The sequence below is a fragment of the Ipomoea triloba genome, chromosome 4 (assembly GCF_003576645.1).
Source record: "Ipomoea triloba cultivar NCNSP0323 chromosome 4, ASM357664v1".
In the NCBI taxonomy this organism is placed as follows: Eukaryota; Viridiplantae; Streptophyta; class Magnoliopsida; order Solanales; family Convolvulaceae; genus Ipomoea; species Ipomoea triloba.
Genome location: NC_044919.1, coordinates 29,943,778 through 29,995,165, shown reverse-complemented (window position 1 = coordinate 29,995,165; position 51,388 = coordinate 29,943,778). Strand labels below are relative to the sequence as shown.

The 51,388-nt window shown below is 37.1% G+C and overlaps 2 protein-coding genes across 2 annotated transcripts; both read left to right on the top strand.

Annotated features, from left to right (window-relative positions):
- Positions 1-8,881: 8,881 nt before the first annotated feature.
- Positions 8,882-9,613, top strand: LOC116016139. Its single transcript, XM_031256303.1, has 2 exons — positions 8,882-9,345; positions 9,427-9,613. Exons 1-2 carry the CDS (start codon positions 8,882-8,884, stop codon positions 9,611-9,613), a joined length of 651 nt encoding a protein of 216 aa, XP_031112163.1.
- Positions 9,614-11,176: 1,563 nt separating this feature from the next.
- Positions 11,177-12,655, top strand: LOC116016138. Its single transcript, XM_031256301.1, has one exon. It carries the CDS (start codon positions 11,177-11,179, stop codon positions 12,653-12,655), a length of 1,479 nt encoding a protein of 492 aa, XP_031112161.1.
- The last annotated feature ends 38,733 nt before the right edge of the window (positions 12,656-51,388 follow it).

The following is a 51,388-nucleotide window of genomic DNA, read 5'->3' as shown; positions in this document are numbered from 1 at the left end:
CTTCCGTTATCTCAGACGGCTAATTGTTAATATTAGAAGAAGAATGTCATTTTTGACGTTAATTGATCCAATACTAACGAACTGATGATTACTAGATTGTATAGTACAATTACACACAATCTTTCATTCTTTCATTCTTTAATCAAAGCCTATTTTTTCATTGAATTCGAGTATTTGATCAGTGTACACATGCAAGGTGACTTTCGGGGTTCGATTTTCTAGCTCTCTAAAGTCAATAAGAAAATTCTTTTGCTTTACTATTTATCTTTAATTTGCATTCTTGCTTACAAAGTGAGGGGTTATGTTGGCCTATTCTCAATTGTTGTGGTTATAAAACTAACACGGTGTTTTCCTTCTTATCACCAGAAAAGAAGATAATATTTAATTCTATTATGTGATCAACATGTAAACATATAAGCTAAGATTTTCATTAATGTCATATTACAATTTTTTTGGGGTGATAATTTATAATTTTTTGTAAAAAGAATTATTAGATAGATGAAATATGAAAGTAGGTATATATCATATAAAAATAATTTAAATTTTAATAGAAAAGATAGATCAAATTGAAGTTATTTTTAACTCCAGGCTAATCCATCAACTTGATTGATCTCTAAGTTTTTGAAGAGTGCTCAAGCACCATCTTGCTTTTGCGGATTTAGCAAGTGTCACTTGAACACAATGTAGTTATATTTGTTCTTGGACTAAAATCAATCCAAAAAGAAAATAAAATCTAAATCGAAAGCTAATATGAATTTAGTTTTAACCAAAATTACAACATGTAATAAAATACATATCACACAAGAGAATTAAATCGCACTAGAAAATAAAAATCTTGACTCGATATCAAGTTTGATTGAAAAATTGTTGGTCAAAATTAATCTTGTGACTTTCTGATAAAAAATTATGTTTAACTCACTTGATTATACTCAGAGGGTTTGTTTGAATTTTGATTTTATAATTCTATTCCAACGACTAAATATTATTTAAAAAAATATTATAATAACTCAATCAATTCAAGTAGCATATCTACTATACTAATAAGAGCCAAAGAGAGTTAGGCCTAAAATGGGTAGAAAAAATGGCGGTCAAATTATTTAATCAAATCGATGGTTCAGATGAATTATTTAATCAAATAGATGGTTAAGATAATTCAGATTAATATTATTAATAGAGGTTACCTAATTTAACCTTACTTTTATGATTATCCGTTAAGTTTTCCGTTAAATATTCTCTTCTCCGTTAATATTCCGTTAACTTTTAACTTACCCATTAATTTCTATAAAAAAGGTCTTAGGTTCGAACCTCATCTCAATCAAATTTGACATAATTAAGTTTCTCAGTCTATTTTACTCTTATTAAATTAAATAAATTAGTAGCTACAACAAAAAAAAATGATACATATGTATTTCTTTAATTTAGAATTATGTGTCTACAATACCTTTATTTGAAAAAATTATTTATTATCAAAAAATTAAATTAAATAAGAGAAAATAATTTCATTAGTTATATTGTCTTTATTTTCTCTCATGCAAAGATTCTTTACATTCGAATTTATTAATTGATATTCATTACATTGTCCATTATCTTATTTTTACAATATCTTGTAATTAAATATCAAAGTTATAGTACAAAATAATGTTATATATTTATTTACCAAGTATTTTATTAATAATATGAAAAAAATTAAAATAATTTGAAGCTAATTATATTAACTACTTGGGGATTGGTTGACAAAGAGAGTACTCAAATAATAACCCAAGAAATTGAAGCGGAATCACTCTATTTTACTCTTATTGAATTAAATAAATTAGTAGTTACACCAAAAAATGATACATATGTATTTCTTTAATACCATGAAAAAAATAAAAAAGAATAGTTTGAAACCAATCATATTAACTACTTGGGGGATTTGTTGACAATGAAAGTACTCAAGTAACCCATTACCCAACAAATTGAAGCGAGTAACTACCTTTTAATATCTTTGGAATATATCATATTTAAAATGTTCAAAATTTTATTAATTTATTTATTCTTTTTTCTTAAACTATGGATTTCTTTATCCACAATAACTCATTCAACAATAATGGTTAAACCAAATGAACTCCAAGCAGAACACATAAAGGAAAGTCCATAGCTCCTCTATATCATAATCTCATTGCATGACGTTGTCATCTATGCTACCAACAATAACCGAATTGCAAATAATACACTACCAACAAAAAGGAAGAGAACAAATAGTAAAGATGAAGACAATGACAATGTTACTCAAAAGAGAATTAAGAACACTTAGAAAAATTCAAATTAAAAGTAGTATTTATTTAGACTATCATTTTTAGACCAAATATTTAGACTATCGATTTTACAAGGTTGCAAACATTTATTTTAGTAATAATTATAATGAATTTTCTATATTATCTTGGATTTATATACTTTGAGTTTGATATTTAAATAAAAAAATTTGACATTCAATTACCATGTATAAACTTCTCCTATATAATATTGCATTGATATACTTTCAAATATTTATTTCAATATAAACATTGGGCATTAACCCATTCGCGCAATGCGCATATAAAACTAGTATAGCGTATAAATGGGATGATGAGTCAATTACTGCCCAAGGCCGCAGAGATCAGTCATCGTCAGACATTCCTGTCGCCTAAAGTTTAACAAACATTATATTCGTGATTCGACAACGACGTTGAGGCTCAGTTCCTGGCATATATACATTTAAAAAAAAAAAGAAAAAAAAAAAAGAAAGTCTTATATTTCCAATGCCGTAAATGCCCCCAGTCAATCTTCCCGCCAATTTGCAGCATTCACAGGAACAACGTATATATATTATTACCAGGTCCAATAATCCAAGTTAACGCGGTGCTTTTCTTCAATATTTCTGTGATTCGTTTTTAATGGTTTATACTTTATACTTTTCCTTTATATCATATATATACCGTTCCAGTCAAAGTGCAACGTTTAACGACAGTAACGATGAACAGATCAAAGTCATCATGTTGTGCCATGATATGATGCATCCCATGTTGCCAGCTATACAACATGTTCCTGCCCAGTTTGGATCGGAGCTTATAAAACAGACCCCTCTTTGTATTTTCTTTGCTCATCAAATTCATCTCTCACCTTTATTGTAATCCTTTTGAACCAAAAAAACAAGAAAACTAAAAGCTAAGCTAAGATCAGAGACAATGGCACATAAACCTAGTATTGGAATTGTCTTAGCTTTTGTTTCTTTTCTTCTTCTACTAAGCACCAAACCTTCCCTGCAATGGCGCCCAGTTTCACCTCCCAAAACCAACCCCGGCCACAACGCGGTGATTGAACAGAGCTTTGCGGCTGCCGAGTCGTTTCCGCAAAGGGAGAAGTCAAACGCTAATCTTTTGCTTCCGTCTCTGCAATGGCGGAAGGTTACCCCGCCGTCATCCAACGCCGTCACCGTTAGTGAGCAGAACTATGCAGCTGCGACTCCCCAGAAAATGCTTTTCCTCCCTTCTCTGCGGCGGTGGCGGCCGGTTTCCCCTCCGTCAACCAACTCCATCGGCACGGTGGCCGAACAAAACTTTGCGGGTGGGCGGGAAAACGATTGCTCCCATGGGTACTAGTTAACAATCTCAGATCACATTTCACGTCCCAATTAAGTCCCATTACCCTAAAATAAAATTGAAATTAATTAATACTAAGAATAATTAGTCAGTATGCTCAAAACATTAAACATATATGTAGTATGTGACTGCATGAGCAGCTGTGTATGACCGGGCCAATATAGTCATGACTGAATAAAATTGAAGCAATCTATTTATATTATATTTTGGAGTTATGTATAACAATGTTTGTTTAAGTATTTATATTAATTAATTTATTTATTTATAAAACAGTGAGAGAGAGAGAGATATGTGTAGTTAAATTTGTGTTGTTAGTTTTCATGGTATACGTATTTGCGTATTGCATGCATGCATGCGACACCCCGTAAAAGTATTACAAATAAACAATATTATTTTAATACAAATACTTTCAAAAATAAAATTTATTTTTCAATCATAAATATTTTTAGCTTAAATGCTATTTGTAACCCCTCGTCTATTCCGATAAGTTTAGGGTTCGAAAAATATTTTCTCTAGGCTATGACATTTATGAGGTGATCTCTCAGTACTTCAGAAGGATTTTTATAAGTGAGACTAGTTATTAATAAGCTGCGATCTACGTACCGGTCACGAACCGAAAAATTTTTAAGGATGTATATACAGTTCGAATTTTCCTAGGAAATGGATTATTAAGTACGATACGATTAAGCCTGAACTTCCTATTTAGTTCAAGTGAGAAATAAACGGACTGTAAGAGTGAAATTGTTACGGACCTTCGTACCACTGTATTTCGCGAAATACCGGAAAATTGTCCAATTTTAGTGGTTAATGACGGGATTATTTTTAGAATAATTTTGGTATTAAAATTTTTCCGAATTAAGTTATGTTCCTCCGAACTTTTATCTGATTTAATCCCTAACTGGCAAAGCAAACTTACTCTACAAGGCATACCATGGGGTTGTGACAAGTGTCACATTTATTTACCACATAGTAATAAATAATTAATTAAATGGGGAGAGTATGGGATAAGCTAGCTAAGAAAATTGATCTCCAAGTTTCCCCATTTCCTACCATTATGGCCGAAAATTTGAGAAGGAAAAAGAGAAGGAAATTCCATCTTCATCTTTGTGATCCAAGAACCCCATGGCCATTTTCCTACGCAAGTGCTTCCATAATAAGGGTCTTCGGTGGAAAATTGAAGAAAGGGATCACCATCTTTTCTACGGTGTAAAAACTACTTGGGAGGTAAGGAATCCCTTAAGTCGGTTTAGTCACTTGAAAATGGACAAATGCTAGTGAAATATGAGACTAGGAATTTTATGTGAAAATCATGTGTTAAGTTTGTGGATCTACTAGTTGGCTTAAGGAACTACACTTTAAATTTTTGGTAATTTTTGTATACGTGTTCATAGCTAATTTATGCATGTATATGTTGCATTTATGTTCATATAGGCTTATACTTGTGAAAATAGTGGGAAATCGAGGCGTTACAATGCCGTTTTTGCTGCCCGAAGTTGGTAGATTCGGATGGACGCGGCCTTGGACGCGCGTCCATCGGCGTCCAGTGTTTCGGCATCACGGTCGAAAGGCCGGACGCGACCACGGACGCGCGTCCACTGCACGTCCGTTGGTGTCCAGTGTTTCGGCCTCACGGCCTCACGCCCGGACGCGCATGTCCGCCGTGCGTCCGGCGTTGCGGGAATTCGCGCGGCTGCGGTGCGCGGTTCTGTTTTCGACCGAACTTTCTTCCGTAATTTTTGCTCTTGCATGATATGATGTTTGAAAGGCCTACGGGCGACCGAGTTCGATTTTCTGAAAGTTCAAATATCGTTTTATAAATTACGTACATTGGGTTGGGAGAAAAATCGTGTTTTTAAGGAACAAGTGTAACTCTTGTCACTTGGGAATTTATGGTAAAAAGTCAATGGCAAATATGTATATTTTTGGGAATATATCCTGATAAAAATAATTGTTTTGAGACTTTATGTGAATATACTAATTAAACCCGAGAAGGAAAGAATGTTTTAAAAATCTTAGTTTCTGGATAAAGTTGTGAAGAATATGTTTGACTTGCGGGAGGCATGAGTGCCGTGGCCCAAGGTTGTTGATATGTTTGACCTGCGGGAGGCATGAGTGTCGTGGCCCGAGGTTGTTGAGTTGTTTGACCTGCGGGAGGCTTGTGAGCCGCGGCCCGAGGTTGTTGAGATGTTTGACCTGCGGGAGGCATGAGTGCCGTGGCCCGAGGTTGTTGAGTTGTTTGACCTGCGGGAGGCTTGTGAGTCGTGGCCCGAGGTTGTTGAGTTGTTTGACCTGCGGGAGGCTTGTGAGTCGTGGCCCGAGGTTGTTGAGTTGTTTGACCTGCGGGAGGCTTGTGAGTCGTGGCCCGAGGTTGTTGAGTTGTTTGACCTGCGGGAGGCTTGTGAGTCGTGGCCCGAGGTTGTTGATATGTTTGACCTGCGGGAGGCATGAGTGCCGTGGCCCGAGGTTGTTGATATGTTTGACCTGCGGGAGGCATGAGTGCCGCAGCCCGAGGTTGTTGAGATGTTTGACCTGCGGGAGGCTTGTGAGTCGTAGGTTGTTGAGATGTTTGACCTGCGGGAGGCTTGTGAGTCGTGGCCCGAGGTTGTTGAGATGTTTGACCTGCGGGAGGCTTGTGAGCCGTGGCCCGAGGTTGTTGAGATGTTTGACCTGCGGGAGGCATGAATGCCGTGGCCCGAGGTTGTTAAAAATATTCCAAGAATGCCTTGCACTTATCCAGGGGGAAACTAAGTAAATTTACTAACTATGAAAAATTTAGTTACTCCGTAACTATGTTGAAGAATAAAATGTCACGAATTTTGAGCAGTGAAGTGTGTTGTTGAACCCTCTATTTTGTTGAGCTAAAATGATGAGAACTCCCGAAAATGAAATGTATTATTTGTGGATGCCACTCGTATACTCTACTATACTTTCTTTTGTTGATAATCTGGTTGCGGGTAGATTTTCAACTTATGGGTAAAGCTTACAGCTTTCAAATTATTAATACATTTTCGAAACCTTTGTTTACTTTTGAGTGACAATGAATTTCCTTACTTAGCCGTCGCGCTAACTACACTTCGATGTGTTTACAGATGTTGTCTAGTGTGGGCTCCTAAAGCCCGATGAGCTCTGAATAGGATGGAAGTCGAGGTTGAGTACTACTCTATCCTAGAATAGACACCCTGGAAGAATTACTTCCATATGTACATATTTGGATGTTGATATGGTTATTTGAGGTTGTAAGTTTAGCCTTAGCGTTTGGGTATAGGAGAGATACCTAAGCGTGGCGGTAACACCCAGTTTTCTGCTGGTTAGATGCTTCCGCAATGTATTATATTATTAGGGATTTTGTAATAAATCCAAGATGTGAAAATTGGGGTGTTACAATGCAACATTCTCCAATGCATAATGTTTTGAAGTTTTTCCTTCAAAATAATATTTAATAAGATGATATGATCAAACAAGCCCCAAACTCACAACAAAAGAGCCTCTTATAAGCAGCTACATACTTACCTATCGATCTCATTATCAATTAAAGAGTTGCTCATGTTGTATTAAAAAAAATCAAATAAAATCATGTTCTAGGAATCAAATCATGCATGATCATCATTTAAATAATAATTATCATTCACTATAATATATTTAGCGCTGGATAAATATCCCTTACATAAATTTCAGTGTTTATAAACAAAAGTTTGTTTGTAATAAATTAAGGGTGTGTATGGTTCGCAATAGGAATCGGAATGGGAATGAAATTAAATAATGGTAAATTGGTATAAAAATTCTCTCCCTGGCTGCGACTAGGGTTTTGTTTTCTTCCTAGGGTTTCTAGGTTTTTTGCCGTTCTTTCTTAATCTCTTTCCGGTGCTGTTCCGGTTCTTTTCGTTCGGTTCGTGTGTTTGTTACCATGGCAACGTCGGCGACAGGAGAGGGGGTGGCTGGAATCACCGAGCGATGGGCGGACATGGTTCTTGAAGATGAGGATATCGCCTTTGAGCCAGTTGGTGCGGACGTCGGGCTCACCGCCGATGGGGAGCAGGGGACATGGCCGGTGGTTGGCCGGTTCTTGACGGAGAGGTTGGTGAAGCTTGAATACATGAGACAAGTTATGGCGTCAGTATGGAAGCCTGTTCGGGGAGTGCAGATCACCGAAATACAACCAAATCTTTTCTTGTTCGTCTTCTTCCATATCACGGACATGCAGTACGTGTTAGAGGAGGGGCCTTGGTCATTCGAGAATTGCACCCTACTTTGTAAGCAGGTCATGGACGGCGTTCTCCCAGTGGATGTGGTTCTTGACTCGGTCGACATGTGGGTGCAAATCCATGACTTACCGATGGGTTACACTACTGACGCAGTTTTGGAGCAGATAGGGAATTTTCTCGGGGTCTTTGTAAAGGGGGATGATTGGTTTGCCGGAGCTCCGTGGCTCAATTTTTATCGCATTCGAGTGTCTCTACCGGTGAACAAACCGATCAAACGGCGAATGAAACTTCTAAAGCGAGACCGAACTTGGAGTTGGGTGTCTTTCAAATATGAGCGGCTTCATAGTTTTTGTTTCTTCTGTGGTATGTTGGGGCACTCGCACAAATTCTGCTTGAAGGCACGTGAAACAGCTTTGCCGGTCGATCAATACCCATTCAGTGCAGCGCTACGGGCTGGTGGCAGCCGAGGGCCTAGGGCCGTGGGTGACAGCTGGCTTGTGCCGGTGGGGGGCCCTCCTCGATCGGGTAACGGGGCTGTTGAGCCTTCCAGTGTCCGTAGCTCGACTATGATGATGCCGGTGTCGGTCGAGAGGGAGGAAGCAATGAATGTTGTGGTTGCTGTTACTAAACGCCGACGGGAAGGGAGTTCCGGTGGGGTGCGAAAGCATGGCAATGGAAATAGCGGTGATGTTACAATGGCTGATATCTCAAAAAACTTGCATGTGGCGGGTTCTGGTTCCCAGACCCGCCCGTCATCATGAGTACGCTAAGCTGGAACTGTCGTGGCTTGGGGGCAATCCACGAACAGTTTGTGAGGTGGTGGACCTTGTGTCACGTAAGAAGCCCGATTTTGTATTTCTTATGGAAACTAAGGTAGCACGGATTCACGCTGAACGGCTCCGTGTCAAGCTTGGTTTCGAAGGTTTATTTTATGTTGATAGTATTGGTCTTGGTGGAGGATTGGCTTTGTTGTAGAGAAGAAACAATACATCCAGATTGCTGAGTTTTTCAAGAAATCATGTGGATGTGGAAGTGTGTCTCCCTGGAGTGGGTGTTTGGAGAATGACTGGTTTTTACGATTTTCCAGAGCGGGGACGGAGGGACGAATCATGGGACCTCTTGCGTTCTCTGGCTAACAGGTCTACCCTACCTTGGGTGGTATTGGGAGATTTTAATGATCTCATCTTTCAGAATGAGAAGCGAGGTGGCAATCCACATCCAGACAGGCTCCTACGCGGTTTTGGGGAGGCTGTGGATGACTGTGGTTTGCTCCAGTTGCCTATGCAGGGCTACCCGTTCACTTGGGACAGAGGAAAGGGGACAACGGATTGGATGGAGGAGAGGTTGGATAAGGTGCTCGCAAGGGCGGACTGGTGCAATTCTATACCGGCTGCTTCTGTGACTAATATCCTCACCAGGTCTTCTGATCACTCGGCCCTCTTCTTGGGGGTTAAGGCGGAAAATCGAAGGCATGGTAATGCACGTAGATCTTTCAAGTTTGAGATGGCATGGCTCTTTGATGAGGGGTGCAGGAGTCAGGTCGAGAAGGCATAGCAGGAGGGGAGGGATGGTGGTTTTTTGGATTGTTTACAGCACTGTGGTGATAGGTTGCTTCGCTGGGGTGGTGACCATTTTCACAACTTTGGTAGTAAGATAAGGGACTTGCGGAAATCTCAATCACATCTGAGAGGCTCAGTACACCCCGACTCTCTTGCGGAATTCCAGCGCATTGAAACTGAGTTATGTCAGCTGGAGGCCCAGGAGGATTCTTTCTGGAGACAGAGGGCTAAGTAGCACTGGTTGAGGGGCGCTGATGCCAACACCAAGTTTTTCCACAGGTATGCTTCTGCTCGTAAAAAGAAGAATACATTATCTAGATTGAAGAATGAATCTGGCATGTGGGTGGAGGAGATCGATTTGAACTCTGTTGTGCTTAATTATTTCCATGACATCTTTGCATCAAATTTTTCCTCTTTTTCTGTGGATTCTTTCACTGCCTCTATTATGCCACGTGTTACACATAGTCAAAATGTTGAACTCCTTAGACCCTTTGAGGGAGAGGAGGTGAAATTAGCCCTATTTTCAATGTTTCCTGACAAAGCTCTAGGCCCGGATGGTATGAACCCAGGTTTTTATCAACACTTCTGGGATGTGGTAGGGGATGATGTAACCACTTTTGTTCTCAAGTGTCTTAATGAGTGTTCTTTCCCTGAGGGACTCAATGATACTAATGTGGTGTTGATTCCTAAAAAGAATTCTCCAGAGATGGTGTCTGATCTTCGACCAATTGCTTTGTGCAATGTGGTATATAAAATTATGGCCAAGATGGTGGCAAACAGAATGAAACCTCTTTTAGGAGATGTGATTTCGGAGTCCCAAAGCGCCTTTATCCCTAATCGTTTGATTACTGATAATATTCTGATTGCTGCGGAGTTGGGTCACTATCTCAACAGGAAGCAGACTGGTATGGTTGGGTGGGCTGCTCTCAAGCTTGACATGGCGAAAGCTTATGATCGTATGGAGTGGACGTTTCTCCGTAAAATGTTGGTAGCATTGGGTTTTTCTGAAAGGTGGGTTCAGTTGGTTATGTTATGTGTCACCACTGTTTCCTACAATTTTCTGGTGAATGGGGAAAACATTGGTCAAGTCATTCCCACTCGTGGGATTCGACAGGGTGACCCCCTCTCGCCATATTTGTTTATTATTTGTGCAGATGGACTTTCTTTGTTACTGCAGCAGGCCCAATCCCGAGGAGATTTTCATGGGTGCAGGGTGGCCAGAGGTGCACCGCCGGTCTCACATATGTTTTTTGCAGATGATAGTCTTCTGTTTTTTAAAGCTACCATCCATGAGGCGGAAGTCATTAGAAATTCTCTTAATATCTATGAGAATATGTCTGGTCAAGCGGTGAACTACCATAAATCCAGTGTATGCTTTAGCAGGAATACCTCTGAGGTTTGCAAGGAAGATGTGGCATCAGTGTTGGGGGTTTCTCAGGCGCCCAACTTTGGCAAATACTTGGGTTTGCCATCTTTTATAGGGAGAAATAGGAGGGCTGTTTTCTCCTACATTGAGGATAAAATCAAACAGAGGCTTGGTTCGTGGAACAAAAGATTAATCTCACAAGCTGGTAAAGAGATTCTACTCAAAAGTGTGGCCCAATCAATGCCTACTTTCTCCATGAGTGTCTTCCTGCTCCCAGATGGGGTCTGTCAATCTATTGAGCGGGCCATGAGGCGGTACTGATGGAGTTCGGGCAGTGATCGGGGTATCCATTGGAAGGCCTGGGACCGTCTATGCATTCCAAAGAATTACGGAGGATTGGGTTTTAAGGATCTAAGGGCTTTTAATCTAGCTATGCTGGGTAAGCAGGCCTGGCGCTTCCTTACAAGACCAGACTCTCTGGTGACAAGAATTTATAAAGCTAGATACTTTCCTAAGTCCTCGTTTATTGATGCCAAGTTGGGTAGTTGCCCAAGTTATTGCTGGAGAAGTATTATGGGAGCCCATGAGTTAATTTGCAGTGGAGTTAGAAGGAGAATTGGAGATGGAAGATCTACTTTAATATGGGGTCATCCCTGGTTACCTGATGGTCCTAATCCTATGATTCAGACTAACATGCCCCACGAATTGGATGGCTCTCTGGTTTCAGGTCTGTTTGACCCTGATACTGGAACTTGGGATCACTCCATCCTCTGTGATATTTTTAGCCCCACTGATGTCGAACGCATTTTGAAAATTCCGGTTAGCCCAGACTATGAGGACTCATGGTTTTGGGTTGGGGACCCAGGAGGTACCTATACGGTCAAACAGGGCTATAGAATTATTATTGGAAACTTTGAGAGCTCGCCAGGAGACTTTGATAAATGGTCACATCTCTGGAAAATCAAATCCCCTGCAAAGTGGAAAACTTTTCTTTGGAAGGCCCTCTCAAATGTTCTCCCTACCACCACCAATCTGATTTTAAAGAGAGTTGAGGTAGACCCGGCATGTCTAATGTGTGGTCTTGAGCATGAAAGTATTATGCATTCATTGATTCTATGTGATTTTTCAAGACTAGTATGGCATGAATCCTCTTTGCATGTTAATAGTGTGAATGGGAATGATTTCCCAATGTGGTTTTCTAATGCTTTGTGTGTGCTAACGGATGAACAAATCTTGGTGGCAGTGGTAGTTTTATATTATGTTTGGAGGGCTCGCAATTCGGCCGTGTGGGAGGGGTGTTTGCCGTGGCCGAAGGCTGTATGGCGGTCCGCTCTAGCGGCGGTGACGGCATGGCGACAAACGCATCTGGCGGCTCCTCATTCTCCATCGACTCCAGTGCTCCTCAACGCCGCTCCTTTGCCTGCTGCTGCTGCACATACGCTGCCACATGCAAACGGACTACCGCCCAAATGCTACTTCGATGCCAGCTTCAACTCAGCCGCAAGGAAAGCCACGGTAGGAGCAATCCTTGTCTCGTCAGATGGGGGTTTTCTAGCAGCCTTCAATGGTCATCTCCCAGCTTGTTTCTCACCACTCATGGCCGAGTCACTTGCATGCAAGGAGGTTTTATCTTGGCTCAAAGATCGTGGTCTAGCTTCCGTGGATGTCTACACTGACTGCTATAATCTCAAACAGCTGTTATGTTCGAACAACGTTGACCTTTATTCTTATGTTGCTTTTTCAATTAATGCCACTAGGGCTTTAATGTCGTCTTTTACTCATTGCTCAGTTAGTTATGTACCTAGGTCTTCCAATTTAGGTGCACACACGCTTGCTGCTTCGGCCTTTTTACAGGTTGAATCTTTGTATTGGGATTCTATCCCGCCAGACTCCATTTCGGCATTATTTTAATCTACCACTATTTGGTTTTCAAAAAAAATAATGGTAAATTGGTAATGGTTTTGGTGAAAGTATTTTACATGTTTGGTAGTATAGGGCGGAATTGGAATGATTACCAAATTGATGTTTTTTGTGTATGATCCTATAATGGGAATAAATATTTTTAAAATACAAAAAACAAACAATCAAGACAATTGATTGATCCTAATATAATGACATCTAAAGCATCAATATGAACAAAAAAAAAAAATTAAAACAAAAATCTAAAAAGTATATTAATCCAAACTTAAAAATTATATTACCAATGAGATGGAATGATACCTCTTTTTAATTGGGGAATGAGTTTTTTAACTGGAGAGGTAATCAAATTCCATAGTTATGTTTTAAAAAGTTGTCAACCAAACATTAATTATATGATTTTGATTCACATTTCTAGTGTGTAAACGCATGAACCAAACACACCCTAAATAGGTACAAATTCCAGTAATTTATTTACAAATTTTTTGTTGATAAATTTAATTTTTCTGTGTAGTGTATAATTTTATCAAGGCTTATTGATACGGAAAAAAAAAACCCCAAATATTAACACTTTTTAGCAATTATATCCAAACCTAAAAAAAAAAAAAAACATAATGTATGAAAACATATGCTATAAATCTATAATAAGGTACAATTGTCACCAAATACAAAATTTATGTTTTTTCACACAATTTTAAAGATTTGAATATAATTAATTACTACCAGCTTAAAGCTATGCTTGTATTTTTTCAAGCATTTATTCAATTATAACAGAGTTGGTAGTACTAAAAAAAATAATCAATTATGCTAGTTACAGTTAAGCTTAATTAATTTATAAATTATATATGTGAATTATACGTGGACTTTTCTCTTCTTTTAGTTCTCACTACACAATACTATATATATTTTGATCAAATTGTTTGGGCCAAGCAGTCAGATTATTCAACTTAACACTTCTTTTGTTTGTTTCATACCGTAAACTTTTCTTCCTTAACGAGTTGCTGACTTGTTCAACTTTTTATTAAACCCTCCCATCCAGTCAAACTGCAGAAGGTCAGCCTATATGCTTCAGTTCGTGGTTTGAAGCTGCGTATATATATGCCACCTCCTCTTCTCATTTTATCATCACCACCTTCATCTCAACCCTCTAATCAATCATCCTAAACATTCTTAGCTTTGTCATATATAATTCCTTAAAACCAGCAGACAAGATCGAAGAGACAATGACACCTCAACCTAGTACTGTTTTAGCTTTTGTTTCTGTACTTCTTCTACTCGCCATTAAACCTCACGAAGCCTGTAGATCGGTTCCCCGTGACGACGCTGAACCGGCGTGGATGAAGAAAACCCATCTTTTGTTGCCATCTCTGAAGTGGAAGCCAGTTTCCCCTCCTGGCGGAAATCCGGGCACTAACGGCGCCGTTAACTCCGCTACTCTCGGCGGGAAGAACTTTGCAGCTACGACGTCGACGCCGGGAAGTTTAAGGAAACATGTTTTGTTACCGTCTCTGTGGAAGCCGGTGACACCTCCGACGCCGAACCCCGGCACCAACTCCGCCCTCGCCGGAGCTAAGAACTTTGCTGCTGGGTTGCTTCGTTCCCTGAAATGGCGGCCGGTTTCTCCGCCGTCGAGCAACCCCGGGCAGAACTCGATCGGGACAGTGAAGGAACAGAACTAGGCAGCTGCAAAAATGTCTGATCATCAATAGAACAATAATCTTTCTATTGATGATTATTTACTAACATACTGATTACTAGCTAGCTAGATTATATTGTATAATTATCTTCCATTCATTCATTCTTTATTAATTTATTATTTTTTTATCTCAATTTTTTTCATAGAAATAAATTATTTAATCGGTGTACTAACACCCATCAACAAAGAGTAATGATCTGATTTCACGATGAGGTGTCTCAAAAGATCCAAACCACATTCTCACATGCATGATCACAAAATTTTGAGTTTTTAATTAATATGCTTAATTTTTATGCACTATTCATCTGAGTCTAATAAAGAAAATTTCTGTAAAATTAGATAAGAATAAACTAATATAATTAAGTTAATGAGCTAGCAAGGACTATGACATTAAAATAATTTATAAAAAAGAGTCAAATTCAATTCGCTCCCTATGTCTTAGTACAATTTAAACTCTTAAAAAAAACAAAACTCAAACGAAAATAGGCAGATGACGGTGTAGCAGGGCCAGTCCTGAGCACGGGCGGGATAGGCGACCGCCCAGGGCCCCATGATACAAGGGGCCCATCCATATGTATATGTATACATATATCTATTATAGTGTTATAATTAGTGTTATAATTATATTACAAATAAAAAATTAGTGGTATAATTATATTAGAAAACAAAAATTAAGAATAGATGGGACTTCAGGAAGCTGAGAATCGACACTTAATTAAATAATTTAGAAATAGAATCGACACTGGGAGTCGAGGACACCTAATTATCTTTTATTTATTAGAATCGACATCCTAACCGGCTAACTCATTCGTCTGCTTCAATAAATTTTTTTTTTCCAATTCGATTAATCGACGATTATTCATTTGTTTGCCAGTTTGTGCCCCATTGTCCGTTATAACTTGTACGTTTTCTTCTATTTGTAATTTGTTCTGTCTTTATTTCCTATTCAACACAGCACACCTATAGGGCATTAGGGATTTAGTGCTATAAATCTATATTTATTTGGATAATGAATTTTGTGATTTATGTAATTCTAAAGTATATATATATATATATACAAACTTTTTGAATTATAATTAACCTGAGTTACTGAGTTATGTTTAATCCATTATATTTACAGGGATAGATAGTGAAAGAAGAAATGAACAAAAAATCGTAGTTGTGGACCTGTTTGTGATACTGACTAAGGGGAACTTTTTAAAAATATATAGGTGTTTTTGTCCTTCTCTTATACACAATTTTTAAAATTGTTTTATATAAAGTTACCTAAAAAGAATTTATGTGATGGTGAAAAAAGAAAAAAAACACAAGTAAAGCAGCTAATAATAGAATCACAAAGAGGAGCTATAAATAAATTTTTCAAACAATCAGAATCATTTAATAAAAATTTGAAACAATCTAAAGAAAATTTAAATGACCAAGGCCATGTTAATGACGATTTTGTGTATTGAGAAAGATATGCTAGAGAATGCTAATCTTGATGTAATTGTCGATGATTTTGCATAGCACGTAGAATTGTTTTTTTCATGATTACTTTTGTATATCAAATATGTTGAAAATTTTCTAACAGTATTTAATGCTATTTGAATTTATTATTTTTTAGTATTATTACATTTAAATTTTAGTTTTTCATATAACGGGTCTATTTTTTTAATTTCGCCTAGGGCCTCTAAAATGTTTGGACCGGCCCTGCGGTGTAGGGACCTCTATTGTGGGACAGCGGGACAACTAGTCTGGAGATTTAAGTCTGCTCCATTCGCAAAGTCAATGATCAAACACTTGACCTTTGGTTAAGGATGAATGAGTCTCTTCCTCTCAACGACACCATCCAGGTTCAGATGACGGTTAATGGTTACTCTAAAAATAAAACAATAAAAATAAAAATAATAATTATACATATAGGATCCACATAAATATAAAATGCTACGTGTTAGCCTACTTATTAGTGTCGCACCAGCAATAAACTACTAACTAGGTTATAATAAACCTTAATTGCACTATTTTACAGATTTAGGGAGCTTTATTAAACATTTTGTCAATTAACGAAGGTCATTATACTATTTGTTAAGCTTAATGGGTCAATTTGAATTTTACAATAATTTAATTACTTGTTCAATTCCTTGCGTGTTTGTTTGAATTTGAGTAATTAAATCATTGAATTGAACTTAATCAATTCAAGTAGCATATATAGCGTATAAATGGGATGATGAGTCAATTACTGCTCAAGGCCGCAGAGATCAGTCATCGTCATTCGTCACACATTCCTGTCGTCTAAAGTTTAAACAAACATTCGATCGACAACGACGTTGAAGCTCAGTTCGTGGCCGGCATATATACATTTCAAAAAAAAAAAAAAAAAAAAGAGTCTTATATTGCCAATACCGTAAATGCCCCTAGTCAATCCTTCCCGCCAATTTGCAACATTCACAGGATCGGAAAAACTTAAATACATTACCAAGTCCAATAATCCAATTAAGTTAACGCGGTGCTTTTCTTCAATATTTCTGTGATTCGTTTTTAATGGTTTATACTTTTCCTTTATATCATATATATACCGTTCCAGTCAAAGCGCAACGTTTAACGACAGTAACGATGAACAGATCAAAGTCATGTTGTGCCATGATGATATGATGCATCCCATGTTTGGATCGGAGCTTATAAAACAGACCCCTCTTTGCATTTTCTTTTCTCATCTTTATTGTAATTCTTTTGAACCAAAAAACAAGACAACTAAAAGCTAAGCTAAGAGACAATGGCACATAAACCTAGTACTGGAATTGTCTTAGCTTTTGTTTCTTTTCTTCTCTTACTAAGCATCAAAGCTTCCCTGCAATGGCGCCCAGTTTCACCTCCGAAAACCAACTCCGTTGGCACGGTGAGTGAACAGAGCTTTGCGGCTAGCGGGTTGCCGGGAAATAAAGATAATCTTTTGATTCCGTCTCTACAATGGCGGAAGGTTACCCCTCCCTCATCCAACCCGGCCCACAACTCAATCGGGACCGTTACTGAGCGGAACTACGCAGGTACGGTGCCCCAGAGAAAGAGTTCAAACCACCTCATGCTTCCTTCTCTGCGCCAGTGGCGGCCGGTTTCCCCTCCGTCATCCAACGCCGTCACCGTTAGTGAGCAGAGCCATGCAGCTGCGACGACGCCCCAGAAAAAGCTGTTCCTTCCTTCTCTGCGACGGTGGCGGCCGGTTTCCTCTCCGTCAACCAACTCCATCGTCACGGTGGCCGAACAAAACTTTGCAGGTGGCCGGGAAAACGATTGCTCCCATGGCTACTAGTTAACAATCTCAGATCACATTTCACGTCCCATTGGCCATTACCCTAACATATTGGTGATGAGATCGCAATACTATATATATTCTTTAATTTTCTGTTATTAAAAATATTTGAAATTGATTAATGCTAAGAATAATTAGTCAGTATGCTCAAAACATATATGTACGTAGTATGTGACTGCATGAACTGATGAACAGCTGTGTATGACTAATATAATATACTCATAGACTGAATAAAACTGAAGCAATCTATATTAATTATATTTTGGAGTTATGTGTATATATACATGTTTATTTAATTATTTATATTTATTAATGGCAAAAACTTGTGTGAGACCGTCTCACCATGAGACGGGTCGGGTCGGGTCGGGTCGGGTCGGGTCAAGATGCAAGTGTAACACTTATATGTACAAATGTCATACTTATATGCTCAAATATAACACTAATCAGGAATAAAATTGTTGTTACTTATAAGGGTAAATGTAATACTTTTAAGGGAAAATACAATACTTTTACATTTCGATTTAAAAGTATTACATTTTTCCACAAAAGTATTATATTTGCACTTATAAGTAAGGAGCACTTGTCAACATTACTTATTATGAAAAATGTATTACTTTTTCTCTAATAAGTAACAAAAATTGTATTCTTGATTAGTGTTATATTTGAGCATATAAGTATGACATTTGCACATACAAGTATGACCCTTTATTAATTAATTTATACAGTGTATATATGAGAGAGAGATGTGTGTATACATTTATCTTTTCAGTTTTAATGGTGTACGTATATTGCATGCATGCAACATATATACTTGAATATAAATGCACAATGTATTTGAAGTCCCTACAAAATAATATATATATATATATATATACACACACACACACTTATGTAAGACCGTCTCACGGATCTTTACTTATAAGACGGGTTGGGTCGGATTGAATCAACATACAAATGCCATACTTATATACGCAAATGTTATACTTAAATGCTCAAATTTAATACTAATCAAGAATAAAATTTTTGTCATTTATAAAGGAAAATGTAATACTTTTGAAAAAAAAAAGTATAGTAATAATTTTGCATTTTGATGTAAAAGTATTATATTTTCCATGAGTATGTGAGTAAAGCCCTCGCCCTGTGACCCTAGCCGGCAAAGGACCACAAGGAGGTAAATCCGCCTAGGTTACCCATAGCTTATGGGCTCAAACTCCTCTCGGCTGCAGGTGTAACTCTCTTACCACTTGAATTGCCCTTACGGGCAGTATTACATTTTCAATAATAAGTAATGTTCCCCTTAGGAAAAATATAATACTTTTAAATCGAAATGCAAAAGTATTATATTTACCATTATAAGTAACAAAATTTTTATTCCTGATTAGTATTAAAGTTGAGCATATAAGTATGACATTTGTGCGTATAAGTATCACATTTTCTCCTTGACCCGACCTGTCTCACGGTAAAACGGTTCCACACTAGTTTTTGTCTAAATATATTTGATAAGATGATATGATCAAATAAGCCCCAAACTCGCAACAAAAGAGCCCCTTGTAAGCAGCTACTTACCAATGATCTCATTATCAATTAAAGAGTTGCACCTGTTCTAGGAATCAAATCATGCATGATCATCATATCATTTAAATAATAATTATCACTACAATAAATTTAGCAATGGATGAAATAACTATCCCTTACATAGATCGATTTCAGTGTTTATCAATGAAATTTTGTTTATAAATTAAATATGTACAAATTCCAGTAATTTACTTGTGAATTTTGTGTTGATAAATTTAACTTTCATGTGTACATAGTGTATAATTTTATCAAGGCTTATTGATAGAAAACAACCCAAATGTTATCACTTTGTATGTAGCAATTATATCCAAGCCTTAAAAAAAAAAAACAATGTATGAAAATATATGCTATAATAAGGTACAATTGTCGCCAAACTAAAATTTTTGTTTTTGACAAAATTTTAAAGATTTGAATATAATTACTACATACCTAGCTTAAAGGTTTGGGTTTTTTTCAAGCTTTTTATCAATTATGTTGTCCCAAATGGGATGCCGCATGTTTGAATCTTAGTGGGGGCATTGACTGTTACAATCAGTAGCACGTACTTAAAAAAAAAAACAATTATGTTAGTTACAAGCTTAATTAATTTATATATAAATTATATTATATATGAATTATAAGTGGACTTTTCCCTCCTTTTAGTTCTCACTACACATGTAATACTAGATTTTGAGCAAATTGTTTGGGCCAAGCAGTCAGATTATTCAACTTAACACTTCTTTTGTTTGTTTCATACCGTAAACTTTTCTTCCTTAACGAGTTGATGACTTGTTCAACCTTCCCAGTCAAACTGCAGAAGGTTAGCCTATATGCTTCAGTTCGTGGTTTGAAGCTGCGTATATATATGCCTCCTCCTCTTCCCATTTTTTCATCACCGTACCACCTTCAATCTCAACCATCTAATCAATTATTCATCCTAAACATTCTTTGTCATAATTCCTTAAAACCATCCAACAGACAAGATCGAAGAGACAATGACACCTCAACCTAGTACTGTTTTAGCTTTTGTTTCTGTACTTGTTCTACTCACCATTAAACCTCACGAAGCCTGTAGATCGGTTCCCCGTGACGACGCTGAACCGGTGTGGATGAAGAAAAACCATCTTTTGCTGCCATCTTTGCAGTGGAAGCCGGTTTCCCCTCCAGGCGGAAATCCGGGCACTAACGGCGCCGTTAACTCGGCTACTCTCGGCGGGAAGAATTTTGCAGCAACGTCGACGCCGGAAACTTTAAGGAAACATGTTTTGTTACCGTCTCTGTGGAAGCCGGTGACCCCTCCCACGCCGAACCCCGGCACCAACTCCGCTCTCGCCGGAGCAAAGAACTTTGCTGCTGGGTTGCTTCCTTCTCTGAAATGGCGGCCGGTTACTCCGCCGTCGAGCAACCCCGGCCACAACTCGATCGGGACACAGTGAAGGAACAGAACTACGCAGCTGCAAAAATGTCTGCTCATCAATACAACAATAATCTCTCTACTGATGATTAAATACTAATTAACATACTGATTACTAGCTAGATTAGATTATATTGTACAATTATCTTCCATTCGTTCATTCTTTATTAATTTATTATTAATTTTTTTAAGCCCATTTTTTCATTGAAATAAATTTTTTGATCAGTGTACTCATCAACAAAGAGTAATTTCACGAGGTGTCTCAAAAAATCCAAACCACATTATCACCATGATCACAAAATTTTAAGTTTATTTAATTATTATGCTTAATTTTTATGCACATGGAATTCATCTGAGTCTAATAAAGAAATTTTCTGTAAAATTAGATAAGAATAAACTAATATAATTAAGTTAATTAATAAGCTAGCAAGGACCATGACATTAAAATAATTTATAAAAAAGAGTCAAATTTGAGCCCTAAGTCTAAGTACAATTGGACTTCTTAATTTTTTTTAAAAAAAAAAAATAAATAAAAATTCATATGAAGTCTCCTAAACCTGCAATATAGTGCAATTACGCGTTATTATTACTTATTCATCAATAGGTTAGTATTGATGTGATGATAATTAGGTTAACACGTGGCATGTAATTATGCTTATGTGGATCCTATGTATGTGTACTATTATTTTTAAATTTTTTATTTAAAACTAAAAGAAAAAAACTTCTTTTTATTTGTTTTATTTAAAAAAACTTTTATTTTCAAAAACAGCTATCAACTGTCGCCTATTTTCTAGACAACCATGATTGTCTAGATCTGGACCACATAACATGAAATGAAGGTGGTCATTGTGGTTAGTTGTCTTCATCTTAGAAGAACAAAGGCGACAATTGCGAGCTGGTTATCCATCAAAGAAAATAGCCACAGGCCATCAACATGATGGTCAACGGATACTGTAATAATAGATCTTAATTGTACTATTTACATATTTTGGTAACTTTATTAAACTTTTTAAAATTGAACCTCATTATACTATTTGTTAAGCTTAATGGGTCAATTTGAATTTTACAATAATTTAATTACCTGTTCAATTCCTTGCGTGTTTGTTGGAATTTGAGTAATTAAATCATTGAATTAGAACAACTAAATATTATAATAAATTAAACATACATATAGGCTCATGAGTCAATTAGTCCTCAAGGCCGCAGAATCGAATCATCGTCAGCATTCTTGTCCCCTAAAGTTCAACAAACACGGGACGACGACGTTGAAGCTCAGTGCGTGCTGCGTGGCATATAAAAAAGACATCTTTAAACAATATTTAATTCAAAAATCATAATATCATGATAAAAGAAAAATAATATTATAATGCTTGTTACATATATATAATTTTGTACCTCACAATTTTTGTTTTCATTTTTTTTCGAATCAGAAACATAGTATTAATTCAAATCAGTACATAATACATCACAAATGAAAGATGGAGGGTTCGAAAACCACTCTGAACAATCTGACATAGAAACAAACCGCCTAGCTAACAAATGAACTGCCTGATTCGCAGATCGTTTGACAAAGACTAAACTAGTATGAGTGAACACACTCAACAAGTTTTTAATATCTTGCAGCAATAGGTGAAAGGAAGAGCTTCATGTGTTTGCAATCAATCCATGTACCACTTGGAGTGAATCGGTCTCAATGATCACTCTATCTCTGTTAAAAGTTTTAAGCCAGCTAAGAGATTCTTTGATTGCTACTGCCTCTGCCTCTCTTGAGGTGTAAGATCCTTTCCATTTGGAGCCTCTAGCAGCTACAAAGGAGCCTTGATCATTCCTAAGCACACAACCAAATCCCATGCAAGCTTCTTGTTTATTAATGAGTTAATTACCGATTTGGTCCCTCGACTATTGGGATTTCACCACTTTGGTCCTCGACAATTTTTCTTGCCCAATTAAGTCCTTGACTTTGAAAAAATTAACCAATTTGGTCCTCCGTTTATTTTGGTGTTAAACAACCGTTAAATCAGGACCAAATTGGTGAAATTTAAATAGTCAAGGGACCATTTCGGTAATTAATTTTGACTGAAATGGTCCCTTGACTATAGTGAAATTACCAATTTGGTCCCGATTTAACGGATATCAAATGGTAAAATAAACGGGAGGACAAAATTGGTTAATTTTTTCAAAGTCGAGGACTTAATTGGGCAAGAAAAATTGTCGAGGACCAAAGTGGTGAAATCCCAATAGTCGAGGGACCAAATCGGTAGTTAACTCTTTATTAATTGCTGCATCAACATTTAATTTTAGGAAGCCATGATGAGGTTTAGTCCAATGTTCTTCTGCTCCCCCATTCGTCCGAACATCTTGCCTGTGTGTTGTAGCTTCCTTCCAATCTGCATAGTATCTTTGTGCTCTCGTGACCGTGGTAGTTGCTGACTCCAAGGGTTGGTTCCTCCATAAGATGTTATTCCTCAAAGTCCAAATGTTCCAACATACCATGTATATAATGCACAATTGGTTGCTTGTTAGATAATCTGCCACATTGTTAATCCAATCATGGAAGCTGTCCCAAGTTCCAGGTGGTGTTTGAATTCTGAGATAGTTCCAGCAAGCACCCGCATAATCACACTCAACAAACAGATGGAAAATGGATTCTCTTTCTCTATTGCACAAGAGGCACGTATCAATACAATTAATATGCTTCTTCCTAAGGTTGTCTTTGGTAGGAAGACACATTGTGCATGCTTGCCAAATGAAAGTTTTAATCTTTGGAGGTACATTACTTTGCCAGACGCTGCTCCACTTTTGGATTTCCTCCTCCCTTTGTTCGCCGCTTAATACTCTATAACAGCTCCTCACCGAAAAGTTTCCATTCTCCTCAGGCCCCCATATGGTTTTATTTTGCACTTGTTGTCTAGGTAATGGTATTTTTATGATAAGATCAGCATCCCTGTTATTAAATATGCTTCGAATGGTGTCTACATCCCAGTGAAGTGTGTTGGGATCAATCAAATCTGCCACTTTAGAGTTTTCCATGAGAGGGTAAGGGTAGGATGTCACTTTTGAGTTTGACTTGTTAGGCAACCAATTATCCCCCCAAATATGAACAGAATCCCCATTCCCAATCCTCCACCTTGTATGTTTTCGGATAATGTCCTGTGTAGCCATCATACTGCTCCAGATAAAAGATGGGTTATAGCCAAGCCTTGCCTCCAAAAAAGATGAATTTGGATAATACCTTGTTTTGTATATTTTAGCTACTAGGGACTCAGGATTTTGAGTTAATCTCCATGCTTGTTTACAGAGAAGAGCCATATTAAAATCTTGAAGATTTCTGAATCCAAGACCTCCCCATTTCTTCGGTCTACAGAGTTGATTCCATGATTTCCAATTTATACCTCTGGTTTCACCCCCTCCCTCTTTCCACCAATAAGAGTTCATAATGATTTCTATGTCTTTAACAAGACCCTTAGGCATTAAGAACACACCCATAGCATATGTAGGGAGAGCCTGGAGGACTGTTTTTAAAAGAATCTCCCTTCCCGCTCGAGAAATAAATCTATGATTCCATCCATGAATGCGATTGACTATCCGTTGTTTGATGAAGCTCAGAATCTCTTTCTTATTCCTGCCTATCATCATTGGGAGACCCAGATATTTGCCATTACTCCCTCCAAGCTAGATTCCTAGGATGTTCCCCACTGATTCCCTCATATCTCCAGAGATGTTTCCACTGAATGTTAATGTAGATTTTTTCAGATTTATGCACTGCCCTGAGGCCAATTCATACTACTGCAGAAGATGTTTGAGATTATATGCTTCCTCTGGGCAAGCCTTGAAGAAGATGAAGCTATCATCTGCGAAAAATAAGTGACTAATAGGGGGGGGGGCATTCCTTGCCACTGAAATACCATGTAAATGACCCCTCTTTTCATAGTCTCTTATCATTGCACTAAGACCTTCCGCCACTATGATAAACAAATAAGGTGAGATCAGATCACCTTGCCTCAGCCCCCTCTTTGGTTTGATTGGCCCTATCTCCTTTCCTTTGTTCAAAACTATATAATCCACTGAAGTTAACATTCCATCACTAGCCGAACCCACCTTTCATCAAATCCCATTTTGAGCATAATATCACGAAGCAACTGCCACTCCAATCTGTCATATGCTTTGCTAATATCTAATTTCAGAGCCGCATATCCAACTTTGCCTTGGGATTTCCTTTTCAAGTAATGTTGCATCTCAAATGCGATCATTATATTATCTGTTATTAGCCTACCGGGAACAAAGGCACTTTGAGAGTCTGAGATTATACCATTCAAGAGAATTTTCAGTCTATTAGCTAATGCTTTGGCAAGAATTTTGTAGGCCACAGAGCATAGAGCTATTGGCCTTAGATCACCCATGGATTCTGAATTAGTCTTTTTAGGAATCAATACAATTTGTGTTGTGTTTAATCCAGCAGGTAACTTGCCAGTGTCCATAAAATCATTACAAAAGTGGAGGATACTCTCCCCCAAGATATCCCAGTAAGTTTGAAAGAAACCCGGGTTAAAACCATAAAAAACTGGACTTTTATTAGGGTGCATTCCAAAGGCTGCTTTCTTGATCTCAGTACCCGTAAATTTCCTCAGAAGATTTCTAGTTTGAGTACTAGACACTTTATGGTGAATACAGTTTAGAACTGGGTTACAATTGCTGGCCTTACTGGAAAAAATCTGAGTAAAGTAGTCTCTTACCAGTGCATCAAGTTCTGGACCTTGTTCAACCCACTCTCCTCTCTGATTACGAAGTCTTAGTTTTCATTTACTATTCAATTTTTATATATGCCATACAAACCAATTAATTAACTACCACACGATTGTCAAAACTAATTTAAATTCAACTTATATCACGCGTTTGACACTTAAAAAAAATTGACAAAATAATGTATAATTTATAATGTTCTTGTAGATAAGGTAATCTATATTGCATGGAAACACCATGATGTACGGTAGCATTTACTTGTTTCGGACACGTTTCGTCTCACAAATTTGATCATTTCATAAATATTTCACAATGTAGTATCCGTCAATTGAGGTTCAAATATGTGACCTCTGATCTCATTTGAGAAAACCATAGAGGTGTCATTAGCTACAATTTAAGCTACTTAACTAATCACAAATATTTAAAATAATTGAAGTTCAAGTATTGGCTTTGTTGTATGTTTGACCCTAAATTTAAAAATTTTGTATCATATTTGTCTGAAGACGGGTAGAGAAGATAAATATAAAAATGCAACTCAATTTGTTTTGTTGTGGTTATGGAGGTATTATTATGGTAAATAATGGGGTGTGTAGTTGGATATGCGGTGAAGTGTAGTCGTTTTGATTCTCTTTGTTCTCATTGGACAATGCTATTTTGGGCGAATTGTGTGGGCCCAACCAGATTCAATTCTGAGTGATTCAACACTTTATTTTTCCCAGTTTTCTTGTTTTCTAAGTACAGTAACTCTTCTACCTTAACGAGTTTCGGACATGATGATCAGTTCAAGTTCAAACGGTCAACCACTCAGCTGTATGGTTTTGAGCGCATACATATATAAGTGCCTCCTCTTTGCAGTTTTATTCATCATCACCAACCTCTCAATCTTCTCATCTACCATCCTAAAATTCTTTATTCTTGTTCTTAAAAACAAGCAGACAAGATCGAAGAGACAATGACACATCAACCTAGTACTGTTTTAGCTTTTGTTTTCGTACTTCTTATACTCACCATCAAACCTCTTGAAGGCAGTAGATTGGTTCCTCCTCCGGGTCCCAATCCTGGGACCAACAACGCCGTTAACTCGGCGACTCTCCCCGAGAAGAGCTTTGCAGTTACATTATCCAAGAATGGACGTTCAAGGAAACTTCTTTCGTCACCATCTCCGTGGAAACCGGTCTCTCCTCCGACGCCAAACGCCGGCACCAACTCCGCTCTCGTCGGAGCAATCAACTTTGCGGCTGGGTTGCTCCCGATAAAGGCGTCAAGTAATCTTCTCCTTCCTTCTCTGCAATGGCGGCCGGTTACTCCTCCATCAACAAACCCCGGCCACAACTCCATTGGCACAGTTAGTGAACAGAACTATGCGGGTGGAAAAATGGCTAGCTAATAGCTAATAGTTAAATATTAGATCGAAATGCTAACGTAGTGATTATTACTGGATTGTAGATTTGCACACATATAATGTTTTATTCTTCATTCTATAGCTTTTCCCAAACCCAAAATTTTTCATTGAAATCAATTGTTTTATCAGTTAATACTCAATAGCATAGTCATTAAACAAAATTTAATCGATAATATATGGGATTTGTATTTTGGAATAATGTATAAAAAATACATGTTTTATTCTTTAGATTTGGTATACACTACAAGTTATTATAGTCTGTAGGCTATCATATATATTCAAAAATTCTTCCTAATAATACCATGTACCCCTCTTATGTGATTTGTTGACTCTTGTGTAATTTATTGATCATTATATATACTTAAAGAGTTTAAATAACAGTTGTGTTTTTGAGAAAAAATTGTATAGAACGAACTACATATATAAATTAATGTATATTATATATATTGATCCAACTCCTTATTAATTTATACAGTGTATACAATAAATATTTTATATAATAAATATACTTTATGCTAACTATATAATTATATTTATAAGAAATCACTTGAGACTTCTGAATAATACAAAATGAATATTCAAAATGTAAGAATCATTGATAAAAAGTAACAATTAAAATTGATTTGAAAATTATAAAATGGTATTAGGAAGACTTGATAACTAGTATTTTATATAATAAATATACTTAATACTAACTATATAATTATATTAATATTTATATACAGATATAATTAATTATGTAAAAATAATATGATTAATTTAACTATATATATATATATATATATATATATATATGTTATGTTCAACTGGGCTATTATAGTTATGGACCAAACCGTACTAAAACATTGAATCCGCCAAATTAAACCACACTAAAATATTGAATCCAATCAATTAGTTAGTTTAACCATGGTTTTATAAACGAAAAATTATTTTGTGGACCCGGGTCCCAAATACATAATTTTCGTATTGAATATTTACAATTTAAATAGTGAAGATTCAGTATGTAAATTGTGATGAGTCCATCTTGAAAGGTAGACTCAGATCCATAGTATAACTATTGCTTATAAATTCATATGTTCTCAATTTATCTCTTATTTTTCGATATGGGAGGCTTACACTTTATAGGCTTTTGTTAACTAGAATCAAGAGTACAACTTCGAATAACGTACTTTAAAATTTCCCATAAATCAAAGTTGTCACTGCACATTACTATTTTGAGCAAATTGTTTGGGCGAACCAGTCAGATTATTCAACACCCTTTTTATGTTTGTTCCATACCGTAAACTTTTCTTCCAAGTTGATGACTTATTCAAGTTCTCATTAAACGTAATAATATTCCCAGTCAATTCAAACTCCAGAACGTCAACCTATCTGCTTCAGTTCGTGGTTTGAAGCTGCTTATATATAAGCCTCCTCTCCCCATTTTATCATCACCGTACCACCTTCATCTCAACCCTCTAATCAATCATCCTAAACATTCTTTGTCATAATTCCTTATAACCATCCAGCAGACAAGATCGAAGAGATAATGACACCTCAACCTAGTACTCTTTTAGCTTTTGTTTCTGTACTTGTTCTACTCACCATTAAACCTCACGAAGCCTGTAGATCGGTTCCCCGTGACGACGCTGAACCGGTGTGGATGAAGAAAAACCATCTTTTGTTGCCATCTCTGCAGTGGAAGCCGGTTTCCCCTCCGGGCGGAAATCCGGGCACTAACGGCGCCGTTAACTCGGCTACTCTCGGCGGGAAGAACTTTGCAGCTAAGTCGACGGCGGGAAGTTTAAGGAAACATGTTTTGTTACCGTCTCTGTGGAAGCCGTTGACCCCTCCCACGCCGAACCCCGGCACCAACTCCGCCCTCGCCGGAGCAAAGAACTTTGCTGCTGGGTTGCTTCGTTCCCTGAAATGGCGGCCGGTTACTCCGCCGTCGAGCAACCCCGGCCACAACTCGATAGGGACAGTGAAGGAACAGAACTACGCAGCTGCAGAAATGTCTGCTCATCAATATTCAATAGAATAATAATCTCTCGTTTGATGATCTAATACTCACGTACTGATTACTAGCTAGATTAATTGTAGAATTATCTTTCATTCATTCATTTATTCATTCTTTTAATTTTTATTTTTGAATCCAATTTTTTCACAGAAATAAATTGTTTGATTAGTGTACTCAACACCCATCAACAAAGAGTGATGATCTGAATTCACGAGAAGGTGTCTCAAAAAATGGAAACCCCGGCCATTCTCACTATATATGATCACAAAAATTTCACTCTATTTAATTAATTAATATGCTTAATTTTTATGCACAATTCATCTGTAGAATTAAATAAAAATAAACTAGTATAATTAAGTGTAATGAGCTAAGCGAGGATCATGACATTAAAATAATTTACAAAAAAGAGTCAAATTAACGCCCTAAATCTATGTACAATTGAACCTTTTAATTGGAAAAAAAAAAAACATTGAATGAAATCACAATAGTATAATAATACGATTATTGAACCTCTTAATTGAAAAATAAAAAATAAAAAATAAAAAACTGAAATGAAGTCTGATAAACTGGCAATATAGTGCGATTAGACTTCTATTATTACTTATTCAACATGTTAGTATTGAGTTTACACTAATTAGGCTAACACGTGGCATTTTCTGCTTATATATGTGAATTCTGTGTATAATTATTACTCCGTATATTTTTATTTTAAATTTATTAAAAAAAAACTTATAATTTTTAAAAACAACTATCAACCATCAACTATTTTCGTTGACAAACAACTAATGTGGCTATTCGTTAACGGAGTAGACACCTATGATTGTCCATATATGGACAATGTAACATGATAGATGTACAGATCTAATAGAAGTGGTCGTTGTGCGTGCCTGCCTCCATCTGAGAGGAACAAAGGCGAGCATTGCAAACTTACTATCCATCAACGGAAATAGCCACCGACTGTCGACATGATGGTCGATGGTTACTCTAAATATAAAATAATAAAAAATCTTAAAAATAATTTTTTATAAAAATTTGAAATAAAAAAATAATTATACACATAAAATCTACATAAAGCATAAAATATTACGTGTTAGCCTACTTAGTGTCGCACAAGCGCTAACCTGCTAACTAATTAAGTAATAATAGACCTTAATTGTAATATTTTACCAATTTAGGGACTTTAAATAAACTTTTTTCAATTAACGAATCTAATTATAGTACTACGTATTTTTATTTTTTTTTGAAAACAAAACCACGAACTATATTAATTAATCAAAAGCAATTGCTGAATACAATCAGGGTACGAAAAAAACCAAGAACGAGGACCAGACTGAGAAGCCGCAGCTCTGGCTAACACATGAGCGTACGTATTCGCTGATCTAGGAACAAAATGAAACGACACAGTCACAAAATGACGTTTCAATCTAACACAATCATCTATGACGCAACCAATATAAGAATGTGTCAGGGCAGAGTTGTTTAACAAGTTGCACACCACCTGACAATCTGTGAAAATAGCCACCTTCACCCAACCACAATCCTTTGCCCATGAGAGTGCCTCTTTAACAGCCATAGCTTCTGCTAGAACAGGGTCATGAAGACACCTAACCTGTTGATTGCAAGCTGCCAAAAAACCTCCATCACCCCCATGCACCACAGCTGAAACAAAGCCTCCCTCTCTGTCCGGAAAGACTGCGGCATCTACATTAATTCTAACCACATCAGCAGGAGGCTCATGAATTTGAACCTGACTAGGAGATGAAGGAGCAGAAAAATTAGATAGTACCTGCAAATCACCCCATTCCTCCAAAACCAATGCTGCCCGTCTCACCACCTCTCCAGGAGACCAAGACTTATTATTCCACAGTAGCTCATTGCGGCAGTTCCAAATGGCCCAGCACAAAGCCACACAACTTCGTCCTTCCCTTCAACAAGTTTTGAGAACCATGCGGCAAAATTATCGAAACCAAGCAGTGGTGGAAGACCTTGGAAAGAATCCCACAGGCTGGTTGTATGAACACACTGCCTGAAGAGATGCAAAGCAGATTCCGGCCGGGTGTTACACAGCGGGCATGATATGTCAATATTAACACCCCGGCCAGCCAGACTCGTACGTAATGGTAAGATATCTCGAGCACATCTCCACACGAAATTAAGGATTTTCGGTGGCAGCTTCAAATTCCAAAGCAACTTCCATGCAGAGAAAAGATTTGAATCACTGGTTGCATCTTCCACCATCAACTTATAGCCCTGCCTAACCGTATACAACCCTTTAATGTGACCCCTCCAGCACCATTGATCAGCAAAGGAAGTAGAGATAGGCAGCGCCCTGATCAAATCAATATCCCGATCACAAAATAACTCCCTAAGCAACGGAATTTCCCAGTCTGAAGTCGCTGGATCGATAAGAGCCGACACCATAGCTGAACCGTGATAAGCTGAGCGTGGTGAGACAATAAAGGGGGAGTCTTTTTCAGGGAACCATGGATCATCCCAAATTCTGGTTGTACAACCATCACCAATCCTTCGAAAGCAACCTCTCTGTAAGAGATCATGAGCAGCAAGGATAGACCTCCATACAAAGCTCGGGTTTGCACCAAGTCTAGTTTGCAAAAAAGAACAGTCAGGAAAGTACCTGGCCTTGTAGAGCCTCGCAGCTAAAGAATTCGGTCGAGTAAGAAATCTCCAACCTTGCTTGGCCAAGAGGGCTATATTAAATTCATGAAGTCGCTTGAAACCAATACCACCACAATACTTAGGCACACACATTCTAGCCCAAGAAAGCCAATGCACACCCCCACCATTGGGCTTCGACTCCCACCAAAACTTGTTCATAATTCTTTCTAGAGCCAAACACAGGGTAGTTGGAAGATAATAGATGCTCATAGCATAGGTGGGCAGAGATTGAGCTACCGTTTTAAGCAAAATTTCCTTTCCAGCTCTAGAAAGGATCTTCTTATTCCAACCCCCCACCCGTTGCTTAAGCTTAGTCTCATAAATCCAAAAACCTCCCTTTTATTTCTTCCTATACCAAGAGGCAACCCCAAGTACTTCCCGATAGAATCCGCAGACGAGACACCAAGAACAGCCTCAACTGCGTTAGCCTCATGGGGTACCACATTCCTACTGAACACCAGAGATGATTTACCAAAATTCACTGATTGACCAGAAAGCTCCTCATACTTTATTAGACAATTTCGAATGACCTGTGCCTCCTCAACCTTGGCTTTGAAGAAAACCAGACTGTCGTCAGCAAAGAAAAGGTGAGACACACCCGGAGCCCCCTCGCAACCGAACAGGCCGAGAGAGTCCTATTATGAACACATCGAGTTAGGAGATAAGAGAGACCTTCCGCACAAAGAATGAAAAGATACGGGGAAAGGGGGTCCCCTTGCCTTAGTCCTCTCGAAGGGGTGATCACTTCATAATCAATCTAATCCAATCATCCGCAAATCCCAATAGAGACATTATTTTTTCTAGATAGCCCCACTCCATCCTGTCATAAGCTTTTGCCATGTCGAGTTTCAAAGCCCCCAACCACATTTACCTCTCTGTTTACGTTTCAAGTAGTGAAGAACTTCGGACGCGACTAAGACATTGTCTGTAATTAATCGTCCTGGGATGAAAGCGCTTTGAGTTTCAGAAATAATGTCCCCAATCACTACTTTGAGCCTGTTCGCAAGCATCTTCGCTAGGATTTTGTATGCCACATTACATAGGGCAATGGGCCTGATATCTCCCATACCTTCTGGAACAGTCTTCTTAGGGATCAAGGTGATACTAGCATCATTCATTCCCTCGGGCATACGACGCTGTTGAATGCACTCCAGAATAAAATGGGAAACATCTGCTCCTATCTCAGGCCAAAAGTGCTGATAAAATGCGGGATTAAAACCATCCGGGCCGGGAGACTTGTCCGGAGACATGCTGAATAAAGCATCTCTAACCTCTTCCGTTGTGAAACTGCCCAGGAGGTAATTATTATTTTCCATAGTAATCTTCCGCTGGAAGCCTACCAAGTCATTCCCTACAGTAATCCCATTCGAGTGGAATATATTAGAAAAGTAAGAAGTGGCCAAAGACAGCAAGCCCTCCTGCTCAACCCATCCTCCAGAGGCATCTCTCAGGCGCTTAATATGATTCCTTTTCCTCCTACTGGACGCATAGGAGTGGAAGAACTTCGTATTACGATCACCCTGGTGTAACCAAAATTGTTTAGCTCGTTGACGCCAAAACACATCCTGTTGATCTAACAGGAGCTTCATCTCAAGGTCCAAATGTCTCACCTCCCTCAAGGAATCATGGTCTCGCTTCCCCCTTAGGAAATTTAGGCGTGCAAGAATATCAGCGATCTGCTTACTTAAATGTTTCCCAAGGTCACCTCCCCATTGTTTTAATTTCTCACTACAGCAGAGGAGCCTATATGGCAGGCATTCCCCCACTGTTTGATTCCAAACTTCACAGACAACCTCATTGCAGCCGTTATCCTTTTCTCAAACATGAATCTCTTTCGACGCGCCTTAACACGAGGTTTCTCAATGTCAATAAAAATAGCCGAGTGGTCCGACGAAATCGCGTCCACGTTATGAACAATAGCATGCGGATGCAACAGACACCAATCTGCCCCAGCCACAGCTCTATCCAGGCGTTCCTCCACCCAATCACTAGAACCCCTACCACGCTCCCATGTGAACGGTCGGCCCTTCATTCCAAGGTCCATCAGACCACAGTCCTCCAAGGCACGGTTGAAACCTTCAATCAATACAAGAGGATGCGGATGAGAACCCCGTTTCTCAGCAGGAGAAGACAGATCATTAAAGTCGCCTGCCACAAGCCAAGGCAACGAAGAATTATGACATAAAGAACGCAACAAGTCCCAAGATAATTGACGTCTGCTCCTTTCCGGATGACCATAGTAACAGGTCAATCTCCACGGCACAGCTCCAGAAAGTAGAATCTCAACATCGATATGGTTCTTCGAATACGAAAGTAACCTTACAGAATTCCTTTCACGCCAAAAAAGCGCCAAGCCGCCACCAAGACCCCCACCATCAACATAAAAAAGACCATCATACTGTAATCTAGCTTTCAACCGGTCAGCATGCTCACGTCTGACTTTAGTTTCCATAAAAAAAACAAACATCGGCTTCATCTTGGCATCCATGGCCAAGACTTCTTGAACTGTGCGTGGGTTGCCGAGACCACGACAGTTCCAACAAATGGTACTCATAATGATTGGCGGGTCTGGAAAACACCCGCACCCGCCGCAAGCAAGTTTTTTGAGAGAGTTTGAGAAACACCATCCACCTGCATATCAGCATCAACCTCCGAACTCTCACTATCCACACGTTTCCGCTTCTGGTCAACGACAGTAAGTTCCTTACCCTTAGTGATAGGAACAGCACCATCAAGGTTGACAAGACCAGGCTCGGGACCTCCTGTAACACCCCAATTTTCAACTCTTACATTTATTACAAATCAGTATTCATATGCTGCGGAAGCTTACATCTTATCAGCAGAAAACTGGGTGCTACCGCCACACTGAATTCTATCACCTCTTTGACAAACTCCACTCTAAGTGCACAGGCTAAACTTACAACATTAACAACAATCCCTGTCTACATCAAAGAGTAGACCCCAACCTCAACTGCCATCCTATTCAGAGCTATCGGGCTACAGGAACCCACCCTATATAACATCTGTTAACAGAAAACACATTGAAGTGTAGTTAGCACGACGGCTAAGTAAGGATATCCATGGGTCATTCAAAACTAAATAAAGGTTTTGTAAAAGTTATTACATAGAAAACCCTACACCTTACTCATCGACAGAGATTCTACCTGCAACAGTTATGAATAGCAACTTGCATACATTATGAGCAAAATTCAATAACGTCTCATATCATTTTCCCTCTTGACAAAGTCATTTGGTAATCATTTTCATACCCAATAAGATATTGTTAAACAATTAAGCATACTAGTAAGTAATGGAAAACATAAATCACACATTTTGCTTGTAATCACTTTAGTAGAAAAACCTTTCCCTCATAATGCCTTTCACTTTTCAAAGAGAGAGATCATCCACAACCTTTGGGTACTCAAATACTTGTCACATCTTTCTTTCCCGTAGCTACGGCGTAACTACATTCATATTTCAAAATTCCACTTAGTCCTAGATAGAAAGTGTGAGGCCTTTGGAGTTCTTTCTCCACTTTTGACCACTTGGATCGTTGAACTCGGGTTCAGTGGTCATCGCCCGGTCTAATACTGATCCCCTAGACTTATAGGAGCGTTGGAATGATTCCTAGCTAGCCTCACTAGGTTCATAAGAACGACACCTACCCGAACATAGAGTGACTATACTTAAGTGTGCACACCCCCGTAGGAGTACCTTTTCCTTCCGGGTGATATAGTACTCGGCGAATAGACTTCGCCCACAGTATGATTGATCATACACATAATTACCATGCGGAATAGGCACTTTAAGCTCATCTTTATTCCGTGGTTAACAAGATCCTTCACCACTTTTACCAGAACTAAGGTTTGAAAACCATTTTTCTACTCCTTTCCCTTTCTTGCTTTGAAAATAGTTTGGACATACTTGGGTCAATCCCAATACTCAGAAATTAATTATCCTTTTAACCCAATTCAAAAATTCTCCTTTTCTTTTGCAAAACATTTGGATGATTCACTAACATCCTTTCACAAAAGTAAATCAAGTGTAACAATTCTACACTTTCCACCCCACATTTTTCACATAAATCTCACATTTGTCACATACATCTCAATGCATATAGCATATACACTTCCCAACCTCAACATAGGCATAACACATAAAATATATTTATTATTCTCACTAACCGCATATATAATTGTGGGTTATACATACCATATACTATACACAAAATGTGACATTTTACCATGCATATATACATAATACAACATTTTATTAATACATACATACCCATATATGTACATATATATATATATATATATATATATATATATAACATATTATCATATATATGGGTTAAATACCCACACACCACACGTATATAGATATATATATATATACCCACACGGTTTTCATATATATATATATACATAAAACACACACATATATATATATAGTATACTACACGTACATACACACAATATGTATAAATATATATATATATACTACATTACACGCACATACATTACATACATATTATAATATACATAGTGTGCTTAAATTAAGTATTTTGGGCACATTGACAACCACCTCATACCAACACAACATTTTGTACATGTGCATCATGAAAAATACCATTACATATATATATACATGCATCATGTACACAAAAATTCTACCTAGAACTCATCATATTTCAACCAAGCTATCAATTATCTAGTTTCAAACAATCTCAACCAATTAAAGGGATTCCTTACCTCAACCGGGTTTCTAATTTCGTATAAAATCCTTGTAGTTGATTTTCCCCAATTTCACCTTAAAACCCTAGAATTTCATCAACAACATAACACATGATTTTAAGAAATCTTAACTTAGATTCTTGTTCTAGGATGAAAGTTAAAGCTATCTACCGAATAAAATTGGAGTTTTACCGAATATTTTGGAGACTTGTGTAGAAATCTTGGCTATGGAGTGTTGAAGCTTTGAAGAAGAAGATGAAAATTTCTCTCTCTCTTCTCCTTGAATATTTCGGCCAACACAAGGGAAAAGGGGAAAAAAAATTCTTAAATATTTACCCACTTGGTTGACTAGTCTCCTCCCAACACATGGTAAATAATGGTGACAAGTGTCACCTCTTTGTGGTTTGATCTTAAAAATATCTTAGCTTAGACTGATTGGGATTAAATTAGATGAACTCTCGGTAGAAACTAATTTAATTCAAATAATTTTCGAAACCAAAAATTCATTTCAGTCTAAAACTCAAAATTGGGCTAGGTTCGGTACACCGCGATGTACGATCAAAAATAAAATTTTGCTGCTATGGGCTAATTTAATTAAATAGGAAATTCCAGAATAATAATATGGTGTCTAAAAATCCATTTCCTAAGACAAACGGGTCCGAATACTAGTTCCTAAATTTTTTTTACGGTTCGTGACCGGGACGTATGATCGCAGCTTAATAACAACTATACTCACTTATAAAAATTCTTTTGAAATATCTGAAGATCATAACTTATGAATGTCAACGCCTTAGGATAAAATAATAATGTTAGAAAAATACGGGGTATTACACTCCCCTCTCATTCACGCTGTTTCTAGCCACAATCATTGATGAAGTCACATTCTCACCTAACGGTGATTCCCCTTTCGCAACATCTGATTCTACTACCACAGGTCCCTTCCACAAGCTCCGCTCAGCAGTGGTTTCAGGCGCAAACCATCTCTGACCAGCCGACGGTATAGCTCTTCGAGAACCAGCCCTAAGGCTAGCCCCAAACGGTTTAACCATCGTAGAAGAAGTAACTAGAGACTTAGGACAGAACTTTTCCCCATGGCCAATAACACCGCATAAGAAGCAAAAGGTAGGGAGTTGTTCATACTTGAACTCCACCATCACCCACTCCCCATTCTCAACTTTCAACCGCATACCTTTACGCAGAGGTTTAGTCACATCAATAGCAACCCTGATGCGGAAAAACGACCTCATGGAACCATCGAAGTTGCGTTCGTCAGTCTTCACCAATTCACCTATGAAATTACCCATAGCAGTCAAAATAGCTTCCGAACGTAATCCAACCGGGAGACTGTGAATCTGGACCCAAAAGTCCGCCGAATTAAGAACGACTGATTCAGGGGCTTCCGGCGGCACCACTCGCTTCAAGATTAACAAACTTTGCTCAAACGACCAAGGGCCGTCCTCCATAACCCGTAGGGCATCCTTCTCATGGAAGAACCTGAAGAGATAGAGATTTGGTTGGAGTTCCCGGGCATTCATACCCATAAGGGGTTGCCAAACCGAGGCCATAGTGTCTTTCAAGAACGCAAACTTAGTTGGTCTATTCGTCACCAGACGGCCGACTATATAAAACTCCACTTCAACAGCCGGACTTTCAACATGCACCTGGGCGTGGTGATACACCCCTTCATCATCATCAAGATCAGCCAACGTGAGATTAGCCAGCGACGGAACACCATCATGAGACGCCATGCAGACAAACTAACGTAAAAAAGAGACAAAAGATGGAAGACTCGCAAAAACCCTAGCGAGAGAGAGAAGACTCGCCAAAACCCTAGCGAGAGAAAATAACGAATAAACAAATTATTTTGAATTCAAGTTTAATTATGTGTGAAATTAAGTTCGTACTACGTATTTATTATGCTTAAAATTTGAAACTTTTACAATCCAGTGGTATCAAACCCTTCCCTTTATACGGGAGGTGGTGGGTTCGAGCCTCAGTGGAGGCAATATTGGCTCTTGTGCTTCAATAGGTTGAGAAAAAGTAGTTATGAACAGATACTGCATTGTGATGGAGTCAGTAGTATTCAAAAAAAATTACATGTTCAATTCCTTGCGTTTTTGTTAGAATTTTGGTAAATCATTGAATTAGGACGACTCTATAAGGCAAAGCTTATAGTTTAAAAAATATATAAATTTTAGTCTTTCGACTATAATACATGTATTAATTTTGATCCTTGATTATTACAAATTTTAAATTAGGTGCATGACTATTCAATTTGTATCACATTTGGTCATTGACTATTAATATTTTCAAATGAGTTTATTACCGAAATGGTCCCTCAACTATTGCAAAATTACTAATTTGGTCCTCGATAATTTTTCGTGCTCAATTAAGTCCCTCGACTTTGAAAATTTTAACCAATTTGGTCTTTCATTTATTTTGCCGTTAAAATCGGGACCAAATTAGTAATTTTGCTATAGTCAAGGGATCATTTCAGTTAAAAATTAACTACCAATTTGGTCCATTGACTATAACAAAATTATCAATTTGGTCTCAATTTTAACAACAAAATAAACGGAGGACCAAATTGGTTAAAATTTTCAAAGTCAAGGGACTTAATTGGGCACGAAAAATTGTCGAGGACTAAATTGGTAATTTTGCAATAGTCGAGGGACCATTTCAGTAATAAACTCTTTTCAAATTAAGTGTATGACTATTCAATTTATATCACATTTGGTCCTACCATTAAATTTTCAAGCAAAATTTTCGGCCAAGTCACCGATGACCGCCTAGTTTATTTAATTTTTATTTTAAAAATTATTTTAATCATTTTTAAATTAAAAAAATATGAATATAATATATAGTTTAAAATTGTGAATATTGAGTTCTGCAATTGTGAAATTGAGTTTTGTAATTTTGTATATTGCGATATAAAATTGTAAATATAGAGTGCTAAAATTGTGAATATACAATTTTAAAATTAATGAATATAAAATTATAAAATTATAAATATGGACACGAATCCACATTGCAAGGTGTACCGGCCGAATCCATGGCATAATAACCCGAACTTGAGACGATTTGCAGATTCTTTTTGTTCTCATTGGACAAAACTATATTGAGCGAATAGTGTGGGCCCGGCCCATTTCAATTCGGAGAATGATTCAACACTTGCTCAGTTTTTTTTTTTTTTTTTGTACGTACCGTAATTCCCTTCCACCTTAACGAGTATCGAAGATGATGACCACTTCAAGTTCAAACGGTCAACCACCCTACTATCTGGTTTGGACCGCATATATAAGCGCCTCCTTAGCTTTTCGCAGTTCAATTTGTTCATCATCACCTACCTCTCAATTCTCAACTCTCATCTATCATCCTAAAATTCTTTATTATTGTTAGTTCTTTAAAACCATACAACAGACAAGATTCAAGAGACAATGACACATCAACCTAGTTTTATTGTTTTAGTTTTTGTTTCTGTACTTCTTCTACTCACCACTATCAAACCTCTTGAAGCCAGTAGATTGGTTCCACGTGACAACGGCGAACAAGCAGGGACGAGAAAGAAACATCTTTTGTTATCATCTCTAAAGTGGAAACTGGTTTTCCCTCCGGGCCCCAACCCTGGCACCAACAACGCGGTTAATTCGGCGACTCTCGGCGACAAGAACTTTGCAGTTACATCATATCCATGAATGGATGTTCAAGGAAACTTCTGTCGTTAAATATTGAACAATCTCTTGTATATCAATATAGTGTGTATAATTCCACTTTGTAGTGTCTAATCTATGGTGTTTTGCGTATGCTTCTTCAAGCCATCTTTGTTGCATGGAAGAACAGGGCAAAAAGTTATTACCTCTCTATGTATAATTTTTTATAGTGTGAGGCAAATTACAAACGTTAAAGAAATATAAACAAATACAATACACAAAGCATATACAATTAGCTAATCTATTTGGTATATATGCTTTTTCTATCAATGAATATGTATGCATCCTATCCAACATCAATAGTTATATATTCATATGTGTCAAGATGATGATAGATTGATAAGTAGCCATAATGTGTCTTAATTTCTTTACTTACATATTTAGGTGCATAAATTGTTAAATGAAAAGATGTTAATTATATTAAGTGAAGGATTTTTTATGCATTTTGAATAAAATTTAAATCAATGGGCCGGCCGCGGGCACCATAATAAGTGAAGATGAGGTGATCGTTACAACACAAATTAGAGAGCTACAAAAGTGAAGTAAAAGGACAAATTACATATTCAGCGATATAACCCATAAATTATTGAGGATGACGAAATACCCGTATACTCTCATTTGCTACATCATGAATCTTTGATTGAACCATCACAAAAGGGCCAAAAAAAGGTTATAAACTTCCTAAATAAAACTCTCCACAAATAAACATATATAATATGCAAATTATGGATTCATTTAAGTAATTACTAAATATAAAAAGAAATATTGCCACATATACAATTAACATTAACAGGGCGTTTGGTTGGGAGGAGGGAATTAGGGTGGAAAAGAATTATAATTCAGTGGAATTGCAATTCAATGAATAAAGTAGGAATTGAAATTACAGTGTTTGGTATGCAGAAATAGGAGTACATGGAATTGAAAGGTAAGAAGTGACAAAATGACTAAAGTACCCTTATGTTGTGGTAGTTGTAGTAGTAATAGTAGTAGTAGTAATAATAATAATAATTCATTCAAAAAAAAAATAATAATAATAATAATTCTTTCAAAAATAATAATAATAATAATAATTCTTTCAAAATAATAATAATAATTTCAAATTTAAAAAAAAAAAAAAAAGACAAAGGGTATGGAGGAGGGGCAAAATTGTCCTTACACCAACAAATTGCCCCTCCTCTCCACCGAATTGCAATTCATGGGGGGTACCCCATGAATTACAATTCATCATTTGGAGGGAATTGCAATTCTGCGGAATTGCAATTCCCTCCAACCAAACACTGTTGTTTGGGAATTCACTGAATTGCAATTCAATGAATTACAATTCCCCCCAAACTACATCCAACCAAACATGCCATAAGTAAATTTAGACTTTTTTGTCACAAGAAAATGGTCAATAGTGTTCTCAACATTAATCTAATATATGAGAAGAGCCATTTAAGACTTCTCATAGAATGGTGGGGTTTGATTCATATGAACAAAAAGAAAAAAGGACAATAACATTTACATTTTTTTAAAAAAAAAATCTCTTATTTTTTTTTTAAAAAAAAATCTCTTATTTTTTTTTAAAGTTAAGATGATAGATTCAGATCCAAGTTCAAAATGTGAGCAACTGGAGGGAAAAGGAACAGTAAAACAGTCCGTACGATCAAGCATAGATAAGACTTCCCTAGCAAGATAGTGGGCAATCCTATTCGAGTATCCGTGGATGGTTTTGCAAACAAAATGCTTAGGAAACATTTGGTTCAAGTTATATAAGATAACTAAAGTTATATTTGCTTGAGAATACAAGATTCTCATGTTTGGTTAAGTTATGTAGGATTCTCACCTCCCAATGAAGTTTTTAGCTATTGGAAGGGAATGTAAGATACACCCCAATTTCTTAGGTAATCTCACATTCAATTCCCTTATCTTATTTCCGTTGTCTTATTTACCTATTTCAATTTTAAACCAAACATAAGAATCTAACGTTCCCTAAGTAATCTACCATTCCGTAAACCAAACGTCTCCTTATAAAGTTAAGGTAACTAGAAGCTAATTCTCTAATCTCATAAAAAATAATCTGAAGAAATGAAACTGAGTCATGATCATGAAGAATGCCATTAACAACGAGCTGGCTATCGTTTTCCACTTGAAGGTTGTCATTATTCATGCTTTGATCATGCCATGGTTGCTTTGATCAAGTGTGGCGTCAGTGTTGAGCTTGAGCACTCTCCGTGGTGGTCTAGTCCAGGCAGTGATAGCAGGGGACCTGTCATTAGGATTAGCAGCAATATGAACAGAGGACCATTATTCAAACAAGGAAATTTGATGCAAAGTGGCAGATATATGAAGCCGGGAGTACAGTATGATTTCAGATCTTTTCATTCCAGGCATCCCAAATATTACAACAAGGGTCACACTTGTGTGAGACCGTCTCACGGATCCTTATTCGTGAGACGGGTCGGGTCAGGTCAAAGCACCATGTAAATGTCATACTTATATGTGCAAATCTCATACTTATATGCTCAAATATAACACTAATCAAAAATACAATTTTTGTTACTTATAAGAGAAAAAGTAATACATTTTTCATAATAAGTAATGTTGACAAGTGCCTCTCACTTATAAGGGCAAATATAATACTTTTGAGAAAAAATGTAATACTTTTAAATCGAAATGTAAAAGTATTGTATTTTCTCTTAAAAGTATTACATTTACCCTAATAAGTAACAAAAATGTTATTCTTGATTAGTATTACATTTGAGCATATAAGTATGACATTTGTGCATATAAGTGTTACATTTGCATCTTGACCCGACCCGTCTCATGGTGAGACGGTCTCACACAAGTTTTTGCCTTACAACAAACAGATATTAAGGTGCAGATTGTGTAGCTCTTGCTATGGTGATAATTTTTATTTGCTGAAAATATTTTTATTTACATAAAATATCGCAACCACTGCTCAAATTAAAGGGCCTTTCTGGGGGCAAATTATACCATGGACCGGATCTACCTTGCATCGTGGACCCTGCTCTAAAATAACCTTTAGATTATGCCATATTCTTTATATGTGGTTAACAATTTATATGTTTGTAAATAAATTCAAGGCACATAATATGATAACTACAAACACATAAACTATTAACTGCATGTACAAAATATATTAACTGCAGAAACATAATATTTTAAAAATATATTCAGTACTTGTAGTTACACAATTTATATATCTGTAGTAATCCTTTTGGCAAAAACTTGTGTGAGACCGTCTCACCATGAGACGGGTCGGGTCGGGTCGGGTCGGGTCTGGTCGGGTCGGATCAGGATGCAAATGTAACACTTATATGCACAAATGTCATACTTATATGCTCAAATGTAATATTAATCGGGAATAAAATTTTTGTTACTTATAAGAGTAAATGTAATACTTTTAAGGGAAAGTACAATACTTTTTCATTTCGATTTAAAAGTATTACATTTTTCCACAAAAGTATTATATTTGCCCTTATAAGTAAGGGGCACTTGTCAACATTACTTATTATGAAAAATGTATTACTTTTTCTCTAATAAGTAACAAAAATTGTATTATTGATTAGTGTTATATCTAATAAGTAACAAAAATGACATTTGCACATATAAGTATGACATTTGCATAGTGTTTTGACCCGACCCGACCCGTCTCACAAATAAGGATCCGTGAGACGGTCTCACACAAGTGTGACCCAATCCTTTTATGTATCTGTTGTTAACATATTATATGCGTTCAATTTATTTATAAGAGCATAAGAAATCAATTACAATTACAAAATGTATCAACTGTAAACACATAATTTTTGAATCATAGTGCAAGATAAAAATGGACCTTGTTCAATGGTGTAACAATTATTGTTTTTAGACGCAGTGGGTACTTGGTCCACTTGGATATGTGGAGCTGATTCTTCTTGTTCTCATTGGACAAAGCTATATAGTGTGGACCCGACCCGTTTCAATTCAGAAGGATTCAACACTTATTCAATTTTTTTGTTTTGTACGTACCTTAACTCCCTTCTACCTTAACGAGTACCGAAGATGATGACCTCTTCAAGTTCAAACGGTCAACCACCCTGCTATCTGGTTTGGACCGCATATATAAGCGCCTCCTTTTCGCAGTTCAATTTGTTCATCATCACCTACCTCTCAATCCTCAACTCTCATCTATCATCCTAAAATTCTTTATTTTTGTTTGTTCTTTAAAACCATCCAGCACACAAGATCTAAGAGACAATGACACATCAACCTAGTTTTATTGTTTTAGCTTTTGTTTATGTTTATGTACTTCTGCTCGTCGTCAAACCTCTTGAAGCCAGTAGATTGGTTCCTCGTGACGGCGGCGAACGAGGGTGGATGGAAAACAAACGTGTTTTGTTATCATCTATGAAGTGGAAACTGGTTTCCCCTCCGGGCTCAAATCCAGGCACCAACAATGCCGTTAACTCGGCGACTCTGGGCAACAAGAGCTTTGCAGTTACATCCAAGAATGGACGCTCAAGGAAACTTCTTTCGTCGTCGTCTCTGTGGAAATCGGTCTCCCCGCCAACACCCAATGCCGGCACCAACTCCGCTAGCTCTCGTTACAATTCTACAAGAATGACTTAAAAACCTCTTAGGTGAGAGCATCTACGTACTAGTGCTAATTGCTCACAATGAGCTCATTACAAAGTATTTCAATATTACAAGTGCAAAATCTCCACTCTAGCTATGTCCTTATATACAATTTAGTAATTTGCCACCTAAGTAGTATTTGATGTTTCCGGGCATGGTAATTTCTATCCATGGTACATGGATACGTGGTGAACTATAGAGGTTTTGCTGATTCAATTCTTTTAGTTCTCATTGGAGAACAGTATTTTGAGCAAGTCCTGTGGGCTCAAGTAGTGCCCAACCAGTGATTCAACACTTCTTTTATTTTGTACGTACTACTGTAACTCTTCTTCCTTAACGAGTTTCGGAGTTGATAGACCTATTCACGTTCAAACCGTCAACCGCCCAACTATCTATTCCAATCAAGCTAAAGCTTATATATATAAGCGCATCCTCGTGCTTTGCATTTTTATTCATCATCACCTAAATCCTCAAACCTCTTTATTATTGTTCATTAGAACCACCAGATCGAAGAGACAATGACACGTCAACTTAGTACGTATTGTTTTAGCTTTTGTTTATGTACAGTACTTCTTCTGCTCGTCATTAAACCTCGCGAAGCCAGTTGATCAGTCCCTCGTGACGACAATGAACCATTTTTTGTTATCATCTCTGAAGTGGAAATCGGTTTCCCCTCCGGGCCCCAATCCCGGCACCAACAACGCCGGTAACTCGGCTCCTCTCGTCGACGACAACTCTGCCGTTACATTAACGAATGGGCGTTTAAGGAAACTTCTTTCGACACCGTCTCCGTGGAAACCGGTCTCTCCTCTGACGCCAAACGCCGGCACCAACTCCGCTCTCGTCGGAGCAAAGAACTTTGCGGCTAAGGTTGCTCCCCAGAAACAAGTCTAGTAGACTAGTACTAATCTTTTGCTTCAATCTCTGCAATGGCCGCCGGTTACTCCTCCGTCGAGCAACCCCATTGGGACAGTGAGTGAACCTACAGATATTCTGTGTGTGTGTGTAATATACACTCTTTTTTATTTCTCTGTGTGTGTGTGTGTATATATATATATATATATAATAGGGTTCAAATACATTTGCGATGCTAAGGTGCAGTTGAGAAAGAAACATCTTTTGTTATCATCTCTGAAGTGGAAACCAGAATAATGCCTTTAACTCGAGAACTCTAGGCGACAAGAACTTTGCAGTTACATCATATCCATGAATGGATGTTCAAGGAAACTTCGGTCATTAACAATTTCTTATATATCAATATAGTGTGTACAATTCTACTTTGTAGTGTATGTCTAATCTATGGTGTTTTGCTTATGCTTCAAGCCATCTTGTTGCATGGAAGAAAGGGAGAAAAAAGTATTATCTCTCTATGTATAGTTAATTTATTTTTTTTAGTGTGAGGAAAATTACAAAAGTTAAAGAAAGGGTGGATTGCAGTGAATGTTGACTGTAGTAGTAAGTCGAAGGGGAAAGACACAAGCTGAGAGGGCATTCTTAGAGACTATCAAGGGAATTGGATTGTTGGCTTTCCCAAGAACCTCAATTGGGGAATGCAACATTGATGAAGCCGAAGCTTGGTAGTCCTTCTTGGCCTTAAAGTTGCTTGGCAGTTCGGCTACTCTAAGATCGTTATCCAAATCGCGAATATTGTCAGGTGGATCAATGACTCCAAATTTGACACCACTGGTGGAGGCTCAATGCATGAACAACATTTTATCTGAATGAAAGAATTGGATGATGAAAAATTGGGAGGTGAATTGCTACCACGTGTTGCGGGAACAAAATTAAGTTGTCCATTGACTTGCATGCAACGAAGAGTGGAATGGATCTGGCTTGGTGTTGCTGCCGACTTGCCCTCATTGAGAGCTGGATTTGCTTATCCAAAATGATATTGTAGGGGTGCCTTGAGACTGTGGGGATTGATTTTTGCTTTTTGCTTTCCGGGACTTTTCCCTCCCAAAAAAAATTAAAATTTAAACCAATACAATACGAAAGCACACTACAATTAGCTAATCTATTTGGTATATGCTTTTTCTATCAATGAATATGTATGCACTAACTTGAATAGTTATATTCATGTGTCAAGATGATGATAGATTGATAATAAGTGACCCTAATGTGTCTTAATTCCTTTACTTACATATTTAGGTGCATAAATTATAAAATGAAGAGAAGTTAATTAATTAATTAAGTGAAAAGATTTTTTGTACAATTTGAATAAAATTTAAATCAAGCGGCACCATAGTACATGAAGCTAAGGTGATGGTTACAACATGAATTAGAGAGCTAAAAAACAATAGTTTGAATGATCTTTATTATTTACACAAATCAGAACAAAAGTAAAGCAAAAGGCGGACAAATTACATATTGAATGACATAACACGTAAATTATTGAGGATGACGAAATATCTGTATACTCCCCTTTTGGAACATCATGAATCTTTGATTGAACCATCACAATAGGGCCAAAAAAAAAAAGTTATAAACTTTCTAATTAAAACTATCCACAAATAAACATATATCATGCAAATTATGGATTCATTTAAGTAATTACTAAATATATTTTAAAAAATATTGCCACATATAAAATTAACATTAAGTAAATTTAGACTTTTTTGTTACAAGAAAATGGTCAATAGTGTTCTCAAGATATTAATCTAACATATGAGAAGAACCATTTAAGACTTACTTTTAATAGAATGGTGGGGTTTGATTCATACGAACAAAAAGAGAAAAAAGACAATAACATTTACATTTTTTTTAAAAAAATTCTCTTATATTATACCAATTGTGTAGCTCTTGCTATGGTGATATTTTTTATTTGCTGAAAATATTTTATTTACATAAAATATCGCAACCACGACCCAAATGGCCTTTTTAGGGGAAAATTATATCATGGATCAGGGTCTACCTTACATTGTAGACCCTGCTCCAAAATAACCTTCAGATTATGTCATATTCTGTACATGTTGTTAACAATTTATATGTCTATAAATAAATTGTAGGCACATAACATGTTAACTACATACACATAAATTATTAACTGTAGGTACAAAATATATTAACTGCAGACACATAATATATTATATATGTCTGTAGTTATCATGTTATATGTCTTTAATTTATGGGTCACACTTGTGTGAGACCGTCTCACGGATCCTTATTCGTGAGACGGGTCGGGTCGGATCAAATCACCATGCAAATGTCATACTTATATGTACAAATCTCACACTTATATGCTCAAATATAACACTAATCAAAAATACAATTTTTGTTATTTATAAGAGAAAAAGTAATACATTTTTCATAATAAGTAATATTGACAAGTGCCTCTCACTTATAAAGGCAAATATAATACTTTTGAGGAAAAATGTAATACTTTAAATCGAAATGTAAAAGTATTGTATTTTCCCTTAAAATATTATATTTACCCTAATAAGTAGCAAAATTTTTATTCCTGATTAGTATTACATTTGAGCATATAAGTATGGTATTTGTGCATATAAGTGTTACATTTGCATCTTGACCCGACCCGACCCGTCTCATGGTAAGACGGTCTCACACAAGTTTTTGCCTTAATTTATTTATGAGTGGATAAAAAAATTAACTACAATTACATAACGTATCAACTGCAAAAATATAATTGAATCATGGCGCACAATAAAAATGGTCCTTGTTCGATGGTGTAACAATTATTGTTTTTAGGCGCAGTGGGTACTTGGTCCACTTGGATATGTGGAGCTGATTCTTTTTGTTCTCATTGGACAAACCTATATAGTGTGGGCCCGACACATTTCAATTAAGAAGGATTCAACACTAGTTCAGTTATTTGTTACTCCCTTCTACCTTAACGAGTATCGAAGATGATGACCTCTTCAAGCTCAAACGGTCAACCACTCTGTTATCTGATTTGGACCGCATATATAAGCGCCTCCTTAGCTTTTCGCAGTTTAATTTGTTCATCATCACCTACTATACGTACCTCTCAATCCTCAAACTTGTTTATTATTATTGTTTGTTCTTTAAAACCATCCAGCACACAAGATCTAAGAGACAATGACACATCAACCTAGTTTTATTGTTGTAGCTTTTGTTTCTGCACTTCTTTTGCTCACTGTCAAACCTCTTGAAGCCAGTAGATTGGTTCCTCGTGACGGCGGCGAACAAGCGTGGATGGAAAACAAACCTGTTTTGTTATCATCTATGAAGTGGAAACTGGTTTCCCCTCCGGGCTCAAATCCCGGCACCAACAATGCCGCTAACTCGGCAAATCTGGGTAACAAGAACTTTGCAGTTACATCCAAGAATAGACGCTCAAGGAAACTTCTTTCGTCGTCGTCTCTGTGGAAATCGGTCTCCCCGCCGACACCCAATGCCGGCACCAACTCAAAGCTCAGCTAGCTCTCGTTACAACTCTACAAGAATGACTTTAAAGCCTCTTAGGTGAGAGCATCTACTAGTGCTAATTGCTCACAATGAGCTCGTTACATTAAGTATAATTTGGATATTACAAGTGCAAAATCTCCATTCTATGTCCTTATATACAATTTATCACCTAATTAAGTAGTAATTGATGTTTCCGGGCATGGTAATTTCTATCCATGGTACATGGATACGTGGTGAACTATAGACGTTTTGCTGATTCTTTTTAATTTGTTCTCATTGGTGAACAGTATTTTGAGCAAGTCCTGTGGGTCCAAGTAGTGCCCAACCAGTGATTCAACACTTCTTTTGTAACAGCAAGTACTACTGCAACTCTTCTTCCTTAACGAGTTTCGGAGTTGATAGACCTATTCATGTTCAAATGGTCAACCACCCAACTGTCTATTCCAATCAAGCTAAACCTTATATATAAGCGCGCATCCTCGCACTTTGCATTTTTATTCATCGTCACCATCTCCGCTCTCGTCGGAGCAAAGAACTTTGCGGCTGGGTAGCTCCCCAGAAACAAGTCAAGTAATAATCTTTTGCTTCCATCTCTGCAATGGCGGCCGGTTACTCCTCCGTCGAGCAACCCCATTGGGACAGTGAGTGAACTACGTACAGAACTAAGCGAGCGGCAGCTTCCATTACCTAACAAGGCTAATTGTTAATAATAGAATAACAATCTCAAATACATACTAACGTACTGATTTCTAGATTGTGGATTTTATATGGTGTTGTATGTATATATGGAGTAGCATGAACCTGTTGTTGTAGCATGTTTTTACAACCTTTAACTAAGGCTATGCACCTGATGATTAAAACTTATACCGTTGTAGCTTAAACACTATGCACCCCCAAGGTGCAAAGTTATGCATCTTACCATGCAAAGTTATTTAAAGTAAGTTATGTTTCAATGTTATGCACCTGAAGATTCAAAGTTATGCATTCAAAGAGACAAACATACGCACTTTAAAAAAAATAATGCACCAATTTCTTGAGAAACAAAAAAAAAACATGCATTTGAAAATAAAATATGCATTCTAACAGACAAACTTGCACTCAAAGAATGAAAAATATGTACTCAAAGAATGAACAATGTGCACCAAAAGAAGGAAAATAATGCACTCAAAGAAAGAACAATGTGCACGAGGAGAAGGGAGATGGGGAGTAGGGGGAAGAGTGGGAGGATGAGAACTTGAACTACTTGTGGAGCCACTGTTTTCGGTGGTGCAACGAAGCCGGTGAGTATGGAGTGTGGGTCAGGATCAATGTAGTGAAGACGGTGGTGCGACGATGCCGGTGAAGTGAATGGGGTTGAGTGACGATGGTGTGGTGACGATGGCCGTGTTCAATTTCTTGATTGTTTTTCAAAAGATAGAAAATGAAAATGAAAAGTTTTTCTATCAATCAAACTGAACAATAAAAATACATTTTCAATATATATAGAAAATCCTAAGGTGTCAATGGATACACATAACTCTTATACCTAGTATCAACCTAAAGTGAATGGTAAAGATTTTAAGTTTAAACTATGAATATACAATCAACATTGGCCTTTATAGGGAATATGTCCTGGGTATTCCGGGTAAAAGATGTTCTATACAATATACGATTTTAAGTCGGTCCAGATTTGGGTCAGGATCGTACTCGAGTCAAAATCAAACAGTTAATATCTTAAACCTATATAAAGGCCATTAGACTATGGGATTCCATTCACTTCTCCTCTAAACTCTCTCTCTACAAGATTGAATAAAAGGCTACTTAGAGCCAATTTTCGAGGGCTCATGCTCTCTTCTTCTCTACAACACTCAAGGCTAATCTAAGCCTATTCTTTCTTCCTAAGCTTCCACATATTTTCATATTTACTGGCCGCAGTTCATCCTATTTTCCTCATATACATTTTATATACACAAAATACACATAGATCAGACTATTTGTTCTATCAGGCCTCATCCTTTTTTATTTTAGTTTGTAAAAGATGCACGGTGTCCATATGAAAACAACTAATATATTTGAAACAATTTAATAAAAAAAAAGTTGGTTACATTTTGATAATTTTCTCCAACTTTTAATATACATACTACAGAGTGTAATTTTTAATAATATAGTCTACATTATTGTATAAACTCTAAAACCTCCACGAAAAATTAAATTCTGGACCTAAACAATAAATACGAAATCTTTTTTTTTTTTTGAATACTACTAACTCTCTTAGATAGTAAAAGATAACCTCTAAACCAAACTAAAAGTAAAAATCTTAAATGATACTCCAGGTGAACTGCACTTTCAAATAGGCCAAGTACACATTTAAAGTTTGAAAAAATAATCAAAATGTTATTGTATGTTTTATTTCCGTCTCTCTAAAATTAGTAGATCTAACTCAATGAACAATAGAGATTAAATATATATATATTCTTAATTTTCTCAATGAACAATTGAGATTAAATATATTAAGCCCCCCCCCCCCCCCCC

Coding starts and splice junctions, on each gene's coding strand:
- LOC116016139 (XM_031256303.1), top strand. CDS start 8,882: ATGACTGGTTTTTACGATTTTCCAGAGCGGGGACGGAGGGACGAATCA. Junction 9,346..9,426: donor GCATGGCTCTTTGATGAGGG/GTGCAGGAGTCA, acceptor CTGTGGTGATAG/GTTGCTTCGCTGGGGTGGTG.
- LOC116016138 (XM_031256301.1), top strand. CDS start 11,177: ATGCTGGGTAAGCAGGCCTGGCGCTTCCTTACAAGACCAGACTCTCTG.